The sequence below is a fragment of the Nicotiana tabacum genome, chromosome 20 (assembly GCF_000715075.1).
Source record: "Nicotiana tabacum cultivar K326 chromosome 20, ASM71507v2, whole genome shotgun sequence".
Classification (NCBI taxonomy): Eukaryota; Viridiplantae; Streptophyta; class Magnoliopsida; order Solanales; family Solanaceae; genus Nicotiana; species Nicotiana tabacum.
Genome location: NC_134099.1, coordinates 4983126 through 5055214, shown reverse-complemented (window position 1 = coordinate 5055214; position 72089 = coordinate 4983126). Strand labels below are relative to the sequence as shown.

General features: G+C 37.5%; 3 protein-coding genes across 9 annotated transcripts; 1 reads left to right on the top strand and 2 right to left on the bottom strand.

Moving 5' to 3' along the window:
• Positions 1-24112: 24112 nt before the first annotated feature.
• LOC107797815 (homologous-pairing protein 2 homolog) lies at positions 24113-26448 on the top strand. Its single transcript, XM_016620739.2, has 6 exons — positions 24113-24270; positions 24434-24459; positions 25343-25610; positions 25744-25814; positions 25906-26094; positions 26169-26448. Exons 1-6 carry the CDS (start codon positions 24243-24245, stop codon positions 26262-26264), a joined length of 678 nt encoding a protein of 225 aa, XP_016476225.2. The 5' UTR covers positions 24113-24242; the 3' UTR covers positions 26265-26448.
• Positions 26449-26948: 500 nt separating this feature from the next.
• On the bottom strand, positions 26949-29407 carry LOC107797817 (uncharacterized). The gene is made up of 5 exons (XM_016620740.2): positions 28984-29407; positions 28628-28731; positions 28358-28529; positions 28147-28269; positions 26949-27967 (listed from the first exon to the last, which is right to left on the bottom strand). Exons 1-5 carry the CDS (start codon positions 29167-29169, stop codon positions 27140-27142), a joined length of 1413 nt encoding a protein of 470 aa, XP_016476226.1. The 5' UTR covers positions 29170-29407; the 3' UTR covers positions 26949-27139.
• Positions 29408-34055: 4648 nt separating this feature from the next.
• Positions 34056-53470, bottom strand: LOC107797814 (uncharacterized). 7 transcript variants are annotated; one of them, XM_075241205.1, is made up of 17 exons: positions 53005-53470; positions 50965-52136; positions 50680-50858; positions 49964-50166; positions 49652-49720; positions 48828-48900; positions 47689-47845; positions 47318-47609; positions 47088-47202; positions 46782-46945; positions 46496-46570; positions 46202-46382; positions 45954-46057; positions 45456-45520; positions 45055-45106; positions 44924-44951; positions 34056-34204 (listed from the first exon to the last, which is right to left on the bottom strand). In XM_075241205.1, exons 1-14 carry the CDS (start codon positions 53344-53346, stop codon positions 45473-45475), a joined length of 3174 nt encoding a protein of 1057 aa, XP_075097306.1. In that variant the 5' UTR covers positions 53347-53470; the 3' UTR covers positions 34056-34204; positions 44924-44951; positions 45055-45106; positions 45456-45472. The 7 variants fall into 7 exon arrangements, with proteins under 7 accessions (XP_075097306.1, XP_075097305.1, XP_075097303.1 ...); XM_075241204.1 differs by lacking the exon at positions 34056-34204 and adding an exon at positions 35297-35763; XM_075241203.1 differs by lacking the exon at positions 34056-34204 and adding an exon at positions 44733-44828.
• Between the last annotated feature and the right edge of the window lie 18619 nt (positions 53471-72089).

Below are 72089 nucleotides of genomic sequence, written 5' to 3'. Positions count from 1 at the left end.
AATTTATTTTTAGGACTTTTTGTAAACTCGGATTTTAATTAGAAATAGAAAAAGAAAAGAAATGAGTTTAAAATTGGACGAAATCGAACTGGGCCATTTGAATTGGACCCAAAATCAGGCCCAAAGCACTGTTTTGCCCGATCCAGATCAGCCAACCTCAGAGAACGTCCAAACGGCGTCGTTTTGATCATGCTTGATCTGGGCCGTTGATCTCAGATTGATCAACGGCCAAGATCACGTCTCCATACCCACGCTTTAACCTGACCCGTATCACCCAGAGACCCACCGGTCTCACTTAACCCATACGACGTCGTTTCCGTTAAGTTGATCAATCCAGGCCATTGATTTTGAATGATCTAACGGCCCAGATCAAATTTCCCCCTAACTATATAAACTCAATCCCTTACCCCCACGCCCCCTAAGCCAGACCCCCTCCCCCATCCTCGTCTCTCTCAATTCAGAGACTGGACCAAACACCTCTTAGAACCCTAAGCGCCGCCTCTCCACCCCCTCACTACAAACCCGGCGACAACGATGCAGTGACCACCAAATTAACACCCCTAGTGCACCTCGACCCCCTGGACACAGATCTGCAAACCGTTTGGTTCGAATCAACTTACATCGTCTCGAATCTTCATCTGAAGATTCGAGCCAAACCTCAACTTATACCAACCGACCCCAAATGCACACCAGTTACTCCCCTGACCTCCCTCGTGACCAAACCAAGCCTAGTTTGGTTCGAATCTAACCAGAAAAGCTCGGACCCCTAATCTGAGCCCCAAGAACCCTAGAAATACAGAACCTGGGGTTTTGTCCAATTAAACGAAGGGTTGGGGTTTTAATAGACCTTAATCGAGGTGTTCTCAGTTGAGAACACTTCGATTAAAGTCCGTTCAACCCCAAAAGAGGTCTGATTCAGAGTCCAAGACGGGGTCGTCTAACCTTCAATTTCTTAAGGTAATTTCTTTTCCTTGTCAGTTCCATGTTGTTGTCTGTTGATGTCTGTTTATGTGTTTAAATGTCAGTTTGAGTTGTTTTCATATTTGTTCGACTATTTTGTCCACCTCGCCCGGACCTTTTATTTGGTCGAAATTTTCGTCTATTCATTGATGAGTGTATATGTTTAAACTATATAATCGATTGGAATGAATTTGATCGATTAATTAGTTTCCAGGGCAATTCTTTATTTTTGACAGTACAACTTGAATCACCTGTTAATACTGTTCGATTCTGATCATTTGCTATTGATTGTATGTGTTGTAATTCGCGTAGTCGATTCGATATATGTCGTCAATTAGTTTCAGTTTGGAATGGTAGTAATCTGACTCATGCTATTTAATTTTGTTTACTGAGGCATTGTTGAATCAGCTGAGAATTGATTATAACTGTTTGTAGTTTTTTAGTTGAATCAAAAATCATCTAAGGATTGGTTATAGCTGCAATTCTTAATGAAGATTTTAAGAGTTAAGAAAGTGGACTGCCAGTTGAGTATGGGTTGAACCATTAGAGTAATCTATAGTGCAAATACACCCTGGCTGACATCTTTACAGATGAGAAGTCAGGTGTAGGATGAGTTTAATAATAAAAAGCTGAAAATGCACATGAGAATAGTAGTGGAACCTGCTATACAGTAGGATATCCACTGCATTTTTGAATTTCAGAAGATTAAAATAGAGGAGAAATTCCATGCCTAGACAATCCTAAGTGGAAATGACAGCCTTTAGGATTTATTTTAAGCCATGGGCAGCCTGCCTATAAAAGAGAGTTCTTTTCTTCTAATGAAGAGGAGGTCAGAACCCAAAAAGGGAGGGAGGAAGGAGATAGCATAGTCAGAGACCAAGAGGTCAAATACCAGAGGGAAAAGGCAGAACCCAAGAGGAAGGGGACTAAAAAACAGAAAGAGAGAGAGAGAAAACAAAAAGAGGGAGGGACTGATAGATTGAAAGAGAGTTTAGAACAAAAAGAAGCTGAAAATTCTGTTTTTCTTCACCTTTTCTGTTTGAAATCAGCATTAACTGCTTTATTCTATCAAAACTTAGGTTTCTTTCCTTGAGTGTCTGAAAATCAGAAACTTTTTCCACTGTTATTGCGGATCCACCTATTTCTACATGTTTTCAACTAAGCCTCTGGAGTCTTTTGGTTTGGATATTGGTATTGTTTTCATTGGTTTATTTCTATTTGTTCACTGGAGTTTATCCTGCCTTGGTGCTACTGCTGCTGTTGACTATAGTTTTCTGCTGAACATCTACTACTGCTTCCACTGATCTTCATCTCCTCTTTTTGCTTTTCCAAATACCAGGTACACAAAACTGAATACACTGGTACATCTTGTAAGCTACTCGAAGTACAAATGCAAGAAATGGGAAAGATTTGAAGTTATAGTTTAGTGTAGTTTGTATTGTCTGCATTTAAACATTCTATGCACTGCCTATGTAAACTCTGTCTACACATTGAATCTCATTTGTATGTATGTTGGCTAGTTGCATGAACTAGAATCAGTTGGTGGTCGTTTATGTATAACATGGGCTTTATCCTATAGCAGTTCAAGTCGTAAACTATTTCCCCGTAGGTTTTTAGCTTAAATGGACTGATAGTTAATTGTAGCATCCTCCTAGTTTAATTTGGTCGATTAAACAGTATGTTCCAAATATGTATCAGACTTTATGCGATTACTTAATAGTTCAAACTATTTTAATTAACAATTTGTCCATCTGAATCCATAAAAAATGGGTTTCATTTAGCTACGACTTTCATTTCGGATTTTTAAAGGTCAAACATGTGTAGAGTCATTCAGCCAAGCCCGAAATCTAAATGAGGATGGCACAGGCCCAGCTTTACCTCTCATACATCGGACCTGAGCCCATAATTGTTAATCAACTGCTCTTATTGTATCGTCTTTCAGATTTAACGACTGACTTTCGGAATTCAACTATAATAGATCGTGAGCATGTAAATGAGTTAGAACTCTTGTTCTTTCATTATAGAGACGAACATAATAGAAAAATATAGTCGTTGTAGGTTTATCCTTTCAAAAATAAAAAATGAGACGAGTCTCGCCAAATACAAATGCAAATTGCGGGGCCCTCAATAATTGGTCATAATAAATATTTAGATTTCTTGGGATGGACTATTTAGTGAATTTCACTGCCTTCCCCAAAGATAATAACGCATTAGACTCTTTAGGCGCGATTTAATTAAATTACCTTCTTAAATTCGGGTGCGCATTTATGTGACCCAAATCCAAATCTCAACGGAGTTGGAATGTATTAACAACCACGGGCGCATTGATTGTGACGTGGTTCGAAATGCATTTTCACAGCGTTGCAATTCCATAAAAAATAAATAATAACAATAAAGCGGTTTAAACCTAATAAAAACACACAATCTATAACATGTATTAAAAATCAGATATTTAGCCATTACAACAGTTTAAGCGACCGTGCTAGAACCACGGGATTCTGGGGTGCCTAACACCTTCCCTCGGGTCAACAGAATTCCTTACTTAGAATTTCTTGTTCGCAGACTTCATTTGGAAAGTCGAAAATTTCCTCGATTTGGGATTCAAGATAAAACCGGTGACTTGGGACACCAAAAGCCAAACCTTTCCCAAGTGGCGACTCTGAATTAAATAAATAATTCCATTTCGAATATTGTCACTTAAATTGGAAAAACTCCCTCGCGCATTTACCCTTCGGGGCGGGCGCGCAAAAAGGAGGTGTGACAGCTCTGGCAACTCTGCTGGGGATCTAGAACCCAGAACGTTTGTTCAGGGTTCAGAATTCGAGCTTAGAATAATTGTTATATTTGGCTTTATTTTCTGATCTTTATTACATGTTTGGGCATAACGTGCTAAATGTTGTCTTTTACCGCTTGATATTATCCGAACTGTTATAAATTGTGCCGAAACCCTTCTCTTCTTACCTCCGGGGAGGAGCTTGCTAGTCAAGACTCCCTATTCTGTTAGTGTCCTACCTTGGAATAAGAAAGAGGTCGGACAAGTTACAAAGCCGGACGATCTCGCGGGTCCCCGGTACGTAGCCCCCTCCTCGACTCGAGTTGTCCGCTCGGGTACACAGTCTAGAACATATACCCAGGATGAACCTAGTATAACAAAACCTCAGGCCGGATCCCTAGTAAGAGCGCTTATTTGCATCACGTTGCATTTGACATAGGGGACTCAACACAGGGGTTGGGTCCGTCTAGGACAAGCAACCCGAAATGAGAAGACCATCCTGCTGCATCCCGTTTGTTTGGCGCATTTATTTGCTTCAGATCTGCATGCTGACCGGTTTCTGAAATCAAAAAAAAAATCTTTTAAAGAAGAAAAAAGAAAATAGCAGTGTAGGGATATAACTACTTATTTTTGAAAAAAAAAATAAAAATAAAAAATAAAACCAATGTCCAAATAGTGTCAGAACCCCGCCAATTTTTTTTCTTTTTTTTAAAAAAATGAAACAGAATTTATCTTTTAGTTTGATTTATTAAAAATAAATAAATAAATATATATAATACAAAAAAATATTTCCTTTTAATCGCTCTCAAAAATAGTTGTTTAAAATTTAAAAAAAAAGAAGAGAAAATTCAAAATTCAAAAATATTTTTTTCTTTTGTAGAATCTCTTTCATAAACTCAAACTAATAGTCCAAATATTTCCTTAGAAGATTTTTTGAAATTTCAAAAACAAAAGGTGAAAAGAAGTTAAAATTCAAAGAAAATATTTCTTTAGTCGTCGTTTTTTTTCAAAAAAAAAAAATCGAAATCAGAAAATATTTTCTCTTTTTCTTTATAAGCATTTTATTCAAAAATAAAAAATAAAAAATGAGGGTTTAGTTTATTTCCCCTATTCCTGATCGGCCCGAACTACGCCGGTTTGATTCTCATAGGGTATGAGATACGTAGGCAACCCTCATCGGGTCCAACCTCCTTTTTTTTAGAAATAGCCAAAATGTTAAAATTTTAATTTCGTCATAAATGAGTCGGGTGATGCCTTTTTGTCAAGAATAGCCGAATGTTCCCGAAAGGGATGCCGGAAGGCTGACTTTGTATAAACAGCCATTTTTGGTCATTTTTTTAAAAATTTTTTTTTGACCAAATTGCCCAATGGCCTTAGGATCCTCATCCCCGAGGCTCTGTGAGGTCGTGTTCCCCATGTCGGGTCACTACTTTGAAAAAAGAGTCATAAATAAATCAAGTGATTGTTTTTGTCAAAAATAGCCAAATGTTCCCGAAAGGGACGGCGGAAGGCTTACTTTGCATAAAATGGCCACTTTCGATCATCCTTTAGAGTTTTGATCGGTTGACCCTCACAGCCTTAAAATCTTCATCCCCGAAGTGCTGAAAGGCCGTGTTCGAAAAACGGATCTCTCTTTTCTAAAAAAATAGTCAAACCATTTTTCGAGTCAAATCATTTTTGTTTAAATCACCTTAATAAATGTGCAGGATGAGCACAATGCAAAATGAACGCTTTTCGATAATGACTAAAATCCCTGTCAAGTTGCGGCTATGGTGGAATGATCTAGGTGTTAAAGGGCAAGATGAGGTCAAGAAATATCTGAAAGGTCTCACGGGTTCATTGGAAATCCAGCCTCGGGGAGATATCATAAGAGCCTTGGTCACCTACTGGGACCCAGCGCACAATGTCTTCCACTTCTCCGATTTTGAACTCACCCCAACTCTGGAGGAAATAGCCGGGTACATCGGAAATGCTGAAGTTCCATTAAGGCAAAAATACTTGGTTGCCCCAAGAGCTGTCACTGTGCATCAGTTTCTAGATTCATTAAAGATACCCAGGACGGTCCATAACCCGGATTTGGCCGCAGGTTTCTGTAATCCACGCTTCATATACGACAGATATGGTCATGTAGGAGGATTCAACAATCCGGTTAACAAGCTATGCAGCAAAGGTAACCGTCAGAAGTGGGATGAGCACAGACGAGTGGCTTTCATGATAACATTTTTGGGCCTTTTGGTATTTCCGAGGAAAGACGGAAACATGATCTGAAAATATCCGGGGTCGTCAGTACATTGCTCACTCAGAATGAAAGTACTCTCGCGCCAATGGTGGTATCTGATATCTTTCGAGCTCTCACAGCCTGCAAAGCCAGGGGGAATTTCTTCGAAGGGTGTAATTTACTGCTACAAATATGGATGATTGAACATCTCTGCCATCGTTCCGAGCTTTTGAGTCATGGTTCCTCGAAGAAAACTTGCATAGAAGAGTTTCGCACGAGAACCAAGGAGGCCGGTCTACCCGAAGGAGTTACGGCATGGACGTCATTCTTTCAGACTCTCACTGCCAGCCAAATACAGTGGACACTGGGATGATTGCCTATTGATGAGGTTATGTATATGTCGGCGGCTAGAACCCACTTTCTATTGATGGGACTTAAGAGCATTCAGCCTTACGCACCCTACCGAGTTTTGAGACAACTCGGGAGATGCCAGATAGTGCCACACGAGGAAGATCTTAGTACTCAAGTAATTGAGATTAGCCCTGACGGACAATTTCCTGAAACAAAAGTCCGCTAGATCTAGAATGAATGTCAATGTTTGAAAGCAGATACTTGTGTGCAGGATCGGGCCAAAAGTGAAGTGGTGCCGGGTTACCTCGCGTGGTACAGAAGAGAACTTGAGCACGAAAGGCCGGCTAAAAGACCCCATATCCTGAATTTCGCCGAGTCATCACAAAAGCAATTGGATTGGTTAGCAAAAGAAAGAGGCTATTGTATTGAAATCAGCAAATTGAAACGACAAATCGAAGGTCTAAAATATGAGCACAACGTGCAAGATGCTATTGATCTGGGAGAAAAGAACAGGTTGAACCAGGAAAACGAGATGCTCAGGGCCCAGATCCAGCAGATAAGGATAGCCGCTGATAACCAACAAAGGAGCCGGTCAGATGAACGATTGATAAAAGGTTTAAAAATGTAAATTGGTGAGTGCCGGAGTGAGTCGGAAAATCTTGAGAATACCATAGCAGGACTCGAAGCACATTGGGCAAAAAGAATAGAAAAACGTAACCGGTACCTGCAGCAGTTGAAAAAGGATCACAAGCAAACCATTGCCAATTTGAAGAGAAAGGTGGTCACTCTTGAGGACAGGGCAACTGAGCAAGCCCGAACCTTTGAAGCTGAAAATAGACGTTGCTACGATCTACTGGCCCAGATGGAAGTAGAAATTCAGCAGTGGCAAAATCAATATCTCTAGGATTCTCGGGTTTTGACGGCCCGTAATGATCAAATAGAGCGCCTACTCATAGAAAAAAGGCGAACCAGGGATAAGATTAAGACCATTGCCCATGCCATCATCAGGAGGTGTCTACGATGCGAAGATATGACCAGCATTACCTTTTTCTCGGCAGTGATGATTTATGTCAAGCAGACCATGTATGAGTTGGAACAACTTGAAAGCGACCTCACACCTAAGACCGCGGCAAGGCCGAACTATGCCCCGCGGGCGCCAATTCTTGAAACTTTAATGTATTTATAGGTCGAGTCTGTATTTTCCGTCTTAGCATCTTCTGTCTGTCTTTTCGCATCAGGGTGTATCAGTAGTTGTTTGAGTTTGTATTTATTTCAAGTCTGTTATTTTCCCTTTGTAAAAAATGTTAATTTGTAATAGATTGTTTCAGTAATAAAAAAAATGCTTCTTTTTACACTTGTTTGTTTTGAACTACGTAATGATCTGATTCACGCGGCATCGTGATACGTAGGCAATCCTCATCGGATCCGGTCACATTTTAACTGCAAATAATAAAAATAATAATAAAAATAATAATAAATAAAGGAGAGCATAAAGAGAAGCCGGAATGACGCATGTCATCGATGCAAACATGTAGAAATTCACTTAACTGTATAGGTGCATCACACCCCAACGTGAGATTACCTGTCTGTTATTTGTTTCAAACTAATCGTTTGCTTGCTGCTAAGTCCAAGTTTTTAGAAAAGGTGGTTTGGTTTGGTGGAGGTCTGGCCTCACATTCATACTTTACGAGGTCTAAAGGAAGTGTTCAGTTGCCCGTCACTAAGTCAAGAGGAAGTGTTCACACTTACTTCACGAGATCAAAGGGAAGTGTAGAGATGTCTTCAGAAATTCCTTTGCCGACAATTCCTGTCTCCGAGGAGAGTTCAATCTCGGCCATCCCAACTTCCGAGACAGCAACTGCTGAAGAAAATAGAATCTTGTGGTTGCGCATGTTGGAAATGTTGGATGACTGGAACAACGGAAAAGAGCCGCCGAGTGTAATCCCTGGATTCCCCAAGTTGTTCTCTATGACAAGTGGGACTTCCAACATCCGCATAACTTATCCAACTACCCCATTCGGGTACCCGACCATTTCAGCCCACTCCGCTGGATCACCCTACGATTCTTATCCCCGAATGTCAACGACAGATGTGGCTACAAACATATTCACCGCACCGCCCTGTCCAATCGTGGCACAACCCACTACATACAGGCCTAATTTTGACTCTTCCTCATTCACATTTCAAGCACCATCCTTCTCACTGGAACCAACTCGGTTTACCACCAGCACTCACCCTCAACAGCCTCAATACAAGTTTACGCCTGGGCAAGACCAAAATCCCAAAGCTTTTGAACAAGATGAAATGGCAAAAAGAATGAGGAGCCTCGAGCAGAGTTTGAAAAATATGCAAGGCTTAAGCGGGCAGAAGAGTGTTTCCTATACTGATCTGTGTATGTTCCCTCACGTGCACCTGCCCGTGGGGTTCAAAACACCGAAGTTTGAGAAATATGATGGGCATGGCGATCCCATTTCTCACCTCAAAAAGTATTGCAACCAATTGTGTGGAGCTGGCGGCAAAGAAGAATTGTTGATGGCGTACTTTGGAGAAAGCTTGGTAGGAATAGCCTCAGAATGGTATATGGATCAAGACATATCTCGATGGCATATTTGGGACGATCTCGCCAGAGATTTTGTAAGACAGTTTCAGTATAATATCGACATCGCGCCGGACAGGAATTCTTTGTCAAACTTGAAGAAGAAACCCTCGGAAAGTTTCAGAGAATATGCTATTAAATGGCACGAGCAAGCATCGAGGGTAAAACCTCCCATGGATGAAATAGAAATGGTCACTACTTTCCTCCAGGCTCAAGAATCAGATTACTTCCAAAATATGATGTCAGTCATGGGAAAGCCTTTCGCGGAAGTGATTAAGATCGGGGAAATGGTCGAGAATGGTTTGAAAACGGGTAGAATCTTGAGTCAGGCAGCCATAAGGGCAACCTCCCAAGCCGTCCAAAGCGGGTCCGGAGGAATGGCAAGAGGGAAGAAAAAGGAAGAAACGTCCATGGCGGCATCAGAAGCAAGAGAATATCGTAATCTCAGGCCCCGTTTTCCAGAAAAAAACCCCACAACATTACTACCCCCACCAAAATGTGACCTATGCTCCTCAACCCTACATGGTCATGAATACTCAGCCTTATGTCCAGCCACCGCAACAAGCCAATCAGGGTCAAGCTCCACCTCCCAGAAATCAGCTTCCTTACTAAAACCATTATAATCCACAACTACCTCAAAATAACTTCCGTCCTCAAGAACCACCCAGAAGACGGACTTTCACACCCATTGGTGAACCGTATTCTACCCTATTCCCAAAGCTAGTCCAGATGGGTTTCCTGCAACCAGTCCCTCAGACAAGGCACAATCCGGCATCACCTGCCTACAAAGCCGGTGTCAGGTGTGCTTATCATTCGGGAGCAGAAGGGCATGATACCAATGATTGTTGGACTTTAAGAAGGGTGGTAGAGAACTTAATAGAATAGGGAAAGATAGTATTAAGGGACGAGTAGGTCCCAAATGTGACCAATAATCCGTTACCCGCTCACAATAATGGGCCGTTTATTGGGATGATCTGTGAGGACAAGGAGTTTGATCCTGCCCTGAAAGCTATAATCGCCATTGTCGATGCAGGGAAAAAGCCTAAAGCAGCCCCGAAGCAAGAGAAAGAGGAAAAGAAGACTAGTACTGTCAAGGCTGAGCTCGAAGAGAAGGCTGAGACAGAGACAATGGTGCCCACGAAGAATGAAGTTCTCTATATTCCACGAGGTCGATCAGAGAAGCCACAGAGATTCGAAGTCAAAAGGGCAATACCAATGTACGTGTCAAAAGGGGCCTATGTGGTCCGGGGAATGATTAAACCGCCTCGGCTGAATGAGCCAGTGGTTATCGGACGCGTACCACAGAAGCCAATGACAGACCCGTCCACAGTACCGTGGAACTATCAAAGAACATTGGTTACATACCAAGGCAAAGAAGTCACGGGGGAACTTCCAGAGAATACTTCCGTTGGAAAATATTCAGACACTCAAGAAGTAAACAACGCCACACGGAAGCGCTTCCCACCCAAGAAGCCTATAAGCGCTGAAGAAGCAGAGGCTTTCTTCCAAAAGATGAAAATGCCCGACTACGAAGTGATGGATCAGTTATGCAAGTGCCCTGAGCAAGTTTCTATGCTATCTTTGCTAATAAGGTCTGCCGAACATCAGAAAATCTTGCTCAAAACCCTGAACGAAGCGTATATACCGGCTGAGACTTTAGTTGAACAACTGGAAAGAATGACGGAAAGGTTCTTCGCGGTTAATCAAGTTTCTTTTAGCAAGAACGATTTACCTCCGGAGGGAGCAGCTCACAACAAGGCTTTACATCTAACAGTCAAGTGCGAAGACTACTACGTCAAGCGGGTAATGTTGGATGGAGGTTCTGGTGTCGACATTTGTCCGCTCTCCATGCTGCAGAGAATGGAAATTAGGGCCGGAAGGATTCGCCCCAATAATGTCTGTGTAAAAGCTTTTGATGGCATCAAGAGGGACACCCTCGGGGAAATAGACTTGGTATTGACTATAGGACCAGTGGAGTTCGAAATAACTTTCCAGGTACTGGATATGGACACGTCTTACAATTTTCTCCTCGGAAGACCTTGGATTCATGCGGCAGGGGTTGTACCTTCCACTCTCCACCAAATTGTGTGGTTTGAATATGAAGATCGGGAAATTGTGGTCCACGGAGAAGACGAACAACCTATTTATCGGGACCCATCCATCCCATATCTTGAAGCAAGGGAAGGGAGTGAGCACACAGTTTATCAGGCTTTCGAAGTTGTGCTGGCAGAGCAGTATGAAGAAGGAAAACCTTGCCCCCAACCTTTCTTGTCCAACGCCTCAATCATGGTTGCTAAAGAAATGATTCGACGGGGATTTAAACCAAGGAAAGGGCTTGGACGAACGCTGCAAGGAATAACTGAGCCCATCACCTTGCCTTCCACTAAGAAACTCTTTGGGATAGGTTTCCAACCCACACCAAAAGATAAAAATTGGGCAAAGAAGAGGAAAAATGAGGGTTGGAAGTTGCCTCGACCATTGCCACATTTATACGAGACTTTCGTCGGAACAAAATACATTGAGGAAAAAGACGACGAGGCCTTTACAGCCGAAGAGATTGAAGAAATATGTGGGGCAATGAGAGAAATGCTTTACGAAACTCACATGGTTCAACCGGGGGAAGGCACAAGCACCACTGAGGTGCTATATGTGGGGCCAAATGTTAAGCTTCAGAATTGGGAGGCCACACCATTCCCAACTAGGCAGGAGTCCGAGTAGACCTGTCCTGCCACCTTTCCTGCATCACGAGTTATCCCAGGGTGTAACTCGGATGTTTTTCTTTAGTTTCCTGTTTTAAATTCCTGGATTATAAACCTTGTTATCTTCCCAATTCCAAGGAATAACATCAGTATTTCATCATTTTTTTCCTTTATTCTCTCTGATTTTTTGCTATTTTTCCTTTATCTTTTCCTTTCAGTTATAATAATGCGGCTTTAAATAATATGACATGCTTGCGGACTTCACGCCCAGATCCAACGAGCTGTTTAATTGTGAAATAATGAACCAAGAACCGGAATATGACGAAGAAGAGACTTTTAGGGAAATAAATCGAGAATTGGAACACTTTGAGAATAAACCTAAGCCGAATTTGAACGACACTGAACCAGTTAATTTGGGAACTCCTGAAGAAATCCGAGAGACCAAAATAAGCATTCACACAGATAAGAAAATGCAAGATGCAATAATTCAACTCCTTTTTGAATTTAGAGATGTGTTTGCTTGGTCATACGATGACATGCCAAGATTAGGTGTTGATCTAGTGGTGCATAAATTGCCAATTTACCCTGATTGTCTTCCAGTTCAACAGAAGCAGAGAAAGTTCAAGACTGATGTCAGCAATAAGATTAAAGAAGAAATCACAAAGCAGTTGAAAACAGGAGTAATCCGGGTAGTCCAGTATACTACGTGGTTGGCTAATGTAGTTCCGGTACCGAAGAAAGATGGGAAGACTCGGGTATGTGTGGATTATCGAGATTTGAATAGGGCGAGTCCCAAAGACAATTTCCCGTTGCCCAACATCCACATCCTTGTTGATAATTGTGCCAAACATGAGATACAGTCTTTCGTAGATTGTTACGCTGAATATCATCAGGTGTTTATGGATGAAGAAGATGCCGAAAAAACTGCCTTCACTACACCTTGGGTTACTTACTGTTATCGGGTTATGCCATTCGGTTTAAAGAATGCCGGGGCAACTTACATGAGAGCCATGACTGCCATTTTTCATGATATGATGCATCAAGAGATAGAGGTGTATGTAGACGACGTGATAGTCAAGTCCAGGACTCATGAAGATCATGTCCAAGACTTGAGGAAATTCTTCGAGAGGCTGAGAAAGTACGACCTGAAGTTGAATCCGGCTAAATGCACCTTCGGAGTCCCATCGGGCAAGCTTTTGGGTTTCATAGTAAGAAGGAGAGGTATCGAGTTGGATCCAACAACGATAAAATCTATCCGAGATCTACCTCCTCCAAGAATGAAGAAATACGTGATGAGTCTATTGGGCAGGTTAAACTATATCAGTCGATTCATTGCCCAGCTAACTAGCACATGTGAGCCCATATTCAAGCTATTGAGGAAGGATGCAACAATCAAATGGACGGTTGAGTGTCAAGAGGCTTTTGACAAGATAAGAGAATATCTTTCAAATCCTCTAGTTTTGGTCCCGCCAGAGCCAGAGAGACCCATGTTCTTGTATCTGACGGTCTTGGAAAATTCTTTCGGTTGTGTCCTCGGGCAACATGACATAACCGGAAAGAAAGAGCAGGCGATCTATTACTTAAGCAAGAAATTCACCAGCTATGAGGCCAAGTACACTTTGTTGGAAAGAACATGTTGTGCTTTGATGTGGGTCGCTCAAAAATTGAGACATTATCTCCAAGCTCATACTACTTACCTCATAACCAGGTTGGATTCGTTGAAGTACATATTCCAGAAACTAATGCCTACTAGCAGACTAGCCAAGTGGCAAATCTTGCTTACTGAATTCGATATAGTCTATGTCACTCGCACGGCAATGAAAGCCCAGGCGTTAGCGGATCATTTGGCTAAGAACCCGGTTGATGAGGAATACCACCATTGAGTACTTATTTTCCAGATGAAGAAATAAACACCATAGAAGTAGTCTCGGAAAACGCTCATGTTTGGAAGATGTTCTTTGATGGGGCCGTAAACGCCAAAGGTGTAGGAATCGGGGCAATCTTGATCTCACCCACTGGTCAGCACTATCCGGCTACAGCTAGGCTTCGTTTCTTTTGCACGAACAATATAGCTGAATATGAAGCCTGCATCATGGGCATGAATATGGCGATCGATCAGGATGTTAAAGATTTGTTGATTATGGGGGATTCTGACCTGATTATCCGGCAAGCCCAAGGTGAATGGAAAACTCAAGATGTCAAGCTTATTCCTTACCGACAACACGTGGAGGATCTCAGCAAGCGATTCAAATCAATAGAGTTCAGGTATATCCCGCGGTGTTACAATGAACTAGCTGATGCACTTGCCACCTTAGCTTCAATATTACCTTACCCAGGCAATGCCCACATCAATCCCTTGGAAATCCAAATCAGGGAAAGACACAGTTACTGTAATGTAATCGAGGCAGGATCATGTACCCAGCCATGGTACCATGATGTTAAGAGGTTCTTGAAGACACAAGAATACCCCGAACATACTACTGGAGATCAAAAGAGAACTATTAGGCGGCATGCGGGTGGTTTCTTTTTGAGCGGCGAGGTATTGTATAAAAGAACCCCGGATCTCAACTTGTTAAGATGTGTTGACGCCGACGAAGCAGGAAGAATCATGCATGAGGTACATGCGGGAGTATGCGGGCCCTATATAAACGGGTATGTTTTAGCAAAGAAAATCCTTCGAGCGGGTTATTACTGGATAACCATGGAAAAGGATTATTTTAGTTTCGTTCGAAAGTGTCATCAGTGTCAGGTGCACGATGATTTGATTCATGCACCCCCCACAGAACTACATCCTATGTCGGCACCGTGGCCTTTTGTCGTTTGGGGTATGGACGTCATTGGTCCGATTGAGCCGAAAGCCTCAAATGGGCACAGATTCATATTAGTCGCTATCGACTACTTCACAAAATGGGTCGAAGCTGTCACTCTCAAATCGGTCACTAAGAAAGCCGTGGTGGATTTTATCTGTCGTTTCGGTATTCCTGCAACTATCATCACAGATAACGCGGCAAACCTGAATAGTCACTTGATGGAGGATGTATGCGAACAGTTCAAAATAACGCATAGGAACTCCACTCCTTATCGGCCCAAGGCCAATGGCGCTGTTGAAGCAGCAAACAAAAACATCAAGAAGATTTTGAGGAAGACGATCCAGAGTTTCAGACAATGGCATGAACAGTTGCCTTTTGCCTTGCTGGGATATCGCACTACAGTACGCACATCAGTAGGGGAAACCCCATACTTGTTGGTTTATGGGACCGAGGCTGTGATACCGGCAGAGGTAGAAATTCCTTCGCTTCGAACCATCGTTGAAGCAGAAATTGAAGATAGCGAGTGGGTTAAGACTCTATTGGAGCAGTTGACTTTGATTGATGAAAAACGAATGGCGGCGGTTTGTCACGGACAATTGTACCAACAAAGGATGGCCCGTGCTTACAACAAAAAAGTGCGACCCAGGAATTTCGAAGTAGGTCAACTGGTATTAAGGCGCATTCTGCCACATCACCAGGAAGCGAAAGGAAAATTTGCTGCTAATTGGAAAGGCCCATACATCATCAGGAAGATATTGCCAAGAGGAGCGTTGTATCTGGGTGATATTGAAGGAAATGATCCTGAAACAGCAGCGAATGCGGATGCAGTCAAAAGGTACTATGTCTGAGTTTACTTCGGTGATGTCTTGGCACATTTGAGATGATGAAGGCTTTTGTTCCCACTATCCAAACACTATCTCTACAAACCCTTTTGAGCTAGTTACATTTCCTTGGCTACCCTCTATGGAATCCAAAAGCATCCGTCAAAAAAAAAAAAACAAACAAACAAATGATTTGCCTGAACTACGTCTGACTTGATTCCGAAAGGATACGTAGGCAGCCTCTCTCTGGGGTTCAGTCACACCAAAAAATAAAATCCAATTTTCCCTGAAGTTGAAACTGGGGCCCACCAAATGGTTTCGAAGTTGTAATTCCATCCACAATTCTTTTTACCAAAAACCAAGTACAAGTCCTTCGGATCAATTGCCAAAGGCGGGGGAAACCAAGAAATATCATGATTGGAAGCTGATGCATTCTAAAATTAAGAGAAATAAAATGAGAGAGTCTTGTCGGTGAAAACCTTCGGGCACCATGAGGAGACGGGAGTAGAGAAATCGAAAATGAGAGAGCTTGTTTAGTGAAAACTCGCAAAGAGTGTTATCAGGCGACAGTGAGAAGAGAAATGAGAGAGGTCGACTAGCGAAAACCCGCAAAGGGCGCTGTCGGCCGAAAAGATGATTCCACCTCAGAAAGTTCTGGCAAGGTTCCCTGGTTTGGAAACATAGATCTGTTTTGGTTCATGGGGAAATGCAAGTTCATGAGGGTCGGGCATCCAGTCCAAAAAGCATGTCATGTCAATTTAAAGTCAGCATGTGCCTCAGATAAGTCTTTCTTTTCCTGAAAGGGACGCTTCTCTTTTAAATTCGTTTCTCCGTTCTTTGCTTACCTTTCCTTGAATCCCTTTCGTTTTAACCCTAAATTCCAAAATATGTTGGAAAGAAAGGTGACAGGACGGGTTTCACAGAGCTCCATTTAGCAAGAAGTGAAGAAAATACCCCGCTTCAGTGGTGCGTCAGTCCAATCCCGACTGATCATGATGTGGATTGCCTTCAAAGTAAAGACACACACACAAAAAAAATCCCCAACGAGTCTTCCCCAGTAAAAATCCCCAACGAGTCTGCCCCAGTAAAAATCCTCACTGAGTCTGCCTCAGTAAAAATCCCCAAGCGGAATGGGATGGAAGAACCAAAGCCTTACACGGGCGAATCATCACAAAATCCGGAAATGCAAGTCTGATCAGTTTGAAAGGGGGGTCGCCTATGAATCCAATCAATGGCGGAGTTTTCTCAACAGAAATAAGGCCGAGACCAAGCAATTGGAACGATCAAGGCCACCGAACCAACCATCGTTTTCAAACTGACAATTGTTCTTGTTTGGAAAATTGAAACAGGTGCAATCCAAAGCAGCTGTGCAAGAAGCAGGTGCCACCCAAAAGGAAAAGAAATGCGCGAGTGCAAGAAACAACTTTGCAACAAGGAATCAACCCAAAAGGTAAGTTTCCCCAAATTCTCTCCTGCATTTTTACTAAACAAAAATGAAAAAAACAATAAATAATAATTAAAAAAAACAAAAAATAAACAAAAAAAAATGAAAAGAGAAGTAAGAAAAAAATTCAAAAAAAGGGGTTTAGTTTAGAAACCCCAAAATCAATCATTCACCTGTTGCCGACATTAGGGCTCCATTCCCTGAGTTGAGCGTTTTTCCTTTAGCCGACATTAGGGCTCCAATCCCTGAGTTGAGCAATTTTCTTTTAGCCGACATTAGGGCTCCAATCCCTGAGTTGAGCGATTTTCTTTTAGCCGACATTAGGGCTCCAATCCCTGAGTTGAGCGATTTTCTTTTAGCCGACATTAGGGCTCCAATCCCTGAGTTGAGCAATTTTCCTTTAGCCGACATTAGGGCTCCAATCCCTGAGTTGAGCAGTTTTCTTTAGCTGACATTAGGGCTCCAATCCCTGAGTTGAGCGATTTTCCTATAGCCGACATTTGGGCTCCAATCCCTGAGTTGAGCGATTTTCTTTTAGCCGACATTAGGGCTCCAATCCCTCAGTTGAGTAGTTTCTTCTTTTAGCCGACATTAGGGCTCCAATCCCTGAGTTGAGCGATTCTTCTTTTAGCCGACATTAGGGCTCCAATCCCTGAGTTGAGCGATTTTCCTTTAGCCGACATTAGGGCTCCAATCCCTGAGTTGAGCAATTTTCTGTTAGCCGATATTAGGGCTCCAATCCCTGAGTCGAGCGGTTTTCCCTTTTAGCCAATATTAGGGCTCCAACCCCTGAATTGAGCGTTTTTCTTACCTTTTGCAAACATTAGGGCTCAAATCCCTGAGTTGCGCCTTTTAGACTTGAGGTTTCCAATCCCCTCATCAATTATGTAGATTTTATGGCAATTAACTCACGAAATTTTCCTAGTGAAACTGGGGAAGAAAATTTTGTTCGTTTGTTTTGTTGTCTCAGCAGGTCTGACCTCGAGGCGCATGGATCGAGATGACCTATGGAGTGAGTCTCAATCCAGAATAAAGAAAGGAAGAAAAGAACAAAAAGAAGATGTTCCCAAATATCGGAGCAAACAAAGTGTGGGTTGCTCAAAATTTGATTAAAATCCCGAGCTCCGCCAATCCCGTCTCACTCAATGCTGCAGAAATAAACAAGCGCCTACAACTTGCGAGCATCAAGATTCGGATCGAAGTCTACAAGCAGAATCAGCTAAGACCCAAGATCAAGTTGCAAAGGAATTATAGATAAGAATCTTGTAACTAGTGGTTGGCAGGCATAAGTAGTTAGTTCAGTTTCAATTTTCTTTAGTTGTAATAAGGAGGTCGGTAAAGTAGTAGCGGCAACAACAACAACAGTAACAGCAAGCATAGCAATCCCATGATAGTCCCAGCTACCAAAACTTCTCGAACTACATTGACCTGATTCCTGTTTAGCCCAGGATATGTAGGAAATCTTTGAAGCAAAGATTCGGTCAAATCTTTCAAAAATGTGCTTCACACGGAGTATTCCAACGGGCAAAAATCGCTCATATCCGCTCACTTTATCTTTGCACGAAAACTCTTCGTGTTTTCGAACAAAGAGGGGCAGCTGTGAGCACGTGATTTTTGTTTACACGACAATTACTCCAAAAGAAATCGAAAAATAGAACAAAGCGTCTTTGTGTACAATTTTTAGATTTTGCGTGGCATTTTTTGGTAGTTATTTGTAGTTTTTGTCGGTGATTGTTTAGTTTTATCAATTAAAAATACAAAAATATATGTCGCGTGTAAATTTAGGATCTTGTTCTACTATTAGGAATTAATTAAATCGTATTTGATTTTGAATGAATAAAAAATCACAAAAATATTATCTTTGGTAATTTTGTCATTTTATCGTTTAAAGGTTGATTTTTGTTTAATTAATATATGATATTGTGTATTAATTATTACTAAAAAATCAATTAATGTCTTGTGATATAATTTTAATTTTATATTTTTTATAATTTATTTTTAGGATTTTTTGTAAACTCGGATTTTAATTAGAAATAGAAAAAGAAAAGAAATGAGTTTAAAATTGGACGAAATCGAATTGGGCCATTTGAATTGGACCCAAAATCAGGCCCAAAGCACTGTTGCCCGGTCTAGATCAGCCAACCTCAGAGAACGTCCAAACTGCGTCGTTTTGATCATGCTTGATCTGGGCCGTTGATGATCAACGGCCAAGATCACGTCTCCATACCCACGCTTTAACCCGACCCGTCTCACCCAGAGACCCACCGGTCTCACTTAACCCATACGGCGTCGTTTCCATTAAGTTGATCAATCCAGGCCATTGATTTTGAATGATCTAACGGCCCAGATCAAATTTCCCCCTAACTATATAAACCCAATCCCTTACCCCCACGCCCCCCTAAGCCAGACCCCCTCCCTCATCCTCATCTCTCTCAATTCAGAGATTGAACCAAACACCCCTCAGAACCCTAAGCGTCGCCTCTCCACCCCCTCACCACAAACTCGGCGGCAACGATGCCGGTGACCACCAAATTAACACCCCTAGTGCACCTCGACCCCCTGGACACGGATCTGCAAACCTTTTGGTTCGAATCAACTTACATCGTCTCGAATCTTCAACTTATACCAACCGACCCTAAATGCACACCAGTTACTCCCCTGACCTCCCTCGTGACCAAACCAAGCCTGGTTTGGTTCGAATCTAACCAGAAAAGCTCGGACACCTAATCTGAGCCCTAAGAACCCTAGAAATCCAGAACCTGGGGTTTTGTCCAATTAAACGAAGGATTGGGGTTTTAATAGACCTTAATCGAGGTGTTCTCAGTTGAGAACACTTCGATTAAAGTCCGTTCAACCCCATAAGAAGTCCGATTCAGAGTCCAAGACGGGGTCGTCTAACCTTCAATTTCTTAAGGTAATTTATTTTCCTTGTCAGTTCCATGTTGTTGTCTGTCGATGTCTATTTATGTGTTTAAATGTTAGTTTGAGTTGTTTTCATTTTAGTTCGACTATTCTGTCCACCTCGCCCGGACCTTTTATTTGGTCGAAATTTTCGTCTATTCATTGATGAGTGTATGTGTTTAAACTATATAATCGATTGGAATGAGTTTGATCGATTAATTAGTTTCCAGGGCAATTCTTTGTTTTTGACAGTACAACTTGAATCACTTGTTAATACTGTTCGATTCTGATCATTTGCTATTGATTGTATGTGTTGTAATTCGCGTAGTCGATTCGATATATGTCGTCAATTAGTTTCAGTTTGGAATGTAGTAATCTAACTCATGCTGTTTAATTTTGTTTACTGAGGCATTGTTGAATCAGCTGAGAATTGATTATAACTATTTGTAGTTTGTTAGTTGAATCAAAAATCATCTAAGGATTAGTTATAGCTGCAATTCTTAATGGAGATTTTAAGAGTTAAGAAAGTGGACTGCCAGTTGAGTATGGGTTGAACCATTAGAGTAATCTATAGTGCAAATACACCCTGGATGACATCTTTACAGATGAGAAGTCAGGTGTAGGATGAGTTTAATAATAAAAAGCTGAAAATGCACATGAGAATAGTAGTGGAACCTGCTGTACAGTAGGATATCCACTGCATTTTTGAATTTCAGAAGATTAAAATAGAGGAGAAACTCCATGCCTAGACAATCCTAAGTGGAAATGACAGCCTTTAGGATTTATGTTAAGCCATGGGCAGCCTGCCTATAAAAGAGAGTTCTTCTCTTCTAATGAAGATGAGGTCAGAACCCAAAAAGGGAGGGAGGAAGGAGAAAGCATAGTCAGAGACCAAGAGGTCAAAAACCAGAGGAAAAAGGCAGAACCCAAGAGGAAGGGAACTAAAAAATAGAAAGAGAGAGAAAGAGAACAAAAAGAGGGAGGGACTGATAGATTGAAAGAGAGTTTAGAACAAAAAGAAGCTGAAAATTCTGTTTTTCTTCACCTTTTCTGTTTGAAATCAGCATTAACTGCTTTATTCTATTAAAACTTAGGTTTCTTTCCTTGAGTGTCTGAAAATCAGAAACTTTTTCCACTGTTATTGCGGATCCACCTATTTCTGCCTGTTTTCAACTAAGCCTCCGGAGTCTTTTGGTTTGGATATTGGTATTGTTTTCATTGGTTTATTTCTATTTGTTCACTGGAGTTTATCCTGCCTTGGTGCTACTGCTGCTGTTGACTATAGTTGTCTGCTGAACATCTACTGCTGCTTCCACTTATCTTCATCTCCTCTTTTTGCTTTTCCAAATACCAGGTACACAAAACTGAATACACTGGTACATCTTGTAAGCTACTCGAAACACAAATGCAAGAAATGGGAAAGATTTGAAGTTATAGTTTAGTGTAGTTTGTATTGTCTGCATTTAAACATTCTATACACTGCCTATGTAAACTCTGTCTACACATTAAATCTCATTTGTATGTATGTTGGCTAGTTGCATGAACTAGAATCAGTTGGTGGTCGTTTATGTATAACATGGGCTTTATCCTATAGCAGTTCAAGTTGTAAACTATTTCCCCGTAGGTTTTTAGCTTAAATGGACTGATAGTTAATTGTAACATCCTTCTAGTTCAATTTGGTCGATTAAACAGCATGTTCCAAATATGTATCAGGCTTTATGCGATTACTTAATAGTTCAAACTATTTTAATTAACAATTTGTCTATCTGAATCCATAAAAAATGGGTTTCATTTAGCTACGACTTTCATTTCGGATTTTTAAAGGTCGAACATGTGTAGAGTCATTCAGCCAAGCCCGAAATCTAAATGAGGATGGCACAGGCCCAGCTTTACCTCTCATACATCGGACCTGAGCCCATAATTGTTAATCAACTGCTCTTATTGTATCGTCTTTCAGATTTAACGACTGACTTTCGGAATTCAACTATAATAGCTCGTGAGCATGCAAATGAGTTAGAACTCTTGTTATTTCATTATAGAGACGAACATAATAGAAAAATGTAATCGTTGTAGGTTTATCCTTTCAAAAATAAAAAATGAGACGAGCCTCGCCAAATACAAATGCAAATTGCGGGGCCCTTAATAATTGGTCATAATAAATATTTAGATTTCTTGGGATGGACTGTTTAGTGAATTTCACTGCCTTCCCCAAAGATAATAACGCGTTAGACTCTTTAGGCGCGATTTAATTAAAGTACCTTCTTAAATTCAGGTGCGCATTTATGTGACCCAAATCCAAATCTCAACGGAGTTGGAATGTATTAACAACCACGGGCGCATTGATTGTGACGTGGTTCGAAATGCATTTTCACGATGTTGCAATTCCATAAAAAATAAATAATAACAATAAAGCGGTTTAAACCTAATAAAAGCACACAATCTATAACATGTATTAAAAATCAGATATTTAGCCATTATAACAATTTAAGCGACCGTGCTAGAACCACGAGATTCGGGGGTGCCTAACACATTCCCTCGGGTCAACAGAATTCCTTACTTAGAATTTCTGGTTCGCAGACTTCATTTGGAAAGTCGAAAATTTCCTCGATTTGGGATTCAAGATAAAACCGGTGACTTGGGACACCAAAAGACAAACCTTTCCCAAGTGACGACTCTGAATTAAAGAAATAATCCCATTTCGAATATTGTCACTTAAATTGGAAAAACTCCCTCCTGCATTTACCCTTCGGGGCGGGCGCGCAAAAAGGAGTTTTCGGACTGGTCATTCAAAAATAGTCAGCGTTTACGAAGTCAATAAAAAATAGTCATTATTTTGCTGCAACAGAGATCGGTCCAGCATAATATACTGGAGTTCGGTGCACCTGTGTATGAACTCCAGCATATTATGCTGGACCGGGATACTTTGCTGGCTCTAGTATAATATACTGGAGACTGGAGCATCGGTACTCCAAACTCCAGTATATTATGCTGGACCGGTATACTTGCTGGAACTATAGTATATTATACTGGAGTTCTAGTGTACTTATGTTGGAACTTCATCATATTATGTTGGAGTTCCAGCATACTTATCCTGGAACTCCAGTATAATATGCTGGAGTTCAATTATACTTATGCTGGAACTCCAGCATAATATACTGGCATATTTTCCGGGTTTTGAACAGTGTTTTTGCTCAGATTTATCTTTACATGAAAAGTGGCTAAATTTTGATTACTTTTGAAACTGGACTATTTTTGAACAACCAGTTGTAAATCTGACTATTTTTGAATTTCTCCCTCTGAGAGGTTGGGCTGGTCCACAGCGACAAGGTACATGGGCTATTCATTTCCCTTCTTTTCTAGTAGAAATGGCGTGGGGTAGCCACTGTTTAAGCTGGTATTTACTTTTTATCCAGCATTGTTAATGCTTAGCAATAGTAGCCACTAGTTTATTAAAATTAATATGAAAAGACTGAGTTACCCTTTCTTCTATCTCTTTTCCCAAACGAAAATGCAGTGTATTTATACTGTTTCATTTCCGCATCTAAGGTGCGCAATCGTGTATTCGGAACCTCACCTTCACCAATTGATAATGAAGGTCAACGAGAGCACTAAATGGTACGAACTTCTATTAATGCTACTGAATGTTAAATGCCTTTGGTTATAGTTCTTGTTGATAAGCTAAACAAGTATGAAGAACATAAGGGAACGATTACAAAAGCAAAGGGAGAATGGGGAGAGGTTCCAGATTTTAAAAAAAGATTAAGATATAACGTTGTGAAAATAAGAAAAAGAGTGATGAGTAAACAGGAAATGCAATTCCTTCCCAGAAGTTAAGGACATGTAGTCCTGAAGTCCTAAAGTTAAATTCAAAAGTTAAAGACATGGTCCTGAACTTAGAGTTTAAAGTTCAAAAGTTAAGGAAATGTAGTCTTGAAGTCCTAAAGTTAAGTTCAATAGTTAAGGACACAAGTTCTAAAGTTAAGGACAGACAGTCCTTAACTTACAGTTACAAGTTCTAAAGTTAAGGACAAACAGTCATTAACTTACAGTTACAAGTTCAAAAGTTAAGGACAATAGATCCTTAATTTTGATTTCCAAGTTCAAAAGTTAAGGACAGATAGTCCTTAACTTATAGTTACACGTTCAAAAGTTAAGGACAAGCAGTCCTTAACTTACAGTAACAAGTTCAAAAGTTAAGGACAATAGGTCCTTAACTTTGACTTACAAGTTCAAAAGTTAAGGACGCTTGGTCTTGAAGTTTGAGTTCCAAGTTCAAAAGTTAAGGACATGTAGCCTTGAAGTCCTGAACTTAGAGTTCCAAGTTCAAAAGTTAAGGACATGAGCAGAAGGGTATTTTCGTCCGGGCACTTAAAGTTTATTAAAGCAGTGGCTAAAGACTAAAGACATTTTAAACGATGACTTAAAAGTAAATACATGTGTTATTAGTGGTCAAACGTGCACTTACCCGCTTTTCTAAGCCTGGTGATTCTGGCTTGCGAGGTAAGAATCCTCTTTTCGTAATTAATGGTTATTATAATAAGGGGTAATTCCCACACCATTCGTATCCCCTTAGATGGCTCTATGATTTTACCTGGAATTCGAAATAGAGAAAATTCTGCTAGAAGCTTTTTCCCGCGCGAAGGAGCTCTGAGAATTTCCCTAATCAACCATGGCTCCTAAAGCAGATAACACCGAAGGTAAAAATCCTATCCATTTTCCTCTCCTTTAGGTTCCTCTTCACTATTAGCTTTTATCGCCGTTGAATTTTTAGCTGAAAATCGAATTGAATATATTCGTATTTGAAAAATCTCTATTTACAGATCCTAAATTTATCGATTTTTCGTGTTTGAAAATTTACAGGTATCGTGCTCAAATTCGTAAACGAGGTAACACAAACTATTCCGTTTTGCTTCCATTTGTCCTTTTTAATTTATTTTTATATGCGGCTCTTCACCTGCAATGTGTAAATAAAAGTAGTTAGAAAAAAAAGCCTAAGATTTAGATTATTTGTCGTTTATACTGAAATTAGCTAATCGTAGTGTGCTTCAGCGGTATAGGTATTCAATTGGAAACGTTAATTGGAATATTGCGCTTAAAATTAGCAGAGTTATGTAATAAAAATTATCAGGAAAACTATAAAATAATGTTAATGTTTGGATAAAGGAGTGAGAGCTGTTGTTAGTCGAACTAATTAGCTTTTCTTTCCCATTTTATGTGGCCATGTTTGATGCGTACTGAGTTTTAGTGAAAAATGAAGACTTATGAAACTTGTGGTACAAAACATGTAGACATTTTGTGGCTGTAAATCATCTCACTAAGATAAAATGAAAAATTTACAGTTAAATTAATTTTAAATATAGAAATATGTCATTCTTTATGGGATAGACTAAAAAGGAAAGTCTGCAACATAAAGTGGAACAGAGGGAGAAGTATATTTGCATTCTCTGTAAAAATTTCTTTCAAAACTTTAGAGAATGCAAGTGGAAGATATAGATGAATTATAGCTTCACTTGGAGCTTAAATTGTTGTTGCTATGGGTGTGTGCACAATATATTTCCCTTTTTTTACCTAAAAGATTGTCTTGACAGAGGGTACAGCTCATCAATATCTGTAATGTTGTTCTCTTTCTTGTTTGTTTTTCAGGATAGCTGTCATTTGTGCTATCATTCCTAAATCTTGTTATTGCATAGAAACATCCCTGCAAGTTTTTTGTATTTTGAGTTATACAGTCTCTGATTTTCCTTTTTTCCTTCATGGTGTTTAATGTAGCAAAATAGACCATTGAATGTCCAAAATGTGGCAGATTCACTGCAAAAGTTTAACCTTAAAAAGGCTCCAATACAAAAAGTTCTGGATAATCTCTGTGACAGTGGTAAGATATCATTTAAAGAGTATGGCAAGCAGAAAATCTATTTGGCTCGGCAAGATCAATTTGACATCCCGGACAGTGAAGAGCTTAACAAAATGAAGGAAGAAAATGCCAATCTACAAGAAAAGTTGGATGAACAGAAGAAAGCCACCAGTGAGGTTGAAGCAGGTATTCTTAATTGGTACTCTTTTGCTGTTGTCTATGAGTTATTAAGACGAATTTGTGTGAAGTTATTGAATTTGATATCTTCAACTTTGATGATTGAGTGTCTTCACTTGTAAACTATGATGGTGCTTTGCAGAAATTAAGTCTCTGCAGTCAAATTTGACCCTTGAAGAGATACATGCTAAAGAAGCCAAACTGAGAAAAGAGGTAGGATATGAAGAATCTGAGAAACTCTCTAGCATATGGATCTGGTCTCCAGCATAACTTGAAAAATAAACTAACTTCTTTATCGTTTCAGGTTGATGAGATGGAAAAGAAACTAATTAAATTGCGGGGAGGTGTAACCCTGGTAAGTCCAGAAGAAAGAAAAGCCATTGAGGGGTTGTATTCTGAAGCCTTAAATCAGTGGAGAAGGCGAAAAAGGATGTTCAGAGATGTATGGGATGCCATAACTGAGAACTCTCCCAAAAATCCTAAAGAGTTTAAGGTATTAATCAGTTTGTCTTTGTATTGGTGCTTGTTCATTGTCAAGTATACTCCTAATTTTCATGTGCATTTCAGGAGGAACTTGGAATTGAGAATGATGATGATGTTGGTGTGGATTTTCAGTCTTTTGCTGACCTGATGCAAAATGGCAAGAAGCGTGCTAGAGGCTAGTGACTATATTTACATGTTACGCTTTATAGGAATATGCTTGATCAAATGTTCTATGAGTATATATTTGTAGACTTTGAAATTGTGTAGTCTTGGTATTTTCGTAGTTGTTAATCTTCCTTTCTGAGATTTCTGTCGGCTTTACTGTCATTCACTACCTTCCATTATATACATTATTTGACTTGAACTGTAAGTGATCTTAGGTTCAAAACACAACTGAAATGGGATCGGAAGTTTGACAATACAGGACAGACTGAAGAAACTATTAAAATGTACTTAATATATACAGCAATTCTCGGGTACTTTACATCTTCAAGATTGCCATTGAGCTGCCACATTGCTGGGGTAAACTATATCTGTTTAGCCTTAAACAAAAGAAACTCATATTTGTTTGCAATTTTAACTTGCAGTAATTCTCATTTTTTTTTTATTTGTTCATATTTTATTGTGTGTTGTTATTACAGCTCATCTATTATTTAAAGTGGCGATTGAAAAATCTTCCCTATGTGCTTTTCGTGGTCTTCAATTTATCTAGGAGCTTTCTGATGCACCAGCTCATACATTTGCTGAAAGCTAGATGGTGTGATGGACTGAATTACAAGCTCTACCTTCTTTCATAGCAATAACAGCTCATAGCATCAAAATTTTAACCCTCAAGAATCAACAAAGTTTAGATAAGACATCATATAATTTGTCCAGAGCTCATAACTAAATAACCAAAGAAGGAAGCTACATTATATTGTCCAAGCACAAAATATATGCTCAAACTTACAAAATCCCATCAAAAATAAAGAAAATATGAAGCTATAATATATTAACAAAGCACACAATATATACTCCAACTCGCATAATCTCTGCAAACTTTTATTGGCCCTTAGTCACCAGTGATAGTTCCTTCTAGTTCTCACTGATATTGGCGTCTTATTTATGTCTAGGTTTTCTGCACCTTGCTTTGTGAATCCTTCAACTTCCTTTTCATTTCCTGCTTGGTACCCTGGAGAAATTTCATTATCAGTGAAGTACCAAGAGTTTCTGCCGGCCCCTTCGATAGAAACATCCTTGCTGTTTGATTTCTCAGAACCAAAAACTTCACTCTTGGGACTTTTCAACGACGGGATTCTGCTTTTCTTTCCAACATCATCGATTTCATCGAAGATTACACCATGTCCTGGACGTATAACCTCATCATCAAGAATGTCATCTGCTGAATCAGAACTTGAAGCAGAGACTGATCTTTTGAACTGCTCTTTAAACTTCCTCTCTTTGAGTTCTTCCTCCTCATCTCCATCAGGGAGTTGGTTGGCTTCAGAATGAAAACCATAGTTCTGAGTAGGCTGGATTTTCTCAACTACATCCCCAACATTCATCTCCTTATTGTTCTTCTCCTCTCCTGCACGAAACTTGGATTTTAAATCCTCACGATAATCTGATACAGCCCTTGGCTTCTGACTTGGACTATTTGGGTCATCCGGATCACGCGATTCAGACCGAGAGAGTTCCACAGCTGCTCTTGCAGCTGCTGCTGCATAAGCAGCAGATTCAAAAGCTGCTTGAGCTGCATCTGCTACATCTTTATATTTTCTCCCAACTTCATGGTCTCCATCTTGAGGTAAAACTGGTATGCGACCTTCATACCGATATTCTCCTGACTTACTTGATAGATCTCCCTCAGGCTGGTCCTGCCTTTTCACAGTATCCTTCTTCTCCTATTATCAACAGTAAGAAAAATAATCAACTTCTGTGTATTAATTCTTGAGTGAGTTTGAGAATTGTCAAAGACATAAATTAAGCAAAAAATATTATGCCTCTCAAGCCTCTTAAACTTTATGGGATGAGATGGTCACACGAGCGAGAATTTCGTGGACCTGAAATTTCTGGAACATACCTCTGTAGTTTCCAAAACTGCTTCCTCAATTTGCAAGACAATGTTATTCTCTGAAGCAATTTCCTTCAGTACTTTGGTTCTATGTTCTAAGCTAGGCATCCTCGTTGACAGCTTTTGAATCATCTACATTGCATGAAACTTCAAGACATTAGCATGCTGTTTATTTTAGTAGATGTAGTTAGTACCAAATCAGGTGTTCTAATAATATTACCTTAGGATTTACTCCACAATTGTTTCTTAATTCAACAGCACGAGCTGTGAATTCTTTCCCAAACCTTGACGTGAAAATAACACGAAGCTCTTGAAGTTCTGGGAACTCGCCACACCTTGAAGCTGCATAAATCAAGCTCGATATTGCCTCCTTCAATTCCTCAGGACAAACTCTACAGAAAAAAAACATGAAAATCTCAGTAACTGAAGTACTGTACACAAAACAATAGATCAAATGTTGAACGAGAAGCAAAGTAAAAACGCATAGTACTTTTCATGTTCCAGAAGGTTGATCCTTTCTACTAACAGAAGACAATAGCCTTCTACCATGACAAACACATCCAACATGTTCTGTTCCTTGATCACTTGCTCAACCTACAAACACACGAATAATATAAAACAAAACGCAATAATAAAACTAACAAAAGACAACAACAAAACCCAGTTGGATCTCACAGTCTGGGGAGGGTAGTGTGTACGCAAATCGTACCCAGGATGGGGTAGAGAGGTTGTTTTCGAAAAACCTTACAATCAATATCAACAAAACTAACAAAAGGGAAGTAACATATTCAGTCGAACAAGATAACGAGTCTAACAAAATGATCAAAATCATAGTAAGAATGATACCCTCAGAAGAGCTCTTTCATGGTGTCCAAGGTTTAAGAGCTGAACCACATCGGACCGCGCGATCGAGCACCGTGCCTGACGCTGGTTCTTGAGTACAGCAAGCCTAGAAATGGCAAGATTGGCAGTTGCTTTAAATCTAGCAGTCTTGAAGTTTCTTCCTAGTAAGGCATCGAGTTTTTTTCCCATAGCTACTTCCCTTTCACTTCTTTCCTCAGTCTCTCAATAAGAAGTGAGTAGTAAGTAAAAGAAAGAGAAACTCTTGCAAATTTGAACACAAGAATTTGCCTTTCTTTAATGGTTGTTGGGAGAGACTATAAGATAGGAACAAACGAGCCCAGGCTCATTTGCACCTTTTATGATGACGAAGTATGAAAGTTATAGAATGTGGGGAAGATACTATGAATTTTAAAGTAAATGTTGGGGAAAATGTATTTTGTGGAAATATAAAATAACCTTAAAGTAGCGTGTGGGGATTTTTCTTATGAAGGAAGTCTAATAGAAAATGGAAATATAAGAATTTTAAACGCGGTTAAGGGGTGTATATCCTAGAAATTGAGTGATTTTTGCGGCTTTGAAACGGTCCAATTATGTTTTTTTATTAATTTCGTTTTGTTCCCACTAACACAACACAAAAAGAAAGACAGAACAAAAATAAAAAAAGCGAAAAAAATAATTTAATGAATAACAAAGTTTGGAAAAATTTAAAAAGTGGAAAAAGTTTTTTCCTTTACACTTCTTTGAGAGTGGACAATTGCTGGAGATAATGAGCAAAGATAGAAAAGAAATTTAATTACGTGAGTATGTGTTTTGGCTTTTTGTACGACCTGAATTAGTTGGATCAAATAAGAAATTAGAAATCTATATTTCTTTTGTTTCGCACGAAAGCTTACTGCAATAGGAACTAACTCATATTTAGTACTACTTGTAAACATTTAGATATATTTGATTTTTAATAATCTGATTGTGTACGTATAGTTTAAATAAGAGTATATTTGACTCTACAAAAGACTTGTGTAAGATGACTATGCATTTACATAAAATTTAGAAAAAATCATTAAGTTTAATAAATGGAGAGAAGGCAAATTAGAGAGTTATCTGAAAATGAAACCCTATTTATACCAAAGATCACATAAAATTGCCACAAAAGCTAGTGAAATAGTCCTTGAATGGTTGTGTTAGGTCACCAGCTTATTCAAATCTTGTTGAAAACTCCTGATTAGCAACTAAATGGAGATGCTAATCACTAGGTTTCTAGAACCTCAAAAATTAAAACTACTTTGCACATCATTAGGAAACTTATTAATTGAAACTAAGTTCCCAAACAATTTATTGTTATTATGTCCTAAAGTACCAGTACCAAAAAGAAAACAAAGGACTACCAATACATAAAAAAAAAAAAAAAAAAAATTCTTTTTTACGTTGCTATATTGGTTGGTTCGATTTTTATCAAAACCGAACCAAACCAACTATATCGGTTTGGATTGGTTCGATTTTGTCGGTTTTTTTCTGGTTTTTTGGGTTTTGTTACATATATATTATTTCAATCTTACTTCATTAAAGTTATAAATAAAATTTTGATAAGTGAATATATGTTTAGTAAAAATTGAAAAAAACTGAAAAACATATGATCTATTAAAATATTATTATTAGTAACATATGATAATTATTTTCTTAATCGTCTAACAATAATTTTTCGTTGATTTACGATTTGAAGGTTAATCGAATTTAATAATTAAGCATAAAATCAATATGAAACCTAAATAATGATATGTCCTATTTAATTTTAAAATTATCGATATATCATTTCGAATTCTAAAAAGGTATAAGAACATAACAAATTTTGACATATGAATATGAAAAGGAGATTGACGTATTTCAATAACACTTGATAAGAAAATGATGATACAACTCACTATTTAACGTAAATAAATATGGATGCACTTTATAGTTCTATTAAATGCTACATTCCATGAGAGAATCCCAGATTTCTAGACATTTTCTAAAGAAATTCTATATAAAATCTTAAAAGTATATTTAAAAATTATATATTTATATGTCGGGTTGGTTCGGATTGTTTTACTCAATACCAAACCAAATCAAACTAAACTTAATCGGGTTTTTTAATCGATTTAATTTGACTTTTCGGTTTGGTATGATTTTCCGATTCGGATGGAACACCCCTAAATTTACGAGCAATGAAATTCAAGACTTGTTTAGTCCAAACCGTAGGGTCCAAAGTGGAAAAACCCCCATTAAAAGAGAGATCCTAAGGGTTAGAGGAGAATATACTATAAATATATAATTTAAAAAATTCCCATAAATTTTCCGCCTACTTGAAATGGATAGAGACCATTTTCTATAAACGTAATGAATTTCATATTACGCAGAAAAATTGTCATATTCAATAATGATGTAGGAAAGGGAAATAAATAATACATAATTGTGGCTTGAAAAAGAAATATTGTAATGTTAGTTCGAACATCAAAGCAAAATAACGTAGACATAAGACATTTTAGAACGCCACCAGTTAATTTCATGCCTGCTTGAAATAAGAAATGGAAGAAAGTGCTAACTACCTTCACTTACAGCCATTGCTATCAGCAATTTTTCATAATCAGTAAATGAAAAATTTTACTAGCTTACTATCTTAATAAATGTTGTGACCCTACCTATAGAGACGGATTCAAAATTTTACGTTTATGAGTTCTAGAATTCCAATATATTTTACTTTGTCGGTTCTTGATCAATTAATTATATACATATTAAGTGAATTCTTAGCACAAATACAAAGTTCGGGCTAAAGCGACTAAGTTCTGCGGAACCCGTCACTTCAACAGTAGATCCACCCCTATATATATATATAAGAACCTAATATTTTTTTAACAATTTTATAGTTCAGTGATTGAAGAAAAATGAATACTAAATCTAAAATCAAAATAGGAACAATGATGGTGGGTTCTGTCGAATTAGATTAGATAGACTGATTTTTGGGCATAAACAAATAAAAAAAATGTACAGAAAATTTGCACCATAATTTTGATATGAAGAGACATTAGGACACTAAACTCTTTAACTTCTTTGCAATATTTGTCAATAGGGGTGTACATGGACTGTGTTGGTTCGGTTTTTATCAAAACTAAACCAAATCAACTACATCGGTTTGAATTTGTTCGATTTTGTCGGGTTTTTTGGGGTCTCGGGTTTTTTGTTACATGAATATTATTTCAATCTTACTTTGTTAAAATTATAGATAAAGCTTTGATAAGTGAATATATATTTAATAAATATGGAAAAAAAATTGACAAACATAGAATTAAAAAAAAAATATTCATTTTTGGTTTGGTTTGAACACCCCTCTTTTAAGGTTCATTTTTTGCCGGTCCTTTCTATTCATGATTGAAACAACCAAAATATAAAAACTAAAAGATTCAGAGCAATCCAAATTGCATACGTCCCATCAAAATAAAATAAATTAAAACTCTTCCTTCTTTAACGTGATTATTTTCTTCTATTCAAAATGTAATTATTTATATTTATACATTTTCTTCTTCTTTAATTTCTCACCAATATATCATAATGAAGGACCTAACCATGCAAATATCTAAATGTACAAACCCAAGATTACTGTTTTTTCCTTATTACTATTAGTTTTTGGTCTCTGTAAGGACAAACGGTCAATCAGACTAAAAGGGCAGTCAAGTATTAGAAATTTAGACCTCTTAACGTCAACAATATCAACCCCCCCCCCCCTCCCCCACCCCCACCAAAAAAAATACAAAATAGAGTAATGGTATTATTGCTCAATTTATTTTTATCTAATTTCGTCTAGGTGCAAGGTTCAACGGATTAAATCTTGGGGTATTATCACATTTAGCCCGCACCAAAAACTATTTGCATATGGTAGCCAAAAAAGTATATAAAACTTGTATAATTTTTGTATACAACATACAAAATGTATATATATACAAAAATATATAAATTTATACATTTTCTGCTATTATTTTTACAGTGGCTATACAATATCATTTCTTCTTAAATCTTTTAAAGTATTTTTAACTGTACACTAATAGTGTTTAAATTTTTTAACACTATCACACCACTTAAAAAATAGTTACAAGTAATCCATTATTATATGTAAAATTTATAACATGAAAAATGAAGAAACTAACCTGCTATGGCAAGTAAAATTCCTCTAAATGCTGTAAAAACTTGTTATAATGTCCGTATATATAAGATACTAAATCTTTTGTATATATTATAAGTGTACAAGCGTTTCAAAAAAAAATTCAGGTATATTCCAAAACAAATAACGTGAAGAGTACAATTTTTCACAATTCTTTATTTGACTTCTAAAAGCATAAGAAATGCTTTGGATCCAAAAATCAAACCAGAAAGTTTTGTCAAAACTTCTTAAATTTAATTTGATTTTGGTTGAGCAAAATTCTAATGAATAACATTCTCTTTACGTTATTGCATTTATAGATTCTTGACCTTACCCTTTCATTGATCTTAGAATTCCAACTTCTGGTCCTTGCATAAACTTCAGGCTCTTTTGCTTTTCTAAAAAATTTCATATCTTCTTGATACTTCCATAAAAGAATTCTTTTTCATTATCATTGGACTTTTTGCTGGGGAGATTGTTCTCTAACATACCGAAGACATGATTAATCGTTCAAACACGATTCTATCTACCATTTCTCCTCCACTTGAAATTTAAATCTGAGACCTCATGGTTCTTAGCCATGCACGAAGCCACAATATTCGTTATGCGTTCGAATGAACTCAATAAATTTTGCTTAAACTCTCTATTTGTCTTAGAAAATTCATTAAATATGTATAAATATTTAAGTTTGAATCTAGTAACTAAAACGAATTATAAGTTTGATGGCAGATTCAAAGCCTATAAAACTTCAAATCCTGAATCCGCTCCGTTCTTAATCTACTCCATTAACCATTATGTCAAACACTTGAATACAAAGTCTCAAAGATTATGTATGAGTGCGCAAACAACTAGCAATACTAAGGGATTTGAGTCCTATTTGGACGTGAACATGTTACCAAACATGATGATATACAGAAGATCTTTTATTAGTTTGGAATACTACATTTCCTGGAAACTTCTTACCTTCTTATAAGTCTAATAATTAAACATCCTGTAACTCTCAACATTAACCAAGTAGTCCATTGTGGGACCGTTGAGCAAGTTGACTAAGAATTGTACCTAAAAATATGAAATTAAACCAAAGGTTACCACAGAAGGTTCAGACATTCATGGAATATCAATTAGGTAATCCTAGATTAATATTACAAAAAAAGCTTTTTCATGAGAGAAATAATAAAAAGCTTTTTCATGAGAGGAATAATAAATTCCAGAGGGCAAGTTTAAAGATTCTCCAAACTACTCTTCGTGGATCAGTAAGAGGAATTAAAAAGGGAAGAAAAAAGAAGAGGGAAGAAAAAAGAAGAGGCAGCCAGTGGAGTTCCCCTCATTCAAAGAAATTGAAGCCTACAATGCTTTCTCTATAATGATATTTAGCTTCCTAATATCTCTTAATTATACTTTTCATCGTTGATAGAATATCTTGAGATATACCAGTTAGTCGCAGCCACGGATGGAGCTACAGTTACGGGTTCGGCAATAATGTATTAGTCACAAGAAATCTGTTAAAAATATATAAAGTATTAATATAAAACCCAATTTTGAAAAAACTAAAATTTCTAATCCATAGCCTTCAAATCTTGACTACATTTGACGTTGCAGCCACCATTATATATTTATGTGTTCCTAGCCAGAGTTGGACAGGTATTGGTTTGCAACTCATGACAGTGCGTTACAATTCATGACTGACTAAGTTCAGTTTAATAATTCCACTCGAATAACTAATATCCAACCTCTTTGCTATTGATGCTACTGATACCTCACCTCATCTTCTCGATATATTGGCAAATGCCAAGCCTTGCCAATAGAGCAATATATATTTTTAAGTGTCAAAATTGATGCAAGTCTAAGTGCGTTAAAAATGGATTGAGTTATTCGATACCATTCATTCAATATCATTGGCGTCATTGGCATAGCAAATGTTATTTCTTGTGCATCTTCTTCTGCTATATCTTTCCTATATGTTAAAATTTCAAAATTATAATGTAATAATCCAAGAATTGCAAAACAAAAAGATAAGTACACGATGTATATGTTATCGATCTCCTACTAGAGGTACAAATATGCGAAAATAATTAATGTAACCCCCTTTGTATTGATGTAGGATTTAATTCTTTTAATCTGAATGTCCAATGAGATTCTGCAATTTCCAACTAAGAGAAACGTGAACTCACATTATCAGAGAAAGGGATACATGAAAACGTTTTTGTGAATAAATCTGTTTAACTGATATATATTAAGTGCGAACATCAACATAAGTCACTAGAAGAATCGAAGTAGACAGAGTCACAGCCCTAAAGATAAAGCTTGCTTAACTGATAATTGCACGACAAAGGCCCGGCAAACGTTAGAGCCAACACTCCGAAGGTAAACGCAGGAATACTTCAGCATTAGAGCAGCATGCAACTGGAGCACCAGTTCAAGCAAACCAATACAGACTACTTTCTCCAACTCCAAAGGAACTTAAGATAGCTAAATCATGAAGCATTATTATTCATAAGGACCATAACTAGCATATGAACTGAATCCACGGTTTGTGCAAGGAATCAAGTCACAATGCAATCATTCGACAATCTACAACGTCGGTTAACAAGTTCCACAACGAGACGATCATCCCAATACTAAACCGCCATAACCCGACAACACAAACGAAATGAAATGTGTATTACTGACAAGAATGAATGCTCTAGCCAACAAGACACTAGTACAAAATTATCAGAGTGATTAAGAAACAAAATATAGATCCTAGCTGGACTAATTAGCGCACATACAACAAGATGAAAACACACAGAAGACAAGCGATCAAAAGTTTCCTAAGACTGATTGGTACAGCGAATGGTGCTGACGAATATTAAACAACAAAAGCGGATAGAGCAAAGCAAAATAATAAAAATCCCAAAATACTTGAAAGAAACACTTTACTTCACAACAACAACAAAAAAAAAAAAAAAAAAAAAGATGAGAGAATCAGCAAATTCTTCCCTTCAAAACACAAGGCAGCAATTCAAACATGCATCTGAGCCCTAATCCATGAATTGAAACACCATAAGGGCTTCATCTCTATTAAAAAAAAGGACCATAAGGGCTTGCCTATATGTTTTCGGCCTATGCATCCTTGTGCACATTCAGCAGGGCAACAATTAAATGGATTTCAATGAAGGCCCAAACTCTAGTACATTTCACGACATATTTCTGAGCCTTTTCTGAAAAGATTTCAGTTTCTTAGCTTATTAGTTCAGATCATCATTGACAATATTAACGTGTTAAATGTTCCTCTCTTCACCCCCCCCCCCCCCCACACACACACACAGAAATAAAACTCAAAACACCACCAACCCTCGCTCTAGAGGCTGGTCTTCCAAATACAATAAAAGTGATTTGTAATGTCAACTATCACACATTTTTAAGTTTGATTTTAATATATATTAGGAATGCTATATTAAATCCACATTGGTTGAGTCCAAAGAAATGGAACTTACGGATTAAAATCTGGATTTAATGGACACTACATCCACAGGTTTCAATGGATTCTGAATTTATTTTTAAAATGATGAAAAGAATTTTGAAGAACAACAAAGAAACATAAAACCAATTGAAAATTCACCAGAAACAAAGTACTCAAATTTCAACTCCTAACCAAGCTAGAGACAGATAAGAAAAAGTAGAAGGAAAACAAACAGAGATTGAGAGGCCATAAAGGGAATGCTAGCAGTTCAACAAACCAATTCGAGTAGCTCAGCTAAGACAGAGAAACAGGTATGTTAGTGGTTCGTCAAAGATGATAATGAGAGAAGCAACCCACTAAAATGGGGGTCATTCAACCAAGGGAGTGTTCCAAGCGAGTCATTTTAAGTGATTCCTCCTGGCATCTAAAGTAAGCTCAAAAAAGTTGGCTAAAATCAAGTCAAGTTATGCATTTGGAGTTAATGGTCCACCTAAATGGGGCACACTTTTTTTTAAAATCGAAAATGCCAAAACTTGTGTTATAACTTCGATGAAAATAACTGAATTACCACAATATCCCCAATTTTATGTTTTATGGATGCTACCTCAAACCTACGGGCCAGCTTCTTGTGTTTTCTGAATGAAAACTGACAAAAAGGATACTAGGTGTTACGGTGTAAAGAGTACACTCTAGATACCAAACCCCAACACAACAATCAGCATACTAGTAATTTCCAAGCTTAATTTGCTTAATGTGTATAAAGCAAACACTACGAGCGACAGGTCTTTACTCTTGTATGGAGTAAAAGGGTGTAAAATCAAAGAGGAAGGATTTTTTTTTTCTTCCACTTAGAGAGGACAATGTACACCTTCACAACCACATCAATCTTTTGGTTCCTCAAATAACTAGCCAGAGAACGTAAATCTCTTTTATTTTACCTTCAATACAACAACTAAGCAATGTAGACCAATCAGTGACATCCAACCAATGCAAATGTCACTTTTTTTCCTTTTTCCTCAAAGGGTGATTGACACGATTAACAATGCGCACACATATCCGATGAAAATTGAGATCTAACTATGCTTTAAAATAGTTTCATTATTTAGGAAGGGAGGTGAATGAGCAGTTGAGCACATGCAAGAGCAACTTATCATTGAAGGCTTGCTTGAGGCATACTTGACCCTAAATATAGTTGAAACCTAAGTTGAGCACTTCACTTTTAGGCAGCACTCCAATGTAAGCACCAAAGTGCTAAGGCATATGTCTGATCGTTCATGGGCTCTCTTTGGGGACATCATGACAACAAATTTAGTTTTTAAAATGTTTTATTATTCTTAAAAGACGTTATAAAATAAGCTTTTTACTGATTAGGAATAAGAAATAGAAACTTAATAAGACAAAATTAGCCACTTAAAACTATATATGCACATCTAAATGAACCAGAACAGTTTTTGAACTCGATTGACATTTTAATTTCAAAGGAAGGTTCCATGGTACATGTTGTTTGCAAATGACATAATACCGATTAACGAGATGTGAAATAGAGTAAACACTAGAGCTAGAGTAAACACAAGAGCTAGCCTGGAGGTTTGGAGGCTGACTCTAGAGTCTAAAGGCTTCAGGTTGAGTAGGAATAAAATAGAATATTTGGAGTGCAAGTTCAGCGACGTGATTCAGAAGGTTGGCATGGAAGTGAGGTTGAATTCACAAATCAGTCCAAGAGAAGAAATTTCAAGTGCCTTGGATCAATAATACAAGGTAACGGGGAGATCGACAAGGATGTAACACATCGAATTGGTGCGTGGTGGATTAAATGGAGGCTAACATCTGGTGTCTTGTATGATAAGAACGTTCCACCGAGACTTAAATGTAAGTTCTACGGAGTGGGAGTTAAACCGACTATGTTGTATGGGGCAGATTGTTGGCCTATCAAGAACTCGCATGTCCAGAAGATGAAAGAGGCAGAGACGACGATGCTAAGATGGATGTGTGCACATACTAAAAGGGATATGGTTAGAAATAAAGTTATTCGGGGCAAGATAGGTGTCGCTTCCGTGGTGGACAAGATGCGGGAAGCGAGGTTGAGATGATTGGGACATGTGAAGGGGAGATGTCTGGGTGCCCCAGCGAGGAGATGTGAGATTGACTGTAGTGGGCCTGGAGAGAGGCAAAGGTAGGACGAAAAAGTACCGGGAAAGGTGATTAGGCAAGACATGACGCATCTTCAGCTTACCGAGGACATGACCCTTGATAGGTGAGTGGAGGTCAAGAATCAGGGTAGAAGGGCAGTAGGGAGTCTAGCCTCTTTCCTTTCACCCCAGTAGTGGTAGTGTTATTCTCATATTTACATATTGTTAGATTTCTGTTATTATCTGACGATGTTGAGTTTCGATTTTACTATTATCATGTCGTCATTATTGTGTCTTTTGACTTTTTCACTACTGCATATCTTTTCTTTATACTGTTGTGATAATGCATGCTTGCTTTGAGCCGATGGTCTTACTGAAAACAATCTCTCTACCTACACAGTAGGGGTAAGGTTGCGTACTTTCTACCCTCCTTAACTCCACTTGTAGAATTACACTGGGTATGTCGTTGCATTAAAAAAAACTTTTTTTTTGCATTACATATTTATTTAAAGTTTCTACATTAGTGCCTTTCTTTGATCATGAAATCTAGGTGTTAGAAAGCTCATTAAATTTTTTCCTAGAACATTCCACAACCCATACTTTGAGTAGAAAAGTAGAGCATTCTCTTAAAAATTCAAACTGGGGAGTTGATCAAGGATCATTGGTTCAATAGTCAAATCAAGTTCAAGTGACTCGCCATTGAAGAAGTAACATCATAGGGATGCCATAAAATATTTAATTGCATTATTTTTGTTAAGGAATTTGCACATTAAAACCAAAATCTTAAACCTACGGGTGGAGTGGCCAAAACATTATAAACAACTTTTGGAAACCCTCACACAACCAATAAGGAAAGCATATCCTTCAACACCGGGGGTTTATCGTTTACACATGGATTTCTAACGATCTCTTTTTTTTCTTTTTTCTTTTTTTCCTGTTTGCACCCTTTTTAGAAGACTGAAAAATGTAGCTAAGAGGAAGAAACAGCAGACTAAAGAACGGGCTTGAAGTTGGGGGAAACAGTATGCTCAACAGAATGAGCTTAGAGCAAAGATAGTGGCTCAATCGGCTAGACTGAGAACAAGAGAGAAGCCCAAAACAAACGGATAGTAGAAAATTGTGGTTGTAAAACCAAACTTACCAAAGTTTGGTTCTAATAACGTGTAAAGAAAATGTGCCTTAGACCTAACTCAACCCAAAAAGATAACGGCTACCGTGAAAATTATCTGAGACCATATAAAGAGACAACTCATTGCTATGTGGGATACTTAACAACTCCTCCTCTTCATACGCTCGGTACTATACATGTGGGACGCAGACAACATAGAGTCCCAACATTGGGTAAACAAAGAATTAAGATGGGTTGCAGCAAAGCTAATGGCTCAATAAGGTAAAACTAAAAGAGAAGCCAAAAGCGAATGAATATTACAAAATTGCAGTTGTGACAACAGACATACCAAAGTTTAGTTTTCAAACCTAGTGAAAGAAAATGAGCATCCAAACCCAAGACCAAGGGCAACAGGTGGAATTACCCAAGACATTGTAGACATCTTTGGTAAGACTTACACAACCAATAAGGGACAAGCATACCTTAAGACCCTTACGTATGTGTTATCCAATTCTAAAGTTCAAACGTGAATATTTAAATATGTTTCACTTTTTGTTTTCTTTTTGTTTTGATCTATATTTTTAGGAGACTATAGAATGGACGTGGTAGAGAGCATGCGAGAATGCACTAAAAGTTAACGAGAGAGTAGACTCGATAAACTCAAGAGTGAGCATGCTCAACAAACTACATTGTAATCTTACAGCAAAATACTGGCACAATGAGATGAATTGAGAAAACGAGCGAAGCCCATGGCAAATGGATAGCATAGAAACAAAATTGGGGAAACAGGTTGATACCAATCTGAGTATGCAACCCAAAACCTTTAAGTAATGAGTGGGAAACCTTATAAACTCTGGATATTATAAACTCTTCTAGGAAACCTTAGAGAACCACTAGGATACGAAGCATCCAACCCGAAACTTAAGACTATGGGGAGAGTGGCTAGGGCATTATAAACTCCATTGGAAACCCTTACACAACAAATGAGGGATAATTATATTTGTTCACAATTTTTTAATATTCAAAACAATTTGAAAGACACCTTATATTTTAGTCTTAACCCAAATAAACAATTTAATGCCTCTTGTCCCGCACAACAAATACTCCAACACCGCACTAGATCCAACGACAAACATAAAACACCTAATAAAAAATAAATAAAAGAATTTGTAGTTACGAGAAACATAAATTGCTCGAACACGGGTGCGAGTGTCTGACACAGGTGCAAATCTAGATGTCCGATCCTTCTAAATGTAAATTTTAGATTTGGGGATAAGGATCCTAGTAAGGATATGGGTGCGGGGATCCGGCTACAAATAATTCAAAAATATAAAAATATCTCTAAATTATGAGAAATTTTGTGCAGTACTTATGTATAGCTTGTAAAGTGTGAATTTCTTTTTTATTTTCAAGTTGTAGATAAGTAAAAGATCGATTTCCTAGATAATTCTTCAAATCTAACCAAGTTTTGGTTGTGATTTAGAGAATCAAATTGTATTTCATCTCGAATTTTTCCATTCGTGGTCAAAGTACCCAAAATTGTTTGACCAGATCCGACACAGATCCATACGCACACCCATACCAGCGTCGTGTCGACATGGGTACGACACCTAAATGACATGTTAGAGCAACTTGGCGAGAAACATAGGAAAATGATTAGAAAAGATAGAATGCTTCGAATTGCAAAATTTCTTTGCAATAATAAAACTACAAAAATAGAAACCCACAACATGCAATATTGACAAATAACGAGAGCGATCGCCAGTGACAAAGTGAATATACCATAAACTTAAAAATATGATACTGAACTTGGACGCTGAATTTGCTAGCATGAGACACAGAGATTGCTAGTCAAATAGTAGTCAACCGCTGATAGGTTAAAGACAATGATATTGAACGTGAATGCTGAATTTTCTAGCATGAGAGACAAAGATTGGTCGAATAGTAGTCAACGTTGAGAGGTTAAGACTCTTGGCTATGCATCACATATTCGTCTCATTTTCGAGAGAGATGGATAGATCCAATAAATAAAAAATTGCACGAGTTAGAGCTTTTCATGAATAATCAGTGTAATCAAAGGCGAAGAGCGCAAAAAAGCTCTAAGGTCCGTTGGGGCTTTAAGCGCAAAGCGCAACTAAAGCGTGGGTTTTAATGAAAAAAGGTGCAGTTGGAGAAAAAGTATTAATATGGATATGTAGTCCAAGACTAATAATTATAAGCATTAAAAACAAATATATGGACAAAGAAATTGATTTTTTTTTACGATAAAGCGAAATATCAATTATTTAATGTCGCATTTTCAGGATTACACTCATTGGCAAGGAAAAGTATGCCTTAGAGCCTTGATGCGACACTAAAGCGCCCACAAAGAGGGGCGAAGCGCTCAACATGTTTTGAGCCTCGCTTCAGGGCCTTTGACAACATTGTGAATAATCAAGTCAAATCGTTACCAAAATGGATAGAGAGAGCCGAAAAGGCTTGGCCAGGGAGCAAGACATTGGTTTGAAAGATGGATAAAGAACAACATGTAAAGCTTGTCAATTGTTACTTGAAGAAGGTGGAAAAGAACATGGGAAGCTTGTCAAATGGTCCTTGTTGTAGATTGAAGAAAAATGCAATGCATACCGGAGAAGATTCTTAATCTTATCGAGAAATCAAATATTTTCCGCGGTCATATCCTTATGGCCACCTAAAACACGTGCACCAACCCTCTTCTCCACTCCCTCGCTCGCTCTATTTTCTCCACGTGTGGGTAGACATGTTTTTCATCATTTACACTTGTTTGAGGTGTCGTTACTTCCAATGGAGAAAGATGAACGAGCTACCTACCAAAAATATGAAGGGTAACTTGCTACAGAAGTTAGTTTACAGGACATCCAACAAAATAAACAGTGATAACACTTCTCCCTACTTTTTTATGACGGTGGTAACTAGCCCAGCTTGTGCGTAGTTCTGCTATTCCACCGAATAAATCCTACCTTCCACTAGCAAGGTCGGGGGCAACTCTGTCCACCAAAGCTTCTACAGATGGAAAAAAGATCACCTAGGGCTTGGAAAGTCATCTTGCAATTGGATTTGGGTGTAATACGGTGTAATTACACATTTTGCATGTTTGTCGAACAAAGTCATTGAGAGAGTAATTACACTCTCTAATTCTCAAGGGGAGAATGGTGGTATATGATATTTTAAATTATTATCACTTCTCTTTCAAAAAGACTAAAAAAGGACGACTCTTTCTCTTCCATTTCTTTCCCCCTCACATTTCTATCTCAAAAAATGTGAATGTAGCTGCTAACTCCATGCCACTTATTTCTTTTTCTTTTTTAAGTTTAACTTCCTATAAAACATAGCCGCGTGGAATATGCCTTTACCTTTTACACATTGGGATCATGTTTGAGTTCGAAACGTGATATAATTATGCATTTGGTGACATAAATTAAACTAGGGGTGGGCATTCGGTATTTCGGTTCGGTATTTAACAATTTCGGTTCGGTATTCGATTTATCAATTGTGTATACCAAATACCGTACCAAATTATTTCGATACGGTTCGGTATTTTTTATTTTGGTTCGGTATGGTTTCGGTACGGTTTCGGTTTAATAATCGCTAAATAAACTTATGACCAAAGTATCAGATTCTGGCATTTCCTTATATCTACCCGGATTGGATTATTTGTCCGCAAAATTCCTACTTTAATTTATATCTTTTTTAATTTTTTAATTATAAAATTGAAATGAGTTAAAAGGCGAACACGACATGGAGTTAAAACTGTCGGAGCTCAATCAGATGAGAACATTAGCAACATTCTCTGCAAGCTTCTTCTGGCAACCAGTTGTTGGATTTGCAATGTTAAACTTCATCTTCGAATGTCGGCGAAGATGAAAATGTTGAAGAACGAAATGTTTGGGCTTGGGCAGTTGGGCTAGGAATTAAATCAAAAAATGTTTGGGCTTGGGCGCTGGGGCTGGGCAGTAAAAAAATAACTTAAAAAATTCGGTATATCGAAATTTTAAAATTTTAATACCGAGGACCGTACCGAAATACCGAAGTAGACCGAAATACCGAAAAAACCGAAACCGAAATACCGAATTAATTCGGTCCGGTTTGGAATTCGATTTTTCGGATTTTATGCCCACCCCTAAATTAAACTAACTTTAAGACTAGTCAAACAAGATTTTTCACTTTTGGGAGATTTATTTATTACTTACTAATTATTATTTATTATTCTTTTAACTTTTTATTAATAAATATTATGCTTTATCAAAAGGTCTAAACTAAATTTTTTATATATCTTCCAACTAGACGTGTAAAGATAATCTTCATATTTCATCTAATTACTAGTTTTGTTTTCCATCAATTACTATATATGTTTATTATAGAAAAATACTTTCTAAACTCATATCTATATAATTTTGAATTTGAAAACTACATCATATCATGAATTTCATTATTATATTCACATAAGTTGGTAAAACGTATAAACCCGCTATTCAAATTTTATTAATTCATTCAAGTTAAAGTACTATTAGTTTGGAAGATATCGATTATTATTTAAGATATAAGTTACAAATTATAATTATTTTAATATATTGTTATAAAAATGAATATTTATTTTGAATAAATAATATCTAATAGTTCTTGTATACATATACTAGTCATACATTAAAACTTATTTATGTGTTCATAAGAAAAATATTTGTGTACCATTTTGATAATTAACTCTTATTTTAAAATAAAAATAAGTGTGTAAATACATTCGCATAACCAAACATGACACTAAGAATTACACTGTAAGCTACAACAATATCAAATTCCAATGCAAGCTAGACAGATGTCTGTTTTCATAACAAAAAATCTGGCTCGGGAATTAAAGTGTTTGGAAAAGGGACAATTGAAATTTGAGATAGATTTCATCCAAAATGGCCAATTTTATTAGCAAAACCAATAAAGAATTTGAATCAGAGTGCTCCATGTAGGTCATCATTTCCATTGATGACTAGCAAACTTCGAATGCAAAACATTGAAGAAAAAAAGTATCAGGTTTTCAAAAGATACCCAAATATTACACCAGAGATGTAATAAAATTCAAGGATACTTACTAGAATTGCAGATGCATGAAATCACACCCTAGCAAAGACAAAAAGCCATATCAATACCACACATCTCAACGGGGTCTAGAATATATTATTCTTAATGAACAAACAGCAAGAAAATAAAATTAACAACTCACTGAAACAACTCTCACTTCAAGGCTGCATCTGATCATCTCCAGTCATACAATGCTCCAGGATGACCATACCATGAATCAGATGCAATGCAACTTCATTAGAAAGTGTTTTTGTACAAAGAAATGAAAAATAGAAGAAACAACAATGACTCCAAATAGAAGAAATACTCTAGCTCTTGATAGAATCACTATTCTAGCCTAAGGAGGCTCATTAACAAGCCACCCTCAGGCATGCAGTTTTTCAGGAAAGACCAAATCAAAGTTCAGGAAACAGAACTTGTCAAAAGAAAATTAAAAAGTAACACAAAGGAGAAACAAAAATTATGGCTGATGTTAGAGGAATTGAGAACAGCCATAACATTTTAAGCGTGTCACAGTAATTCCTAACAAACAAACCAAGGTACCTTCGCCAGGGTGCCTTTTAAGCATCTAAATCACTGAATCTTGCCTCAAAGCCCTGGTAGATATCCTGAAGGAAAAAGTAAATTAGACTTTCCAGGACCCAAGGATTCTGAACAGTATGTAAAATGAAGAGACAAGATATTCAATTAAGATGAAGGCCTGAAAACTATGTAAAGTTCCACAAAATAAACAGTTAAATCAGATTGGAAGACAAGAGGTCAAGAAAACTAAAAGTACAGAAAGGGACAAAAAGAGAAAAGATAGACCGCCATCAACAATTCAGGGTAAACAGATATTTAAAAGGTTTATTTACAGAGACATATGAATAACCATGCTTCTGTCAATATCTAATTTGGCGCACGTTACTCTCCGCTCTCAGGACTCGAGCCCAAAGTACAACTTGAGACATGATAACTTTTAAAAAATCTATGAAGATCTTTATAATGTCACCATCAAGAATTAGTACAGAAGGGAAAAACGCCTTTGGCAAGTTATCTTACGATAGAAAAGAAAACATTCCACTGAAAGAATGAACTGCCAAGATATAGATCATCCACGGTCAACAATCTTCTCTGCAACTTCAACCATGCCAAGCTCCAATGCACTTAACTCAAGATAGTAGATAAAAACAGATAAGGCCCATTGATTAGAGAACTGAATATAAACTTAAGATCATATGATCATAATGCAGTAGCATCTAGTGCAACCGTATGTCGCTAGCAGAAAATCATCGTTTTCATTCACTTGCCCGTGATGAATGGGTGGCTCAATGCCTGGGAAACAGTTATTCTCTTGTCTGGGTCTAATACGAAGATTCTCTCCATAAGATCCTTAAACTGAGCTAACATCTTCGGGTCTTCACCCGGAGAACCTGAAATTATTGAACTGATATCTTTTGGCTTGATGTTGACAATCAGCTTCCTTATAGCCTGTGAAGCATACAATTGCAACCAAATTAATATACAGCAAGTTATCATTAATGACTATCAATGGTTAGTTTATCGAGGAATGACAAGACAGGCCAAAGCCTACAAGAAATAACCTTCTTTGTAACAGGATCCTCTTCGGTGGCAAGAAAATTGAGATCTTGGTCAAAATGTTGATCTGTAAATGCACCCTGAAATAAACGAAGAACAAAGAGAATTAATGTTTCTCTATTGACTATATCATGTCAATTATTCAGAAAGGTGCAAAAACTAAAAAAAAGCAGCACCTAATGCAATCACCTTAGCAGAATTGTCCACAGCAACTAATAACCAGGCTTATAACTTCAAATCATAAAAATTTCTAACTAGATTAGGGTAATATAGAGAATGTCTAAGACAAACCTTTCTAAGCATCTTCTTCGGAAATGGACCTTTCAATTCCATATGAAGACGAAGCATGTCATTATTAGTTGCGCCTGGAAATAAGACTTTCCCAGCATAAAGCTCAAACAAACAGCATCCAACTGACCATATATCCATTGGATGATCGTACGACAAGCCAAGAACTGCAACAAAACATAATACAGAACTTAATCAAACAAAACCACAATTCACAGAACTACATAGGATCACGTTCGAGCTTTGAACAAAAAACAAAGTGAAAGGGAAGTCCCAAAAGAAAAGCAAATCATGAGAATTGATGCTTACTGATCTCTGGGGCACGATAAAAACGGCTCACGAGGTATGGAGTAATTTCGTTTTTGCCAGCAAACATAGCATTACCAAAGTCACAAAGCTTCAACACTTTTTTCGATTCATTTACCTAAACAAGTAAATACAGAAAAGTCAAAATACATATACAGATAAAGGGAAGCAAGGTAAAGAAAGCTACTCTCAGCAGATGTGAAGTGGGAGAATACTCAAACCATCCCACTTACCAACATGTTGTCGGGTTTAATGTCACAGTGAAGCACGCCACAATTTTTTAGATGCTTCAAAGCAATGAAGAGTTGCTTCGAAAACGCCCTAACAGCAGTGAGATGGAGTCCAATGTTACGCCCAAACTTCTTCAGAACCTCACGGAGATTCATATGTAGAGACTCAAAAACTAAACAGAGATGATTCCGGTACTTGAAGGTAGAAATAAAACGAACACAATGGCGCTTGTCTTCAGGATCTGCACCAACTAGCTTCTTCAAAATGATCAACTCTTCCATACCAGCTTTATACCTAACAAGGACGAAAACAGCACGATTAGGCCACCAGAACAAGCAAGGATAGCACGAAATGGGGAAATAAAAAAGCTTACATTGTTTCATTATTGCGTATCATTTTTATTGCTACTTCCTCAGGGTCACCAGGCCTAGCCTTGAGATCTTTAGCACGAACAACAGTAGAAAAGACTCCTTTACCATGAGCAGCAACAATCTCATAACGGTCATCAAGAATTTCTCCGAACCGATAACCTGCAAGCAAACAAGAAGACATGAGACATCAACTAAGACAACAGTTTTCAGCCACCAAGAAAAATATCAAAATAAGATGTTATTAGAATCTAAGTGGATCGGGTTTCAATCACCTATTTCTCGAATACACAAGTATAAGCCCCAAAAGATTATGTCGAAGACATTATCTGGATCAACTCAAACTCAAAATATTTTTATCGCCTCAAACTATACTTTAATCTATTTGCACAGAATTCTTTCATTGTTTAAATTTATCATTACTATTTTTGTGTAAAATTATTTATTTTATTATTTTTAAAATTAATTTAAAGTATAAATACTCTCGTACTATCTACTCTATTCTTTACACATTCTTTTCCCAATTATGATATTTTAATTAATTTTTTAAAATATACTTCCGAGAAATTGTTGGTTGAAACCCAATCCCCTTAGACCCTAATAACATCTTATTTTGGTCAGTGTTGCATGGTTCTTAGTCCCAATAAAGAGGAGACCATTTAGTTTGGTCACCATCCTTAAACAAAAAAGTGAAGAAATTAAAGCACAGTGACAAAATTCCCATATTATCTACATCCATCTACAAACTTAAATTCTGTCCCTTCATGCCATGACTATCAGAATACTAAGTCACATAGAAAATAGGGAACTCCGCGGATGATGGGAGGCATAATATCAACTAGAAAAAAAAATCTCAACTTGAAATATAAAACAGGAGAGGACATTTTTTCCGTAAGTACTTTGTGTCTGTGGACCTGAATAAACGCAGTATTATGATTAATCAACAGAAGTAAACAGAGAATTGATCAGACGTTACTCAAAATTTATCAAGCATCTTCAAATAACAATTAACATGTAGAAGGAGACTATCATGATCAAATATCAAGGAATATGGTGGCACGTATCAATGTAGTAGCGCCAGCATGCTCTGAAGTAAAAGCTAAAATATCAAGGATCCAGGTAACAAGTGAGATGAGATACTTACTATAATACCCTTCCGGATCATCCCAGTTATCATGAAGGCCACTGCGCTGAACTGCCACGCCATCTCCTTTGCCCTGAAAGACGACAGACAAAACCAGAGAAACATGAAATCCATGTACTTCTTACATAGACAAGGAAAGGACTTCACATAAGCACAGTACACAAGTTTCCCACAGTTTCAGTACGAGTAACAAAGAAAGAAAACAATCCTCTTTTCCACTCTCTTGTTGGCCGCAGTTCTGTAATTGTTTGGGCAGCATGGAGCAAGTAGAGAAACTTATAGAATCCAGAGTACAAACAATAGACTATTATTAGACATCACACTTTAAACTGAATGTATTACAAAGTCTTCCACAGCTAAAATAAACACATACACTCCCCCACAGTATGGACAGAAGGAGCAACTCTCAAGTCTCAGCTAGAAACATAATAAAGTGAAAGCTATTTCGTAGTCATCATTTCCAAAATGGTTCCCCATTTTGTCACTTTGGGGTCAGCAGGAAAGAAAGGGATGCTCACACCTCACCGTTTGTTCGAATTCGAAAAACTAAACACCATTCCTCTAATAGAGAACCCCAACAATATATCCTAACAGACAAAGAGAGAACAATACCAGCACATAATCCCATGAATACAATCAAGAGGCACAAGAAATCAGTGAGATGGCCAAGATAACAAGTGCTACTTTGGATTTCACAACAGTATGAATACTTCTAGTGCCTAGAATCTCTAGACATTAAAAGTCAACACAAGCTAAAGATCCAAGAATGAGCAACCCAAAATCAGACATGTTTCTAAAACAAAATGTTTCAAAGACAGACTGACCATTTTCCTGATGCCAGCAGGTGATTCTCCAAATATATCGTCACAAAACATGTCTGCTGACCTCTCACTCTGCAAAGTATAGTAAGCGGAAGTCAATTATCAGATAAAGCCAGCATTTAAGAAATGGACTAAAGGAGCAAAAAGCAAAACCAGAAGGCAAAATACTTCGTCGACTAATTCTAAAGCAAAACCCTAACACAAAAGCAACATGACTTAAGAGCTCCGACAAAATAGTGTTGAAAGAGAAATAAGGAGAATGAGTACCACAAAAAAGGAAAACCCAATTTAAATCTCAATTTCTTGTGAACACACCTTTGGTGTACCCTGTCCCAATCCACCAGCTCCAGAAGCCTGCTCGTCAGCAATATGACCAGCTTGTAGAGGTGATTTCCCAACAGAAAACGCTGGCTCATCAACATGGACATCTGTACCATTGGTTTGACCATCAAATGACACTGTTATGGCATTATCTCCAGCTGCAGGCTTCTGAGTAGACTGATCCATAAGAAGCTCAGCTAATGTCAACAAATAAGAAAACATAATTAAGACCAGAAATTCAATCCAGCAAAGAGAAACTTGCAGAGAGTCAACATATAAAATCTCAGCATATAGATCAGGATGGCCTGAGGTGCAATGCGAAGCTTCATAAAACATGAGTTGCGACAGAATCCAACTAAACATCCTAAGTTCCATAACATGCATATTAAGAGTTCAAATCCAAAATTAAACTCATTAAAGAAGCAGTAACTTGGCACTTAAACTCAGCAAAAAGGGCAATTAATTAGCAAAATTAGACATTCAAAGCTCATATGCATGCATAACAGACAGTAAACCTGAAGGTAAAAACAAAGTCAAAAAAAAGGAATCAACCAAAGACCTTAGTTGTTCCGTAGAGCTCTAGATCAGGCCAAGGTTGAAACATGAAATACAGTAAAACATAATAGAACACAATATCAGGAGATGCTTCTTTTTTTTTTTTGAGAATGGTCACAAATATACGAGGAGATCTTAACTCGAAGAAGTTATACCTACGTCCCCAGATTGAGTAATTGGCTCCTTCTGGGACTGCTGATTCTTATATTTATCAAGAATAGCTTGCCTGCGCCTTCTGCTCTCCTCCTTAATTCTTTCAAGTTCTTCTTCGTCTTCCTGTTCAGCAAGCTGGAAAGCAATTTTTTCCTGATAGTCCTCCTGTTCAACTTCATCTCTGCAATACAGCAAAAATGAGAAAAATAAAAACCATGCATTAAGGAAATCAACTCCGCTGATGAGTTTCTGAATACCAAAAGTACCTAGTTAAAAATTAACAATACCTTTTTGATTTCTCACTGTCTGCCTCTACAGCTTTTTGCTTTGCATTTTCATTTTTTGCGTGATCGCTCCTCCTTTCTCTCTGATTGTCAATCTCATTATGTCTATTACGTCTATTATAGGCAAAACCATCATCAAGGTCATCATATCTCCGGTGCCTGCTAGACTTATCACTATATTTATCTCTATCTGCCTCCCTACTTCGTCCTCTGCTTTCCCTATCCCTGTTCCTCCTTTCTCTCTCCTCCCTCTCTCTGAAATTATCTCTATCTCTATCTCTATCTCTCTCCCTCTCCCTCTCCCTCTCCCTCTCCCTCTCCCTTCCCCTCTCATATTCCCGTTCTCTATCCCTCTCCCTTTCCCTATCTCGAGCTTTCTCTCTTTCCCTCTCTCTGTCCCTCTCCCTCTCCCTTTCCTTCTCCATCTCCTTATCTCTTTCCCTTCCCCTTTCTCTGTCCCTTTCTCTAGCCAACTCGCGCTCCCTGTCTTTCTCTCTCAATCTATCCCTTTCATTCTCGATGCTACTCTCCCGATACCTGTCTACACTATCCCTGCTATAATACCTGTCCCTAGAGTGTCTGTTGCAACTAGAATTATGCTCCTTCTCCACATCCCTTGAAGACTCTCGGCTCCCATGTCGATAGTCCTTGTTGCGTCCATTTTTTTCATCATCGAAGTTACTTCTATATCTGCTTTCCTTCTCATATGCATCATCTTTCTCGCGGGACTTCGGTACGAGGAAAGACTCCTCCAATACGCTTTTGGATCGCGATCTTCCTCTAAACCTATCAGGTGACTTGGATAACTTCGTAACATGTCTGTCTTCAAGGTGCTCATCATGAGAAGATGATACCCCAACAGATCTATGCCTCTTTCCAGAACTTTCAGGAGTCAAAGATTTTCTTTCATCCTGTAAATGGCTCTCATCATCATCGTAGCTCTTTTGTTTTCTACCTTCTTCACCAGCATAAATATCTTCCTTTTGTGGTTTAGAGTCCAATTTATGAAATTCATCTATGCAACTACCATTCACAAAATGCTTGTCACTAGACTTTCTTTCTCTAGAATTATCAGCCTTTTTACTTTTCCTTTGCTCATCATGCCGTCCTGAAGCAGTGGAATTCCGGTCAACTTTTTCCACTGCAGGTCCCTGTCGTTGAGCTTCATGCAATTCCTAAACAAGAAATGTGGGCAGAATTAAATGATAAAATACGGTTTACAACATTTTACCATTAAAAAAAAAAAAGAATAAACTTTTAACAATCACTAGAAAGTTTCTTACTAATAAAAAGAAAGCCCTCAGTCATCAGGAAACGCCTAGAGTAACTTTGCCCCCAACAATGTAATAATGAAGTTCAAAGCTCTGTATGGAATACATAATTCTCATGTCTATTTTGTGCAACATACTTATTAATCAAACAGTTGAAACAAATATTAAATTTAGCACATCTTTGACACTGAAAATCATAAAAATCCAAGCATGGGACCTCTTTCTTTTTGGTTACGTAAAGTTCAAATATTGCATTTAAAAACATTAGTTCTTCCCTACTTACAAGAAAAAGGATGTAAGTTATATACACGACAGTGTGATGATTTCTTAACACCATCAATGTAACCTGTTATAGCAGGTTACTTACCATTTATTATAGGTTACAAATCAATGCTAGTATTAAAGAGAGTTACCTGCAGCTACCTTTCAAGTGGCTGATTGTGACAGCTTAAAAATTTTAAGCAATCAAATAACTTAAAACTTAAAACAATTGCAGGTAACTCTATTTAATATAACAGTAATTGGTAGTGTACAATAATTGATAAGTAATCTGTTATAACATGTACATGTGAAGTTAAATTGGTGCTGTAAAAATTAACTGCATTGTCGGTGTATATAACTTAAACCAAACCGAAAACAATTTTAGTAATTTTTTTGAAACTAAAATAAATTGCACTGTCAATCATAACAGCAATCAAACAGGCCCTGGAAGAAAAAAAGCTAAACACGAAATATATAAGAGAAATAAGAGCTGAATGAAATCTGAACAGACCATGTCCAATTCATCACCATCACCAACTGCAGCAGCAGCAGCCACATCGTCCTCAATAATTTCACCTTCCTCCATATCATAATCGAGCCCTAAAGTAGAAACGCCAATAACAGTGCCAACTTGTTGAGGTACTTCCTCTATTTCATCATTCGGTTTACCCGTTACCTTATCGGGTTTCGAATCGGATTTCTCTTCGTGTTTTTTGCTGTGGTGGCGGTGGTGGCGGTGGTGACGGTGGTGGCGGTGCTTACGGCGTTTGATTGGTTCTTCTGTGCCGTCTTCATCAGAGGGAGAAGATCGACGGTGCTTGCGACATGAAGGTTCATTGGAATCGCTGGCCATGGCGGATGGTGAAAGGAATGATTTTTCAATTGGAATATTAATGAATTAGGGTTAGGTTTTTGTTCGAACGAGAGTTGAAATTATTCGGGTCGTGAAAGATCCGATTGAGATTTGATGATTGATGATGTTGATAGAGTTATAGAGAGAGGGGAGCGAAGGGAGTAATTTGGAAATAAGGGAAAGAATACTAATTGGTCACTGAAGTTTAGTAAATTATACATAGACCCCTAAAGTTTGTTGATTTTTCTGAAATTTGAACAGATGGGGGAGAGTAGATTCTTTTCGCCATAGCGAACCCACGTTAAGCAGGGGCAGACTTAGGGATTGTTTGGTAGGGTGTATAAGAATAGTATTGAATAATGTGTATTAGTAATGCATGAATTAGTATTGTAGAGACTTTTTCTTATCTACTGTTTGGTATGATTTATTAAAAATTAAAATGCATTGCATAATCTTTAAGAAAATTAGTTGTTTACACAAATGATATCCATATTCTTTAGCTTTAAGAGATTTTAAGGATAATTTTGTGTTTAACCATGCTAATTGTTTAACCAGAAAATAAGAATTTCGGTCAAAGCTTAATTTTAGAAGAACTCAGGTTACTGATAATCAAATAAGGAAATGACTAAGTAATGAAAAGGAAGAATTAAATCGAAAGGTAGCAAAGTAAGCAAAGCAAAGTAAATTAGTGTATTCCAATAATATCATGTGTCCGTTACAAATGTTATTCTTCTCCTTTTATAGCTATTTCTAAGTACTATGTTTCTTTCCTCTCATAATAGAGCCATTATGAGCAATTAATGACATTAATGTAACGTTATAATTGGCAATCGTAACTGTTTCGTGAAGATTCTATAACGTTTTCCATCGTTGATGCTCATTAATTACAGATAATATGTATCTGTACTTTTTGCTATCTAGGTTCATTCCCCCGATGTCTATTCAAATTACCAAGAGATCCGAGTAACCGCTCCTTTTTGTTTTCTCGAATCTTTGCCCGTGCCTATTAAGGCTCGTGTATTTTTGAATACTCTTTGCTAGCTGTCATTCTTTCATTGATCCATGTGTCTTGACATATCAACACATAATTAATTCCAAATGTTAACTTGATTTTTCCCAATATATAGTTCCCTCCACTTACCATTTATTCATCAATTGAATATTTGGAAAGTGGATCTCATTAAAGCGGGATTTTTTGCCGCCATTCTACATATCATTATACCTTCTCCAGAATTGACGCTTCGCATGTCACTTCCATTTAATGCATTTGACACGTGGTGACTTTTGATTGATTCTGCAACCCTTCAGCGCCTTTTAAGGCTCTTCTACGGCTTACATCAATCACGAAGTGACAGTTTTCATTACGACGTTCCCATCATTACCTTTTTGTTTGACGGTTGCTTCTGAGTATAAATATACCATTTGTCTTTTCTTTCTCATAAAAGTTGTCCATCTTTGAGTATTCAATATTCCCTTCTTCCTGGTACAACTATGTCTTCTTCGAACCCTAATCCTCAAAAAATTCCTATTATTGATTGTCGCACCTCCTTTTTCCGCACCCGAGGGGCGCAAGGGAGTTTTTTCCAATTAAAGGACAATCGAAACGGGATTGGTTTAATTATTTAAGAGTCGCCACTTGGGAGATTTAGGGTGTCCCAAGTCACCAATTTTAATCCCGAATCGAGGAAAATAATGACTCTATATTATAGTCTGCGTACCAGAAATCCGGATAAGGAATTCTGTTAACCCGGGAGAAGGTGTTAGGCATTCCCGAGTTCCGTGGTTCTAGCACGGTCGCTCAATTGTTATATTCGGCTTGATTATCTGATTTTATACAAGTATGAACTTATGTGCAAATTTTGACTTTTAACCGCTTTATTATTGTTGTTTTTACAAGAATGTGAACATCGCTTAAAACACGTCTTGGGACTGCGTCACATGAAATGCACCCACAATCCGGAACGCATTTTATTTGATGTTTTGAGATTTGGATTTGGGTCGCATGAAATGCACACCCGAGCTTAAGAAAGTAAATTATTAAACACGCGCCTAAATAGACTATCGCGTTATTATTTTGGGAAGGCCACGAAATTCACTAAGCGGCCCTCCTGAATTCTAAGTAATTTAAAACAAGTATTTACTGAGGGCCCCGCAATTTGTATTTTTATTCGGCGAGGCTCATATCATTCTTATTTTTAAAAGGAATTTGCAACGTCATGGAAATGCATCTCGGGCCACGCCATAATCGATGTGCCCGTGACTAGAGACATATTTCGACTCCGTTGAGATTTGGATTTGGGTCACATAAATGTGCACCCGAGTTTAGGGAGATAACATTATTAAAGGCGCGCCTAAAGCAACTAGCGCATTATTATTTTGGGGAGGGCCGTGAAATTTGTTAAACGGCCCATCCCGGAATCTAAGTATTTAATACATATATTTTGTGAGGGCCCCGCAATTTGTCCCTTTTATTCGGCGAGGCTCGTCTCATTTTATTCTTTATTATTATTATTATTATTATTTTTTTTTTTATTTTTTAAAAGGATGCCATTTTTATGTCTTTAACAATACTAAAACTTACGGCCTCTTTACAACTAAAATCCCATGACTTGTTAGAAGTTTAATAAAAGGGGTTTAGTGAATGAGTGTTTCGGTAGTAGTAACAGCATGCACTAATACTATTTTTTTCCGAATGACCTAACCGAAGGAAAGGACGAACAGATTAACGTCAAACTTGTGTCATAGAACGACTAGTCCAACTTAATTAAACGACATCAAATAAACAAGAATAACATAACATGAAAATGAACCAAAATGCAGACAATGAAACATAGGCAGAAAATTTCCATACCAATTTTTATATTGCATCTCAAACATTCAACGTAAAGTTTATTTATCTAATACATCGAGGTTTACTAACCTTTGCACCTCGACAAACTCAGAACGACAAACACGATTCCGACGGAACTCAAGCCGGACCTCTCTGAACGAAGAACAACGACGGAACCTCGGACAGCACACCTCGACGAGCAAAAGCAAACTCACCGGAAAAACCGAAAGCTCGGACCAAAGTCGAATCGAGGCAACCAACAGCTGCTCGACAATGCCGACAGTAGTAAGGTCGACGCCAGGGGGGGCTGCTGACGGGCTTAGCTTTGGGTGTTCGTTGACGACGGGGGTTTTGGACGATGCTGGGTAGCATGTGGTCGTGGGTAGGGGAGCTAGTGGTGGACGACGAGCTGGTGGGTTGTTGATGTTGGTCGTGGTGCTGGGGTGACAGTGACAACGGAGGTCGTCGTGTATAGTGGTCGACGATGGCTGCTGGGTTTTGCTTGGTGTTTGGACGTGGTCGACGATGGAGTTCCGACGAGGAAGGTGGCTGACGGGTTGTTTGGTTGACGAGGAGGGCTCCTAGGTTTTTGCTAGGGTTTTGTGGTGAGGAAGAAGGCGATGGGGCTGGTGGTTTCACTGGTTTTCGTGGGTGGTTCTACGGGAGGGTTTGGAGCTTACGTTTGGTGATGATCCGGCGAGGGGGCTGGTGCGTGGGGGTGCCGGAAGGGATGAAGGAGCTTAGTGGTCGTTCATGGTGGTTTTGGGCAGTAGGGGTGTTGGTCCGGTGCTGGGGGGAAGTCCGGAAATGGAGTCCTTTTTCAGGGTAGGGTTTTCTGCTTCTTCTTCTAAAGAAGAAGGAGCGTGAACAGTGTCCAAACCCCAAAATTTTCAAAAAAAGTCCCCCGTTCCTTTGTTTCATCCGTGTATTTAGCATGGGTTTGCCCAGAAAAATGAGCCCACGCGTGGTGGGGTTCAAGGCATATGTCCCCCACGCGTGGTGGGGTTCCCCACGTGTCCTGGACACGGTTTATTATGGGCTAGGTCCGAAAATTAGGCCTAAAACCGGGTAGTTTGAACCCGAATATTATTCTTTTGCCCGGACCCGAGAAATAGGAACACGTTGTTTAACTAGTCCTATGTAAGCAAAATAATTACCAAAAATAAGACTAGTATTTAAGCAAAACTATATCTTTTTAAATATTTTTTCAAGATTTAAAATAGCTACAAAATATTAATAAAACTATTTTTGTAATTTTCGTTTTTTAAATATTAAGATAAAATATGAAGCAATATTTTTTGTATTTTTCAAAGTTAAAATGACTATAGAATATTAATAAAACTATTTTTTTGTAATTTTCGTTTTTAATAAAGACAAAAATATAAAGTAATATTTTTTTTTGTATTTTTCCAAGATTAAAACGACTACAAAACATTAATAGAATTATATTTTTTTGTAATTTTCGAATTTATATAAAGTACCAAAACAAAGTACAATTTTTGTATTTTTCAAGTTTATGAGAAATACATAAACTAAAATTTATATATATATTTTTTGAAATTTTCTTTTTGCACCGAAATAAAGTAAAAAATAGTTAAAAATGGCTATATTAGTCCTAAATTAGATATTTAAGCTAAAAATGTAAAAATTCCCGGGGAGGGTCAAAAATCACGTGCTTACATTGATGAACTTCCCCTTGCTCCTACTAGAAGCAGGAGAGGGGGAAGATTCTATGTTCGGTTGCTATTAGAGGTCCTTCTTCTTCTCTACCTAGTTCCACTCCTTCTTCATCTTCTAGAACTAAGGCTTCTCTGACACATAGGTCTTTTGCCAGAAGTAGGGATTCCAATGAGTCAATCCGTGAACCTACAGTAGATTAGATTATCCCTTCTGAACTTTCTTTTTATACTGATAGAGAATCAATTAGGAACCAGGTTTCCTCTATGTCCTCTCATGAGCGTGCTGATGTTTTCCCTTCACATATTACTGATGGCTTAATTTCTGTTATTCGTAAATATTGCCATTGGAGTTTCGATTTCCCAATTCTGATCCCTAATGCAAATCAACGGATTACTTCTTTCAAAGTTGGTTTTTCCTTTGTGTATACGTACCCTTTTATCTTGGGCTTTATACCCCTTACTGATCTAGTCATTATTGAACTCTGCCTCTTCTTCAATGTGTGTTTAGGACAAATCGGCCCTATTGTATGAAGGGTCGTTGCATGTTTAAGGTATTTGGCCAATTTGGCTCAATTGCCTTTCATCTTTTTTAATCCGATCCATCTCTACTCCCCTAAGTTATTCCGGTATGGGATTTTTACTTTGGTGGCGAGGAGTAAGAGGGTTTTAGTCAGCCCTGAGGATAATAAGGATCGTGGCTGGTATGCCAAATTTGTTGTTGCCCCTACGGTAGGGTTAGTAGGTGAAGAAAATATATCATTCACTGAAAAGTGGAATTTTGCACGTAAGTTTTCTTTACAACTTTCTTTCTTCTCTTTTTTCCTTTTTAGAAAGGGGTTGTACTTCTCGTGACTGTTTCACTTTTCTTTTTTCAGCAACCATGGGAATTGTTGAAGAGATTCCCAATTTCCGTAGTCGGGTAGAGAAATTGTTGACAATTGCTCCGATGGAAGTAGAAATACCTTTCAAACAGGTTTGGTTGGAAGGTTAAGACTCACGGTAAAAACTTTATTCATTTCCTTCTATTTTTATTCATTCTTTCTGTAGAATCTATTTTACCTTTCTTTTTATCAGGGTTTCCTATTCGTGGTGTAAGCGCTGAGTCAATCGCAGCTTTTAGACTTTCTTTGGCAAGAGCTTAGGAGATAATTTTGAGTTCTTCATCGAAAAGGAAAGCTGACAAACCCTAAGATTCCGAGGAAGAGGAGGAACAAGATGGAAGTTCTTTAGTTAGAAGGCCGCGGGCTAGAAGACGCGTCATTTCGGATGACGAAGTTACTCCTCCTCGTTCTGCTCCCGTGACCAAGCTTGTTGAAGCCACTTTAGTGAGTTCTGATGAAGAGACTCTCATGGCAGCTCGTGACTCTAATGAACAACTTTTTTCGCGTGGGTTTGATAATGAAGGTTTTGATTTGGTTTGTGAGGAAGTACCTCTTGCCTCTTTACCCGTATCTATCCCAATGGAATGCCCTTTCCATGTTCTTACTGTTGTTGTTTCTGCTCCGCCTCAAGTCATTATGACTTCCTCTACAGTCCCTGCTACTAATATTTCTCGAACTGAAGTCGGTTCTTCAAGTGGAAGTAGAGTGATGAAGCAAATTACCATTGAAGTTCCTGACGATGGTAATCTTCTAAAGAAGTCAGGCCAAGCTGACGTATGGTTGAAACCCTTGATTGGTCCAGTTGAAAAGTCCAAGCTAAAAAGCCATAGTTCTTTGACTTGGATAAATGACATCGTACAATCATCATTGAAGGTATTGATTTCTTTTCATGTTCTATCCCATTTTTCCTTTTGCTAAGATTTTTACCCTCTTTTTTTGTAGATCAATCTCATTGGTACGGAGATGATGAAAAGGGTTTCCCATACAGAGCAATTGATGCATGACTACCAGATTGAGACAGACAATTTGAAAGAGCAGTATGAAAGTCTTCAGCTTGAGATGGAAGTTTTAGAAGAAAACAAATGCACCTTAAAGCAGTAGCTAAAAGTCATGGCATCAGAGCTAGTAGTTGAGAAAACTTCTTCTAACCAGGCGGGCAAGGATAAAAACCTCATCGAGTCATCTTTTGTTGAACAACTCTCCAAAGCTACTGAAGAGATCAAAGGCCTTAAGGCTTTACTGAATGAGAAAGAGGTTTATGCCGGTGAGCTTGTTCAAACACTCACCCAGACCTAAGAAGATCTTGGAGTTTCTTCTGACAATGTCAAGTTTTTAGAGAGTTCACTTTCCCCTTTACAATCTTCTTGCGATGCTGCTTTGGATGATAAGGAGGAGCTCGAAAGTGAAATTGACCATTGGGAAAGAGACTACGAGACTCTTGAGGACAAGGCTGCTGTTGAAGTAAGTTGGGCAATTTTGAACATGCGCCATGATACTCTTATGGAGGTAAGCCATGAAGGTTTTAACTTAGATGCTGAGTTAGCAAAGATTAAGGAAACAATAGAAAAAACTCAACAAAGCCAAATCTTTTCTTCACCTATGGCTGATACTCTTGAAAATGTTGAAGTCGATCCTGGTGCGGTGGATGTCCCAGCTCCTTCTGATCAAATTGAGCTTTCTGCTGCTGATGATGCCATCGTGAATCCTGCTCCATAGTGAAAGTTTGTTTGTGAAGTTTAACTTCTATCTTTTTCTTTTATGTTGGTGGAATGTTTGGTGGTTTTATCCCTGGTCCATTTAGGGGTAATGTTTTTGGTAACAACATATCCCCAGGTCTTTTCGGAGATTTTGTAATGACAATTAAGTTAGAACTAAGTGTATACTTAGTTTTAACTAAATATTATAAAGTTTTTTGTTTCAACTTATAACACATTAGCATTGAGTTTCTGTTATACTCTTTTAATGATTTGCCCTTGCTTTTTTTCTTTATAAGTTCAGGGTATTGCTTCTATTTAATTTCAATGTGCGGGTTTTTGTTTTACCCTTTTAACTTTTTGCATTTTTAGAAATGCTTAGTTCATTTCATGGATTTTTGAATCAAATATGAATTATAAAAGAGGACCCTTTTATATACGACACTTAATGAAGAAGACGTATCAACTTCATAATGGTGTAAACATACGAAAGGAGAAATAGGAATACACAGGTTTCTTGGAATAACTTTGATAAAGTTTTCATTCGAGCTTTGTCGAGCTTACATAACATCTTACATGTATTTAAATATCTTTTATAACTCTTCCGTAACTATTTTCTTTACATCAAATTTGTAAAAGAAATCCTAGGGTTTCTTTATGACCCATGGCCAAATATTGCATTTAACATAAACATTCGTAGGAGTTTGAAATTTGTATCCACGAGTGTATTCATCATAGTTTTTGGATCAGGCTTGCATTTTTTGGCTCGTGAATTTGCTCTAAACTTGATGTTTGATAGACTTTCGGACTGACTTGAAATTTAATTATTTCTGCATTTTCTGCCTTTTCTGCCTTCCTTATGCATAAATCATATGCATATTATATAGTCCCCCAAGTGTTTGAGCTTTGAAGTATGAAATCTTGAGCACTTGATTATTCCTTCCATACGGTCTTTTTCCTGAAAAGGAAAAATGTACGGGACTCAGAGGTATAATTTTAGATGAAGACTGCTTAACCCTTTATATTTCTATCAGAAAAGTTGTAACCCTAGGCCGGGAATTATGCTCTTTCCACGTGTCTTTCAGGTCATAATTCATCATTTAGTGTGGGCTAGCTTTTTGCCTATCATCTAAAATCGTTAGTAAAATTTTAACAATTCAAAAATAAAAATCGTGAATGGGATACCTGACTGTTGGTATTTGCTTCCCTTGGAAGTAGTATTTCTTCAGATGAACAACATTCCAATTTGAAGGTAGAATCTTGTCATCCACTGTTTCAAGCTCGTATGCACCTTTTTGTGCGATATCATGAATCTTGTAAGGCCTTTCCCAATTTGAACTTAACTTTCCTACGTTGGCTGCCCTCGTGGATTGGAAAATTTTCTTAAGTACGTGGTCCCCAATCTTGAAGTATCTGAGACGAGCTTTCCGATTGTAATACCGCTCAATAATTTATTTTTGCAGTGCCATCCTTATTAATGCAGTTTCCCTCCTTTCTTCAAGTAAATCCAGGTTTACCTGCATCTCTTATTTGTTCGACTCTTCGGTAGCTTGAGTATATCTTGTACTTGGTTCCCCTATCTCGACTGGAATTAAGGCTTCAGCTCCGTATACAAGTGAAAATGGTGTTTCTCCCGTACTTGTTTTTTCTGTTGTTCGGTAAGCCCACAAGACTCGAGGTAGTACCTCTGGCCAATTGCCCTTTGATTTTTCCAGTATTTTTTTCAAGTTGTTGATAATGACTTTATTTGTTGATTCAGCTTGTTCATTGCCCGCCGAATGGTAAGGTGTCAAGGTAATCCTTTTAATTTGCCAACTTTGGAAGAATTCTGTGATTTGTGCACCTATAAATTGCGGGCCGTTATCACATACGATCTCATTTGGCACCCCAAACCGGCATATGATGTTTTGCCAGATGAAGTCTCTGACCTTATTTTCTCGTACCTATTTGAAAACTCCCGCTTCTACCCACTTAGTAAAATAGTCAGTGAGCACTAACAAAAAAATTACCTTGCCTTTGGCTTGTGTAGTGGACCTACGATATCCATCCCCCACTTCATAAAAGGACATGACGCCATAACCGGATGTAATAATTCAGCTGGTCGATGCATGTTGTTGCCATATCTTTGGAACTTGTCACGTTTAGCCACAAAATGTTCCGCCTCTTCTTCCATTTTTGGCCAGTAATAGCCAACTCTAATTATGGTTTTACTAAAGATCTCCCTCCAGCGTGATTTCCACAATGTCCCTCGTGCATTTCTTTCATCACATATTCTATTTGAGAAGGCCCGAGACATCTTGCTAGAGGCCCACAACATTTTTCGATATAGATTGACTTGATTTAAACAGTAACGAGCAGTTTTTTGGCGAAGTGCTTGAGCCTTTTTCTTGTCTTCAGATAGTATTCCATACTGCAAAAAATTGATAATCTCGTTTCTCCAATCCCAAGTTATATTGTAATTTACCTCGTTTTTGTCTTGGTCGAGCACTGAATGAAACAAATGTATTACAAAAGCATTTTCTTCATTTGTTACTTCCGCAGCGGATGCAAGGTTAGCTAGAGCGTCTGCCTCGGCATTTTCTTCCCTTGGTATCTGCATGACTTTCCAAGTTTGAAATTGCCTGACCAAATCTCGTGAACTTTTCCAGGTATTGTTGCATCCTTGCTTCTCTAGTTGTATAAGTCCCCTACATTTGGTTAACTACGAGCTGCGAATCGCTTTTGATTATGACCTGCTCTATTTCGAGCTCTCGTGCCAAACTTGCAATCACAACTTCATATTCCGCTTCATTGTTGGTGATAGGATGACATTTTATTGCTTGTCGTATGGTTTCACCTGCAGGTGGTACTAAGATAATACCTAGACCTGCTCCTTTTACATTTGATGAACCGCTAGTAAATAAGGTCCAAGTACCTGGATTAGACCCGTTAAATACCTGTAGTTCTTTTTTTGCTTCCAATTGTATCCCTTGGCTAAAATCTGCCACAAAATCTGCTACTTGTGACTTTATTGCAGTTCTAGGTTGATATATAATGTCATATTCGCTTAGTTCTATAGCCCACTTGGCTAATCTACCCGATAACTCTTGTTTATGCAATATATTATGTAAGGGGTAGGCGGTGATCACAGAGATAGGATGACATTGAAAATAAGGTCCTAATTTTCTAGATGCCATAATTAAGGCTAATGCAAGTTTCTATAAATGAGGATATTGAGTCTCAGCATCTAGCAAAGATTTGCTAACATAATAAATTGGAGATTGTTTACCTTGGTCTTCTTGAACTAATACGGCACTTACTGTTAGTTCTGAAACTGCAAGGTAGATAAACAATTTCTCCTCATCTTTTGGTTTGGCTAGCAATGGTGGATTTGACAGGTACGCCTTTAAATTTTTAAGCGCTTTTTGACATTCTTCAAACCATTCAAATTGATTTTGTTTTTTTTAAAGCTGAAAAGAATTTGAAGCACTTTTCTGATGACTTGGAAATAAACCTTCCTAAGGCTGCTATTCTTCCTGTCAGCCTTTGTACTTCCTTTTTGCTCGTGAGTATATCCAGAATTTCTTTAATAGCTTTAATCTGCGCAGGATTTACTTCAATGTCACGATTAGAAACAAGGAATCCCAAGAACTTACCTGATGACACACCAAATGCACATTTCTCGGGATTTAACTTCATGTTAAATTTGCGAAGAATTTGAAATGTATCAGTCAAGTGTTGAATATGATCCCCTGTTTGTTGTGATTTGACCAACATATCATTTATATACACTTTCATGGTTTTTCCTAGGTGTTCTTGGAACATATTGGTCACTAGCCTTTGGTATGTGGCTCCAACGTTCTTTAAACCGAACGACATAACTTTCTAACATTAAGTCCCCATGTATGTGATAAATGAAGTTTTTTCTTCATCTAGAGGATCCATTTTAATCTGATTATATCCTGAATAAACATCTAAAAACTTAATAATTCATGTCCTACAGTAACATCAATTAGTTGATCTATGTGTGGTAATGGAAAAGAATCTTTAGGGCAAGCTTTATTTAGATCAGTATAGTCTACACAAACTCGCCCCTTACCATTCTTTTTGGGTACTACTACAGTATTAGCCAACCAATCTGGATACTTTACCTCGCGGATAGACCCGATTTTTAAAAGTTTTTGCACCCTATCTTGAATCACTTGATTCTTGAAGGAGCCTTGCTTCCTTTTCTTTTGTTTGACAGGTGGGTATGATGGATCTTTATTTAATTTGTGGTCCATTACCTCTGGTGGTATACCTGTCATATCTAAATGGGACCAAGCAAAACAATTTGCGCTAGCCTTTAAAAATTCAATCAACTTACGTTTCATCTCTGAGCTGAGGTTGGTTCCAATGTAAACTTTTCTGTCTGTCCAATGTACAAACAACACAATAGCTTGCAGTTCGTCGATCGTTATTTTGATATTTTCATTTTCTTTTGGTTCTTGAATAGTATCGGACCTCGAGTCTACATCTGTTTGCCCATTTGTAGTTGAGGCTCATGTTGCCGCGTCCTCAACTGAATTCTAGTGATTGCTATTTTTCGTCACTTTTGGTGTTTGAATCTACCACGGAGTTAATGTTGCGAGAAGCTTGTTGGTCACCACGGATTTGTCGTATTTCCCATTGTGATAGAAACTTGATGACTTGATGTAAAGTAGATAGAACGACATCCATTTTGTGAATCCATGGTCTACCGAGAATCATGTTGTAAGCCATATTCATTTCTACTACCTGAAATTTGGTGTCTTTGACTACTCCTTCTACGAATGTGGTGAGTGTTATCTCGCCTTTTGTTACGATGCTCGAGTTGTCAAATTCAGACAAGGTGTGTGCCTTGAGTATCAGCTTATCATCGGCTTGCATCTCGTTTACCACTCTCAACAGGATGATATTCACAAAACTACCCGGTTCAATCTAAACTCGCTTTGCGTTAGTGTCATGTACAAGTAAAGAAATTACCAGTGCATCATTATGCAGGATCAGTATGCCATCTGCATCTGCATCATCAAATGTAATACTATCTTCTTCCAAAACCTGTCGAACTCGTTTCCCGCGGGTAATTGTAATTTTTGACACCTTCTTCGTTGCTGTACATGTCACACCATTGATCTCTTCCTCTCCACTTATGACATTGACCGTCCTTTTTAGTGAAGGAGGTTTTGGCGGTTCCTGCCTATTCTTCACATATGCTTGCTTTCCTTTTTCACTAAACAATTCAGTTAGATACCCTTGTTTTAATAAATGTTCTACTTCACCTTGTAGCAATCTGCAGCTCGCCATTTTGTGACCGTGATCGTTGTGAAACTCGCACTAAAAATTAGGATTTGGCCTATTTGTGTTTGATCTCATTTCCTTTGGCCACCGTACATTGTCTCTCATGCTTCTTACAATAACCACCAACTCAGATGTGCTAACATTAAAACTATAACTGTCGATTTTTGCTTTCGAGTTTCTGTCGTCATCTCGCGTATCTCGCATGTTTCGTTCTTTTCTGAACCTTGTTGATGAACCTGACTCTCTATCTCTTGATCTATGATCATGCCTTGCGTTTTCCTGTTTTGAACGCGAGTCCCTTCCTGCTGGTCCCATGTAAGGCTCGTACCTGTTTTTACCGGACCTTTTTTCAGTTTCAGCTCGCATTGAACTCACCCTTTCATCTTTCCGAGACAGAATGATAGTATCTTCATCTATTCGCAACTTCGTGTTGTATCTGTTATAGACATCATTCTAAGTTGTTGCTGGAAACTCTAGTAAACTTTCCTTGAGTTTTCTCGTGGCTTCTGATCTTTTTTCAATTAGATTACTCGCAAAGGCCATAGCCGCCTAGTTATCAGGCAGACATGGCAACATCATCCTCTCGTGCTGGAATCTGCCTAAAAATTCTCTGAGCAGTTTCGTATCTCCTTGTTTTATTTTGAAAATGTCTTCCATTAGTTTTTCAACTTTTTGATCTCTCAAATGTGCTTTGATAGATGAATTTGCAAGCTCAGCAAAAAAATCTATAAAATTTTCAAGTAAAAGAGAGTACCATGTTAACGCTCCCTTCGTGAGCGTTTCTCCGAATTTTTTCACCAATACTGATTCAATTTCTTGCTTGGTCAAGTCATTGCCCTTTATATTGGTTGTGAATGTAGTTACGTGATCCCGTGGATCAGTTGTTCCATCATATTTCGAAATATTGGGCATCTTGAATTTCTTTGGAATTGGTAGAGGAGCAACACTTGGCTTCCAAGGTTTTTGTGAGTATTTGTCTATATTTATTCCCTTGATGATGGGCGACACTCCATGTATTTGTTCTATGCGGTCGCTCTGCTCCTTGAGCTGTTTCTGCAAAGTTAGTACTAAATTTTGTAAATCGGAATTAACTGGGTTACCTGACCCTCCATCTCGAGATTTGCTGGGAGTTCCTCCACTGCCTGAGTTAACGAGTCCCGAGCGAGGATTTTCTAGGTGTTATCGTTTGGAGTTGGTGTTGGCGGTACAACTGGTAACTGGTTAGTAAAATCTTGAAAAGCATTGCTGACCCGCTGAGCGATTAATTTTTTCAAAGCTTCATGGATAGCTTGATCATTTGCATGCCGCTCATTTTTATTTGATTCAGATCCGTTAGGAGTCCCCTCTCGTGATTGTCGAGGAGAATGTTGTGGTGAGGGAGCTGGAGTTCTTTCGCCTTGTTGGTTCAGCTGATGTTGCTGATTTTCTTGGTGTTGTAAATTTTGTTGGTTGTTGCTGTTGACATTCAACATGATTGTTTTGACAAATGAACCAATTTAAAAAGCAAAAGATTATTGGATTCTCGGTAATGGAACCAATTTATTTAACCAGAAAATAAGAATTTCGGTCAAAGCTTAATTTTAGAAAAACTCGAGTTACTGATAATCAAATAAGGAAATGACTAAGTAATGAAAAGGAAGAATTAAATCGAAAGGTAGCAAAGTAAGCAAAGCAAAGTAAATCAGTGTATCCAATAATATTCTGTGTCCTTTACAAATATTATTCTTCTCCTTTTATAGCTATTTCTAAGTACTACGTTTCTTTCCTCTCATAATATAGCCATTATGAGCAATTAATGACATTAATGAACGTTATAATTGGCAATCGTAACTGTTTCGTGAAGATTCTATAATATTTTCCATCATTGATGCTCATTAATTACAGATAATATGTATCTGTACTTTTTGCTATCTAGGTTCATTCCTCAGATGTCTCTTCAAATTACCAAGAGATCCGAGCAACCGCTCCTTCTTGTTTTCTCAAATCTTTGCCCGTGCCTATTAAGGTTGATGTCTTTTTGAATACTCTTTGCTATCTGTCATTCTTTCATTGATCCGCGTGTCTTGACATGTCAGCACATAATTAATTTCAAATGTTAACTTGATTTTCCCAATACACTAATACATGCATTAAAAGCCTTGGTATTGCTAATACCATGGTTTGCTATGTATTAGTTATACATAGGAATTAATTATCAAGTAGATTGTATAACTAATACTTGCATTAGTAATACATAGGTTGAAAAAGTATACCAAACAAGGGATTAGTAATACCAAAAGTTAATCAATGCATTATTTTCTCTAATGCATCCTACTTAGTGGTCGTTTGGTAGGGCGTATAAGAATAATGCTAAATAAGGTGCATTAGTAATGCATGGGTTAGTAATGCAAGCATTAGTTATACAGAGATTATTTTTTTATGCATTATTTGGTGTGTTGTATTAAAAATTAAAATGCATTGCATGATTTTTAAGAAATTTAATTGTTTACAAAAATGCCCTCCAATTTTTTAACTTAAGGGACTTTAAAGATAATTTTGTCTTTAACCATGTTAATGCATGCATTAATAGCCTTTGTATAGCTAATGTCATGGTTTTCTATGCATTAGCTATACATCGGATAATACCAAATAGAGTGTATAACTAATGCTTGTATTAGTTATACATAGGTTAAAAAAGTGTACCAAACAAAGCATTACTAATACACAAAGCTAATGCATGCATTATTTTTTCTAACACACTCTACCAAACGACCTCTTAGTGTATAACTTATGAGTTAATTTGAATCCAATAATCTTTAGCTTAACTTTGTATATGTGTATTGAAAAACTTATGAAGTACAAATAAAAGATTTAAAATTTGGTATTGGATGTGTAGAACTCTAAATTTGAATTTTCAAAATGCAAATTCTGGATTTGAGCCGTCAAAGAATATTATTGGGTCATTAGAACGCTTGAGTACATTGACAAATTTATTCATGATTAGATTATAACATAAAATTAATTATACTGTAATTTATTATGTCAAGAGTTTGTGTTTTAGATATATAATGCAATTCTCTATATATATATATTGGAGAACCCGAGTACAACATAAAGGAAGTGAAATTGTTTCTAACAAGTCATGTCTTGGTGGTAATATTTTTTAAAATTATTTCACCGTTTCTTCTAAGTTCTATTAATTTTTATAAGTAACTTTCTTCTAAGTTGAACGTAGAGTTATGAGCGTACGTAAGAAGCAAGGCACAACTTAACAAGGGCATATATATAGAGAGAGGGGGTGGAGTATGTGGATTTGGCAGGACCCAATAACTTTTGTTCAAATTCTGTATTGTATTAAAAAAAATTTAATCGCGAATCGATAAAATATAAATTCTAACTCCGCGTATAATAAATAGTAGATAAGAAGCATGGCAAGCGAGATAATGGTATAAGGCATACGAATAACTCGTAATGTAAAGTAAAGATACGCAATGAATAAATATTACTCCTATAGAAAAGAAGCATATGACGGCAATATAAAGTGTATACCATAAAACATCTAGCATGCATAATAGTAAATTAGTATTTCCTCCGTTCCAATTTATGTGAACCTGTTTGATTGGGCACGGAGTTTAAAAAAAAAATGAAAACTTTTGGAATTTGTGTTCCTAAACAAGCCCAAATAGGGTCCAGAGTATTTGTGTGGTTATAAAAACTTCTCATTAAGGGTAAAGTTGTAACTTTAAGCTAAATTGTTACCAAATTTAGAAAGGGTTCATTCTTTTTAAAACGGACCAAAAAAAAATAGGTTCACATAAACTGAAACAGAGGAAGTAGCATATAACATATATTCTACACATAATAAACACTTCTGAACCTGCATATCTAAAATAATTAGACTTTTTTTCATAAGTCAAATTCTTATCAAACTGCACTGTACTGAACGGCCCAATGTAACACAGGTGATCACGTGACTCCGAAGGAACAATACTATATCTTTTGTGAATAGAGATATCAAGTAAGATTACTCAACTAGATTTATCTAGGCAGCGAAATATTAACAGGATTATACTCGTCATCCAAACCCGTTAGGCACACATCGACATATATGCACGGAGGGAGAAACCTCATCTTGATCAAGGAGATCGTAAAATGGTCGATCATCAATGTATGCTATAACCTATGTTCTCTTCACGTTACATATTGGAAGAATGACACTATATAGCCGTTGCAAAAATAATAGCCAAAAAAAATATGAAATTTATATAATTTTTTGTATGTACACATATTCTATAAGTTATATACAAAAAATATATAAATTTTATACATTTTTCGGTTATTAAATATAAATAATTTATGGTGCGGGCTAAAAATGATAATACCCCTAAATATTTCTTAACTAACTTCTAATGAAGTGAAAGCGCGCATGTTATATTGGGCTATTATCTGAAACCCAAGACAAAATTGCCAAAGCCCATGCCTGATCTAAGCGTTCTTCTAGTGGGCCGAGCAAGCAGAATGTGGAATTATAACGTAAAAATGGGAGAAATTCAAAAATAGCCAGATTTACAACTGGTCGTTCAAAAATAGTCTAGTTTCAAAAGTAATCGAAATTTAGCCACTTTTCATGTAAAGATAAATTTGAGCGAAAACACTGTTCAAAATCCGGAAAATACGCCAGTATATTATATTGGAGTTCCAACATAAGTATGCTTGAACTCCAACATAAGTATGCTTGAACTCCAGCATATTATACTGGAGTGCCAGGATAAGTGTGCTGGAACTCCAGCATAATATAATGGAGTTCCAGCATAAGTACACTAGAACTCCAGCATAATATACTGGAGTTCCAGGATAAGTGTGCTGGAGTTTGGAGCACCGGTGCTCCAGTTTCCAATATATATTGGAGTCAGCAAAGTATACCGGTCCAGCATAATATGTTGGAGTTCATACACAGGTGCATCAAACTCCAGTATATTATGCTGGATCGGTCTCTGTTGCAGCAAAATAGTGGCTATTTTTTATTGACTTCGTAAATGCTGGCTATTTTTGAATGATCAGTCCAAAAACTGGCTATACCGTGCTATTTTTACCGTAAAAATTGCACGGGGCGCCCTATTTGGTCGCCCCCATTTAACTTACCCATTTTTAAAAAACCTTTTAACTTGTAACCTCTTTTTAAATAACTTCAGCCCTTTTTCTCCACCTCCTTTCTTTGCAACTCTCTCGAATCATATACAAGAGAATCTAACCCAAGGAGAAAATATATTGGATCCATTACAACTGGATATCCTTCTAAATGGAACATCATCGTCCGTTTCTCTATTAGAGTAGTATAACATGAACTTAAACTCTTTGTTGATACTTGTCAGGTACGGAGGATTATTTAAAACAAGCATACTTGGACAACCAGTGGTGATATCAACTGACCCAGAAATCAATTACTATGTCTTCCAACAAGAAAATAATCTCTTTCGATGATGGTACACAAATAGTGCTTCTGCTCTCCTTGGAAAGAAAGGCTTGAATGTCCACGACGGAGCTTAAGACAGTACTCATCAACACGAAGGATAATCAAAGGAGTTATTAGTATCTAGATTAACTAAATAACTTCAGCTCTAGAGCTGAAGTTCGCCAGTTACAAAACAAAAACTTCAGCTCTAGAGCTGAAGTTCGCCAATTACAAAACAAAAACTTCAGCCCTAGAGCTGAAGTTCGCCAGTTACAAAAGCAAAAACTTACAAACAAAAACTTCAGCTCTAGAGCTGAACTTCAGGCCCAGCTACTAGAATACTGAAGTTTTGCGTGACTGCCTTTGCTACTTCATCCCCGTACGCTGAGGTTATGCGAAAAAGCGGGTACGTTTGCAATTTCTTTTTGCAAAGCGGGCACAAGTTAAAACATGACACAAGAAGCGCGTATAGATGCAAATGCTCCAATTATAACTAAGTCGTCTAAGAGTATTGGCCCACTTTCTCTTGTTGGGTACAAGGTTAATTAGTGGAATATACAAATTTTATATATTTTTTTGACTATTATTTTTACAACGGTTATGTAGTATCATTTTTTCTTTTTGTAAGCGTTAACATTCTTATAATTAGCGGCAGAAGTATAGCTTAATAGCTACGGATTCAACCGAATCACTATTTTTTTATATGAAATACAGATATGCATTTGAAAAAATCATGAATTTTTGAAAAAAATTCAACATATAATTATTTTTGTGCTAAACGTTAAATGCAATAAATTTAAATTAGGAATCCGTCTTTGCTTACTCTATCCCATATCCATTTCCAAAAATCAAAATTTTTTGCTTGAAAGGTAGTTGTGTACTTGTGTTTAAATGTGTAAAGTATGATGAGAGTGGTTCCTAATATATTTA

Coding starts and splice junctions, on each gene's coding strand:
- LOC107797815 (XM_016620739.2), top strand. CDS start 24,243: ATGGCTCCTAAAGCAGATAACACCGAAG. Junction 25,815..25,905: donor AAGCCAAACTGAGAAAAGAG/GTAGGATATGAA, acceptor TTATCGTTTCAG/GTTGATGAGATGGAAAAGAA. Junction 26,095..26,168: donor AAAATCCTAAAGAGTTTAAG/GTATTAATCAGT, acceptor TGTGCATTTCAG/GAGGAACTTGGAATTGAGAA.
- LOC107797814 (XM_075241205.1), bottom strand. CDS start 53,346: ATGGCCAGCGATTCCAATGAACCTTCATGTCGCAAGCACCGTCGATCT. Junction 48,901..49,651: donor CTGCTGGCATCAGGAAAATG/GTCAGTCTGTCT, acceptor GTCGTCTTTCAG/GGCAAAGGAGATGGCGTGGC. Junction 46,058..46,201: donor GAGCCACCCATTCATCACGG/GCAAGTGAATGA, acceptor TCTTGAGTTAAG/TGCATTGGAGCTTGGCATGG.
- LOC107797817 (XM_016620740.2), bottom strand. CDS start 29,169: ATGGGAAAAAAACTCGATGCCTTACTAGGAAGAAACTTCAAGACTGCT. Junction 28,530..28,627: donor AACCTTCTGGAACATGAAAA/GTACTATGCGTT, acceptor TTTTTTCTGTAG/AGTTTGTCCTGAGGAATTGA. Junction 27,968..28,146: donor CAGTTTTGGAAACTACAGAG/GTATGTTCCAGA, acceptor TGTTGATAATAG/GAGAAGAAGGATACTGTGAA.